This window comes from Myxocyprinus asiaticus, chromosome 21 (assembly GCF_019703515.2).
Source record: "Myxocyprinus asiaticus isolate MX2 ecotype Aquarium Trade chromosome 21, UBuf_Myxa_2, whole genome shotgun sequence".
Classification (NCBI taxonomy): Eukaryota; Metazoa; Chordata; class Actinopteri; order Cypriniformes; family Catostomidae; genus Myxocyprinus; species Myxocyprinus asiaticus.
Genome location: NC_059364.1, coordinates 22,102,686 through 22,174,774, shown reverse-complemented (window position 1 = coordinate 22,174,774; position 72,089 = coordinate 22,102,686).

Genomic DNA, 72,089 nt, shown 5'->3' with positions numbered 1-72,089 from the left:
AAGTGGCATTTAGATGATCACAATGTATAGTCAGGGCATTAATAACGTGAAAAATTACTATTATAGTTTGAAAAAACTACTTCAAAGAGCGCTCATTAAAAAATCCTCCACGTGCAGCAATGACAGGTTTGCACATCCTTGGCAGGAGACATTTCACCCCATGCTTCCTGTAGCACTTGCCATAGATGTGGCTGTCTTGCTGGGCACTTCTCACGCACCTTACAGTCTAGCTGATCCCAAAAAAGCTCAATGGGATTAAGATCCACAACACTCTTCCAATTATCTGTTGTCCAATGTCTGTGTTTCTTTGCCCACTCTAACCTTTTCTTTTTGTTTTTCTGTTTCAAAAGTGGCTTTTTCTTTGCAATTCTTCCCATGAAGACTGCACCCCTAAGTCTTCTCTTTACTGTTGTACATGAAACTGGTGTTGAGCGGGTAGAATTCAATGAAGCTGTCAGCTAAGGACATGTGAGGCATTTATTCCTCAAACTAGAGACTCTGATGTACTTATCCTTTTGTTTAGTTGTGCATCTGGCCTTCCACATCTCTTTCTGTTCTTGTTAGAGCCAGTTGTCCTTTGTCTTTGAAGACTGTAGTGTACACCTTTGTATGAAATCTTCAGTTTTTTGGCAATTTCAAGCATTGTATAGCCTTCATTCCTCAAAACAATGATTGACTGACGAGTTTCTAGAGAAAGCTCTTTCTTTTTTTCATTTTTGACCTAATATTGACCATAAGACATGCCAGTCTATTGCATACTGTGGCAACTCAAAAACAAACACAAAGACAATGTTCAACTTCATTTAACGAACCAAATAACTTTCAACTGTGTTTGATATAATGGCAAGTGATTTTCTAGTACCATTTAGCAATTTAGCATGATTACTCAAGGATAAAGTGTTGGAGTGATGGCGGCTGGAAATGGGGCCTGTCTAAATTTGATCAAAATTACTTTTTTCAAATAGTGATGGTGCTGTTTTTTACATAAGTAATGTCCTGACTGTACTTTGTGATTACCAATTTCCTTTCGAAACAGCAAAATCTGTACATTATTCCAAACTTTTGGCCACCAGTGTGTGTGTGTGTGTGTGTGTATATATATATATATATATATATATATATATATATATATATATATATATATATATATATATATATGTATATAGCCAAGTCTGGTCCGTCTCAAAAGTTAATCCCATCTTTGTTTGGGGTTGAATCTACATTAAGATGCATCACACACAGTTTTCATCCTGGGGATATGAGCTTCCAAACTTGCCTGATGACTGTCTGAAGCATAAAGCCCACTGCTGAAGACATGCTCTCACCTTTAGATGCTACATACTACATCTGGATCCTACATACTATAATCCTCCATGAGGTGGAGAGGTCTGTCTGTGAGGTCTGCATTATAATACACAGTGATAATTCATATGTGACTGGGATGGAATATTTGCCTTCTTCATTTTTGCCAATGCTTTTTTTTAGGCATGCACTCTTTCTTTTTTCCTTCTCCACAATAAAGCCTTCATGTAACTCCTTCCACTGTGTTGCTGTCATGACTGAACAACTTTAGTGCAAGCAATGGGTTGCACAAAATAAACACAACTCAGAACGGCAATGAGAAAAAGCATAATCCGAGAGATTAATAAATTGAAGGGAGTTTTTGTCTCTACTTCACTGGAACGCCCTGCTCAACTGTCAAGATCACTTTAAGCTAGCCAATAATAATTGTATTAATGGGCGAAATGCATATGTTGAGTCGTAAGCTGCACATAAATCTTACACTAAGATCACTTCTGGTGTGAATTATTGAACAGCATTGAACTAATGAATTTAACATACAGAAACATTTTTTAGGTAACAAAGGAATTATCAATAAATACAAACATATTTTTGGTAAGTGCAATCCTTTAATTTTACATTGTCTAAATGATGAGCTAAATAAAATACTTGAACATTATAAAGCATGTACAATATAGATAAAATAAACCTATCTATCTATCTATCTATCTATCTGTCTATCTATCTATCTATCTATCTATCTATCTATCTATCTATCTATCTATCATCTATTGAGTGAGGAAAAATATCTGGCCTTGTTACACAGCTTTGATCAGCATCAAATAATTTGTTTTTTCCAAGAAATTATTTTGGTAGTGCATGATCTCTTTTATGGATGAAGTACGTTATGATATACTCCAATAATACAAATGAAAGTAGTTTCCATATAATTGTGGAAAATCCAAAAATAAAAGCTTACGCAGCAGGGCAGGTTTTCAGTTGCTGACTACCATCTCCGTTTTCTCCCACTATGCTAAATGTTTATTCTGCTCTTGGAGCTCCCAGCTGGCACCAGGCAGAAATTATAGTTGTCTGTGCATGTCACTTCTGCTTTTACCACTCAACCTCTGTCCAATGTCTCGGTTAATGTTGATTGAAATATGGGCACAGTCTGTCTGCAAAACCACTTTGTGTCAACATGTCAATAGCTGCACAAGGAGAAATAAGTCAGAAAACTAGCACATCGTCAAATCACACGCTACACAGAGCTGAGCGCCCTGGATATGCTGGCTGGCGGTTTTGACAAGGATTTCACACAGCACATCTTATGTTTCAGTATTAATCCCACTGCAAAATTATGGGTCCTTTTCATCCTAAACTCCCATTGCCATGGTTACAATGTTTAAGCCTGGGAGATGAGCAAAATGAGGTGTAAAAGAGAAAAAGGAACACAGAGCCAAGCTGTGATTCTCTAACCGTTTCAACTGTGATCAAACGGCGAAATCTAATCGTAACAAAAGACAAATTCCATTTTTCCAGGGCTCATTGTGTTATGAATGGAAGGAGAAGGGAGTTAGACGAGTTAAAACAAAGTGATTGGGTCTGGTGCTTAATTAAAGCACAATTTAAAACATTCTAGAGATGAGTTTCTGCTGGCAAAGGAGGAGCTAGGCCCTGAAAGTAACCAGTATGGGAGGGGACTTCAGAGTTATGTGACAACAGAAATGTAAAACTCTTTTTGGTCTTTGTATTCGAAATATAATTCATGCACAGTATATATATATATATATATATATATATATATATATATATTGTGAAATCATAAAGTCTGAGACCATTTTGAAAATATGGAATCCAAAATCTAATTTAAACCTGGAAATAAAGTTGAGAGATTCTGAAAAATGTGTAACAAAGAAACGGAATGGCATAAAATAATTAATTAAATAAGCAAATTTGTGACATGTAATATATTAAATCTTTCATACAAAAGGTAAATTTTCCTAGCTTCCATTGAAGCAAACAAGATGGATCATTAGGTTTCGCACAAACTTGATAGAGTCTGTACTGGCTCAAGTGCATTCTGTCATTAAAGAATTTCATTCAAATTGTTATGCTGATAATGTAATTTGTACTGAAAAAAATAAATAAAACAAAGAACATAGCTGCAAGCAGCAATGACGGGCCCAAGCACCACGGGTCAATTTCCACCTGGTGGCTTTTGGAAAACAATGCAAAGTGGAAACATCCATTTGGATTTTGACATTATTCCAAACGATTTTGAAGATATGGATAAATATAAGAGGACTATATTAAAGTCTGTTGTAAGAGCCACACTTCCTGCTGCCAGGTGGTGGCACTATGGCTGTGACCCAAAATAGTCACATCCATGTGATTAGCCCCCAAGACTAAACATACATCTCAATTTTGATCTAAATCACACATTGCACACAGAACATATTAGACACTTCCTGTTTCCCATTTTTTGCCATTAATTTAATGCCTTGCCATGGCAACACTGTTTGATATATACAAAAATCTGTTCACAATTTAGCATCTTCAGTGTCTTGGCATAATGTTGTCTAAATGTGGTTACAGTCTCATGAATCCCCTAGGAGGAGTATTTAAAAGTTCAGAGACTATAGAAAACTACATAAAAAAGAGCAATATATAAAAAATTAAATCCAAAATGTCCAACTTCCTGTTAGGCGGAGCTAATAACTATAATTATGAAAGTTTTCCGGCTTGATGAGAACTATATATGTACCAATGTTGGTGACTGTAGGTGAAAATGGGGGTGCTACAAAGGCCGTCTTCCACACCAATTTTAAAACCAATTTTAAAGAGGGTGCAACAGAGCCCCCCTACATGCCCATACATGAGCATTTGCCCAGCCCTAATGGCCAATGACTCTGATGTGTGTGCAAAATGTCATGACATTTTAAGCATGACAAGTGCCTCAAAATCACCCAAATATAGGAAGAAAGGAATAATAGCAATCAATGCATTGGCATGGCAACAGTATTTAAGATATCAAATATCTCTTGACAATTTTACATCAGCAGTGTCTTGACATTATTCTAAAGAATTTTGAAGCAATTAATGTAAACAAAAGAGGGCTATTTTAAAGTCTGTTAAAAGTGCCATACTTCCTGCTGCCAGTTGGTGGCACTAATACCATGACCCATAATAGCCGAATCCATGTGATCAGCCCCCATTATCAAACATACAGCTGGATTTTCATCAAAATCACACAATAGATATAAGGCACTTCCCGTTTCCCATTTTTCGCCATAAATGTATTGCTTCGCCATGGTGACACTGTTCAAAATATTAAAAAATCTGTTCACAGTTTAACATCTACAATGTCTTGGCATAATGTTGCACAAATTTGGTGCCAGTCACATGAATCCCTTAGGAGGAGTATTTAAAAGTTCAGAGCCTGTGATTTTCAGAAAATCCAAACTATCCGACTTCCTGTTGGGCGAGCTAATGACTGTAAGTATGAAAGTTGTTCGGCTTGATAAGAACAATATATGTACCAAGTTTGGTGACTCTAGTTGAAAATGGGGGTACAACAGAGCCCCCCTTTACATGCCCATTATCAAAGGGTGCTACAGAGCCCCCCCTTGCATAACCCCCCCCCCTCCAAAAAAAAAAAAAAACTTTGCCAAGACCTAATGGCCAATGACTCTGATGTGTGTGCAAAATTTCAAGAGTTTTCACGCATGTTAAGTACCCCAAAGTACCGAAAACCTCGAAAATAATAATAACGAGGGGTCCCCCTGTCACAGGGGGACGTAGGGCCCTTGCAAAATGTAGCCAGAGCAAACTGGAAAATGTTCGAGATGTGTCCTGAGCAGGAGTCAGAGCGCTTGGAATGTCAACAAGAAATTAGAGATTCATCAAAAGAACTTGGAGCATGTTGATATAATTCCTGATCAATCCATTCAAAATTAAAGAAGCAATTGATTTGAATCTAGTTTGAATGTCTTGTGTAGAGCAGATGCTCTCAATCTACTTAGGTCTCTTAACTCCAAACAAAAATATATTTTCTATCAAGTAAGACAGTGGTGCTTAGAGAAAGTTAGAGATAAAAAGCCAGAGCCTTTCCATGTATTTGTTACTGGAGGTGCAGTAACAGGAAAGTCACATTTAATCAGAGCTATTCAATATGAAATGACCAGATTATTATCCCAAATTGCAACTGCAACAGACACAATTTCTGTTCTATTGACAGCACCTACTGGAATTGCTGCTTTCAACTTGGGTGCCAATACCATCCATATTACAGTCGTTTCAATAGTTTCAATCGGGGCAGATGTAAAATTGCCTTACACACCTTTAGGAGAAGAAAAAGTAAATACAATGCATGTGGTATTTAGTGACTTGCATATACGGATTATAGATGAAATTTCTATGGTAAACCAGAGTCTACTAGCCTATGTCCATGGTAGGCTTAGATAAATAAATCAGACAGGTGACTACTCTCCATTTGGTAAAGTTATTATAATTGCTGTGGGAGATTTTTTCCAATTGCCACCTGTGAGAGGAAAACCATTGTATTTGCAAAATGCTCCATTAGATTTGTGGAACAGTACATTTGCACTGTCAGGATTAACAATCATTATTAGACAAAAAGACTCAGCTTTTGCGGAAATATTGAATAGATTGCGTACATGTAGCAAGAGTTCCCCACTATCACTTAATGACTTAAATATGCTCAATAGTAGGGAAACTGGGCAAACCTCTTCCGCTTTACACATTTTCCCAACAAATATGCAAGTGGAAGAGCATAACAAACAGATCACATCTATGTGATCAGCCCCCAATACCAAATATAAATCTCAATTTTGATCTATCTATATTGTGGCAAGCAGGGCATGGCTGAGCAGCATCAGGGAAGAGCGAGGCCAGAGAAATGAGTGGTAAACCTTTTCCACCTGTTTGCACACCGGTCTCGCATTCCAGGGAGGATCGGCGGGAGTATTTAAAGAGAGAAGACGGCAGCAGATGGGGTGAGACAGACGCACAGAGCTGTGTGTGACTGTGCCACAGCGACTGCTGAAAAGCAAGGCTGTTGAGTGTTGTTAAATATATATAATGATATATATATATATATATATATATATATATATATATATATATATATATATATATATATACACACACACACACACACACACAGTATTTTTTTTTATTGCTAACTGATTAATTTGACATTTTTGCTATAATTTAATACAATTATTTATTGAAACAATATGTAGATCTGAAGATTATATTGTAATGAAGTAATTTACCATTTTTATATATCCCTAAAATTGCTTTAAATTAAATTAACAAATGTAATTCAATGTATTAGGTGTTAAGTTGGACTAGGTAGAGTTTAATATGAGCAGAAGTCATTTAGCCTTGTAATTATGTGGCAATAGATCTCAGTTTATTTTATTGTTGCATTTTTTTTTCTCTGTTCTCTTTCTAAATAAATAAAGTACATTAACTTTTAGTCTGCATTCGTTATTCATACGCAACTGTTTAAATAGCCTTTTGTGGTCATAATAATAAATAGCCACTTTAATGACGTAATGTCGTAATGACGGACTGGCACCATCCAAAGTTACGTTGTGGCTACGAATATAGGAAATTCACTTTTCCGGTTGTCACAACGCAATCAAATACATTGTCACAATGAAAGTTTGGTCATCAAATACAGTGAAGTTAGGTAATGCAAGAAAATCTCCAGAGTACCAATACATTGTCTATTAAACACATCAACAAATTCTAAATGTTCCTTAGCTTGACAAAAAACTGGCAATCTGGAATAAACTTCACATTATGCAGGACAATATTTTTAAGTGTACCCATGGATGGAGAGTGCATGCATATCCAATGTAATTCTGCTAATAAAATCCTGTAGGCCTATCAACATTTTAACAGCTGGAATAAGCCATTTGAAAGGGAACATTAACCCAAAGTTAGTTCTAAATAAAAATAAACTCTACAAAAACTGTACCTTGGGTGGCAGTGCTGCAAAAGTCATGAATATTAATTATTTTATGCACAATAAGAGATTATTTTAAATCACCTATTTTGATAAACAGTCGTTCTTAATGACCTATTCAATCACTCAAATAGATATTTCACATAATATGTTAATTCTATCTCTACATCTGCCACTGTCAGTCTTGGGATTTTGTTAGTCAGTAGATGAACACATAGATCAGCAATTTAATCAAGAACATGACTGATTGGTCTAGTGCAGTGTTTCATGTCTGGGTCGTGGACAGCAGAGAAAGAACAATGCCATGGTTCTCCCATTGAAGATTTTTAGGGCGACTGTCCAAGTGATAGCACATTTAGGACTACCGAGGCAAATTTAATGAAAATCTCGCATTCAGCTAAAGACTTCTCATTCACACTGCAATATTTTTCGCGGTCTGATTAAAGCTTTTGCGTGAGTGTAATGGAACCAGCTTGCGCTTATGATCTGCTCTGCTCTCTGGCGCACGCGCTCAACAACCTGGCTTCCCTTGATATTGTGGTGCACACTGCGCAGACCTCAAAACTGATGAGACCCTTTTCAATTCTAGTGAGACTTTTCTAGTTTAAAGCGTTACGGAGGAAGTCAAGTCAAACCTTTCAAACAGCAGGCAGCCCGGACATGCCAAACAGCACTGAGGAGGAAAGAGCTACACTGTGCTATGTGCTAAAAAAAAATAAAAATAAAAATCATTCATTATACCTCATCACCTTTACATAATTGTTTCATGATTTTACCTGTGTTAAAGTAACTGTTATATTTCAACAAAATGTTATAGTTTCATATGAAATTATCTATAGGTAGAATCTATTAGACCTCATTTTTATTTCAATAGTGGCAGTTGTAGTTAAAGTTTCAAAATGTGTTTTTTGTACTAGTACTTTATAAATACTATAATTTATTATTATTATTACTATTAAACTAGCTACATTGACCTAACCATGGTAATGAGGAGCCTTTTCTCCTGTGTAATATGTATGTTCTGTTTGAATGATGTTTGAAATTAGGAAGCAAACTGGATAATAATAGGCTCATACTGTATAAATAAATATGTCTGCACTGTTTTATAAATGATTTCAATGTAAACGTGTGCTAGATAGACGTCTTTGATGGCTTGTTTGTATTTTTAGATACCATGTCAAGTTTAAAAGAGCTTAAACTGTTAAACATCTCAAGTTGAGACAAATATGCTTTGCTCTTTTGTGGTGTTGCGTATAATTGTAGTGCAACAACAAATGCATTCAAGCATGTGAATGGCACGTAACATGATTTCAAACAATGCGATAAAATTTCAAACAAATATTTTGAATATTAGCTAACAAATAGGACTATGCAATTAAACAAACACCATCAAAACAAGTCGCTCCAACTTCTAGCAGAATTAAATCTAATAAATGAATTAAGAGCTGAATACTGTTGCTGTTCACTTGAGAAAAAACTTGGAATAATTTCACGGCTCCCAAAAGCTGTTCAATACAAAGAAAGGAATATAATAAACAGTGTTTCTTTTAATGACACAAATCAGCACAAACGAACGACACCAGTTCGGAGCAATTTGGAGTGACGTCACTGCTCCTGAAAAGGCCAAATAAAAGAATCATTTAAGACCACTTTTGCAATAAAAAATTAAATAAATAAATAAAAAAATAAAAAAATAAAATTAAAATAAAAAATTCATTAGCTGGTAAATACAAAAACACTGATGCTACTTGGATGATTCTGGACATGTTTTTTTATATTTTATTGTGCATTTGTGTTTTCTGAAAATACAACATTAAAACTCTGAATTCATTAAGAATGCATGTTGCCTAAAGTATGTAGCCTATATTGTGACCCTTCTCTTTAGTCTCTTGCTTTCCAGCAAGACGTGACGCAATAGACCAATGCTTTGGCAATGTCACCGCTTATGTAAAACACGGAAGTGGTGGCAAAAACCATGCGTAAAAAGTAAACTTTTACTGGATTTCATTGTTAAAAAATTATTCCGAGGGCTCTCGTTGACTGCTGTGGACAAAACACAACTTTGCAGCAAAAATGTATAGCGAACATGATTACATGTTTGTTATTAACTCATTTCATTATAGTACTTTTATAGCTAAGAATATGTTTGTATTTATGATGATTTTATGTCATACTTTCGTTTAATCATCTAATCTGTCAAATCTAACGCAACAGTCAGTGGGCTTTCTGCCACCACTTACTACGCATGTGCTGACATTTTTGTAAACAAGAGGATTGGTCTATAGACCTTATTCACAGTAGTGCCATGTTTGATTTTTAATGGGAATGGAAATGAAGCTGTGAGGGATAGACTTACAGTCTCTTCAATGGCATGCACGGTATAAAGCTTTAAAAAGCTCCTAGATCCCATCTGGTTTTCCACAACTAATGTTGTCTGGAGTTTTTTGTCTACTGAGTGTCCTTGAAAAGATTTTTATCCAATGTTTTGTCTGCAGAACGATCCAAAAACACTTTAAACTGCAGTACAGCCGATTGAAGTGACTGTACGTCTATCCCTCACAGACTCGTTGTCATTCACGTCAAAAATTAAATATGGCGCTGCTGTGAATAAGGTCTAGCATGTGCTGAAGAACATTTATATATTTTTTTTCTTGGCAGATACCTTAATAAATACTTTAACAGGTAGTTAAAGGGAAGTTCATTTAAAAATCTGTCATCACTGCTCACCCTTGAGTCTGTATGAATTTTTCTCTGCCTTGGAAAAAAAAGGAGATGTTAAGCAAAACGTTTAGTCTCATTCACTGTCACTGCATCTTTTTATCATTCAGTGTAAGTGAATGGTGATTGAAACTCCCTAATATCTCCTTTTGATATCCACTGAAATAAGAAAGTCATACAGGTTTGCAACAGCATGAAGGTAAGTGATGACAATTTTCATTTTTGTGTGAAATATCTCAAGTAAAAGTCAAAACTCGTCAGTTACCTTAAAAATGGCTGTTTAAAGTTGACAATATGCATTGAAAATGTTAACAGATTAAATTATGAAAGAGAACTGTGCTACATAATTAGTTATGATGTATATTGAAAACAGATTATATACTAAATATTAAATATAATATATTTTCATATTATGTATATTAATAATATTATAATATTTATATAATTATATTATTATTGTTTTGTATATTATTACAAATTTTTTAACATTGACTGATTCAGATGGCAGAGAAAATACCTGTATATGTCAGATCTAGAGAAATGGAGATGAGAGATATAACAGATGTAACTCTGCAGCTGAGTAGTTCTGTTAGCATTACAATTCTTGTCAAAGGTAATGTGAAATAAGGAAGCACCATGATTTGAAAGGCATCAAAAGACGCTCCAAACTTGAGCGCTTGCAAACTGCAATGTTGACAGCTTTGTCGATTATAAGCAGGAGCGACAGTGTTAGCGTATCGCTTGCTTACAGAGATGCATAATAATGCCATTTGCATTTCTGACTAATGGGTTTCTGAAGGTTTATACATGTGTAACATTGCAAATTCAGTAAAAATGCACTTCCCTGTGCACGCTCACACTAAAATCAAGCATCAGCTGCTAAAGGTAAAAAATAAGAGGGATATTTCAAAGTCTGTTAAAAGTGACACACTTCCTTCCACCAGTTGTTGGCACTATGACCATGACCCACAATAGCCACATCAATGTGATCAGCCTGCAAGAACAAACATTTGGCTCAATTTTGTTGTAAATCACACCATGCACATAGAAGATATGAGACATTTCCTTATTCCAATTTTTTTATGTTATTTTGTCACATTGCCAACGTTCGATATATAAAAAATCCTTTCACAATTTAGCATCATCATTGTCTTGGCATGATGATGCCAAGACAAGACATACTCAAGATGGCGCCGAGTATGGCTGCTGCATTGCGAGCTCCGACACAACATAGTAATGCTTTGTTTGTTTTCTTCACAATTCTTATGTTTTTTGTCTTGGATGTTGTCTGCCTTATTGTCTACGACAGACAAACACTTTTGGACATTGGTTCAGCAATCTCACACCGTAAACCGGACTTCACATTCCTCAATGCCGACCCGCTGTTTACAAAACGCAAGCAGAGCCCTTTGTCTGGGCAGCACGGCCGCGGAAACGCAGGAGAAAAAGGGGAAACAGAGCCGGCGTTCTCATCAGAGTAAGATGCCGTGCAAATCGACCCCCGCTACCCACTATTCTACTGGTAAATGTTCAGTCTCTGGATAACGAGCTCTGCGAGCTGAAAGCGTGGATCTCTTTCCAACGAGATACAAGGGACTGCTGCATTATCTGCCTAACAGAAACTTGGATGTCTGCGGAGATTCCAGACTCAGCCACTGAACCCGCGGGGTTCTCCGTGCACCGAGCGGACAGAGCGAAAGACCTCTCAGGTAAAAGCAGAGGTGGTGGTGTATGTTTTATGATCAACAAATCCTGGTGTGATCAGAGGAATGTACATTCTATCAAGACTTTCTGTTCTCCTGAATTTCTCATGCTTCTGTGTCGACCATTCTGGCTACCGAGGGAATTCACAGCGGTCATTATCACTGCTGTGACCATCCCCCCACAAGCCGACACAGACCGGGCACTCAAGGAACTGTATGGGATTATAAGTGAGCAGGAAACCGCGCACCCTGAGGCTGCGTTCATTGTGACCAGGGACTTTAATAAAGCCAGTTTAAAATCAGTCGCTCCAAAATATCACCAGCACATTAGTTTCAACACACGAGGGGACCGGGTTTTGGACCATTGCTACTCTCCGTTCCGGGATGGCTACAAATCCCTCCCCCACCCACCATTAGGCAAATCGGACCACTCTTCCATTCTGCTTCTGCCCGCTTACAGGCAGAAATTGAAACAGGAAGCACCCACCCTCAGAACGATCCAGTGCTGGTCGGACCAGTCAGATTCTACGCTACAAGACTGTTTTGATCACACGGACTGGGAGATGTTCCAGTCCGCCTCTGATGATGACATCGAGCTTTACGCTGATAGCGTAATGTGTTTCATCAGAACGTGCGTAGAGGACGTCGTTCCGACCAGAACTGTACGAATCTATCCGAATCAGAAACCTTGGATCAATAGCGATGTTCGCGCGGCACTTAATGTGCGGACCTCCGCTTTTAATTCCGGGAACGTGGAGGAGCATAAACAAGCCAGTTATGCCCTCTGAAAAGCTATCAGAACCGCAAAACGCCAGTACAGGAGTAAGATTGAAGGACAGTTTAACACCACCAACTCTAGAAGCATGTGGCAGGGAATTAACATCATCACGGACTTTAAAGGGAATAAAAACTCCGCCATGAACACCGCTGCCTCTCTACCGGATGAGCTAAATACTTTTTATGCTTGTTTCGAGGGAAATAACACCGCCCTCGCGGAGAGAGCTCTCGCAGCTGAAGCTACAGAGGTTAGTTCACTCTCCGTCTCTGTAGCGGATGTAACACGATCCTTCCGATGGGTGAATATCTGCAAAGCCGCTGGCCCAGACGGCATTCCGGGCCGCGTCATCAGAGCGTGCGCGAACCAGCTGGCTGGTGTTTTTACGGACATTTTCAACCTTTCCCTCTCTTTGTCTGTAGTCCCCACATGCTTTAAAACATCCACCATTGTGCCTGTTCCAAAACAATAAAAAATAACTTGTTTAAATGACTGGTGTCCTGTTGCTCTGACCCCCATCATCAGCAAATGTTTTGAGAGACTAATCAGAGATTACATCTGCTCTGTATTGCCACTCTCTCTTGACCCGCTGCAGTTTGCTTACCGCAACAACCGCTCCACTGATGATGCCATTGCATCTACAATACACACTGCTCTCTCCCACCTGGAAAAAAAAGAACACTTATGTGAGAATGCTGTTTGTAGACTACAGCTCAGCATTCAACACCATAGTGCCCTCCAAGCTAGATGAGAAACTCCGGGCTCTGGGCTTAAACAGCTCGCTGTGCAGCTGGATCCTGGACTTCCTGTCAAGCAGACGCCAGGTGGTTAGAATAGGCAGCAACATCTCCTCATCACTGACCCTCAACACTGGAGCCCCGCAGGGCTGTGTTCTCAGCCCACTACTGTATTCCTTGTACACACATGACTGTGTGGCAACACGTAGCTCCAATGCCATCATTAAGTTTGCTGATGACACGACAGTGGTAGGTCTGATCACTGACAATGATGAAACAGCCTACAGAGAGGAGGTACACACTCTGACACACTGGTGGCAGGAGCACAACCTCTCCCTCAACGTCAGTAAGACAAAGGAGCTTGTGGTGGACTTCAGAAGAAAAGACAGAGAACACAGTCCCATCACCATCAATGGAGCACCAGTGGAGAGAGTCAGCAGCTTCAAGTTCCTGGGTGTCCACATCACTGAGGAACTCACATGGTCCATCCATACTGAAGTCATTGTGAAGAAGGCTCATCAGTGCCTCTTCTTCCTGAGATGGCTGAGGAAGTTTGGAATGAACCGCCACATCCTCACATGGTTCTACACCTGCACTGTGGAGAGCATCCTGACTGGCTGTATCTCTGCCTGGTACGGCAATAGCACCGCCCACAACCCCAAAGCACTGCAAAGGGTGGTGCGAACTGCCAGACACATCATCGAAGGTGAGCTTCCCTCCCTCCAGGAAATATATACAAGGCAGTGTGTTAAAAAAGCTTGGAGGATCATCAGAGACTCCAGCCATCCGAGCCATGGGCTGTTCTCACTGCTACCATCAGGTAGGCAGTATCGCAGCATCAGGACCCGCACCAGCCGACTCCATGATAGCTTCTTCCCCCAAGCAATCAGACTTTTGAACTCTTGATCTCCCACGATCAAAATACATCAGCACTGCACTTTATTACCCTTACTCTTATATCTCACACCAGACTGTCATAAATTATAGTATTATTATTATATTATGTTCTTTCTTAACAACTGACTATCAACCGACAGCCTGAATGTCAATACAGTACAATACTGTACATTCTATACATATATACTTTTTTATATTTTTTTAATTTTTTTTTATTGAATAATGTGTATCTATATAGTGCGTATTGTATACTGTACAGTGTATGTTATTATTGTATACTGTTGAGTGTAATTATGTGTATAACAGACGTTTAAATTGTGTTGTGTTAATTTGATGTTATTGTAAATTGGTATATGTCTCATCACTGTCACGACTGCTATGTTGATCGGAACTGCACCCAAGAATTTCACACACCATTGCATTTGTGTATATGGCTGTGTGACAATAAAGTGATTTGATTTTGATTTGATGTCGTGGAGGAGTGTTTCGAATTCCAGAGCATGCATGCATCCTGTTGGGTGGAGCTAATACAAGCCAATCGGAAAAATATCTTTCATGGTGAGAACAATGTCCTCACTAAAACTTGTGAATATCAGACAAATTCTGTATCAACCACAGCGATAAACTCATTCGAAATGTTAGAGGCGCTATGGAGTCCACTGGCCACACCCAAGACAAATGACAAAACAATTCTAAAATCTTGCCAAACTTTGATGGGTGTGCCAAGTTTCAAGAGTTTTGAAAAAGTAATAAGCATTTACGAACTAGGGGGTGCTGTGGAACCAATGAGGCATGTCTATGCTGAATTGCAATATCAAATCAAAAGATGTCCTAAGACAAATGTATGTGTAAACTTTCATAAATTTTCAGCCATCGTAAGCCCCTCAAAACACAGTGGGAAAATCTGAAAATCCCACATTCCATCCAACATGGCTGACTTCCTGTTTGGCGGAGTCAAATACAACCAAGTGAACTTTGTCTAACATGATGAGAGCAGTAACCATACCAAATCTTGTGCATATCTTGAGCAACTTCATCCCAACCACTGCCTGCATTTGGAGGCGCTGTAGAGCTCCTCGGCCACACCCAAGACTAAACACTACATAACTATTTTATTTTATGCAGGTCTGATGTGTGTGCCAAGTTTCTTGAGTTTTCAAGCATGATGAATGCCTTATAAATGGGTGAATGCGTTAAAAATAAAAATAAAAATAATTGTGAATAAACATTCCAAAAACAATAGGGCTTTAGCACCTCTGGTGCAGGCCTCTCAGCCTGCACCTTCGGTGCTCGGGCCCTAATAATAATCCTTAGAAGGACAACAGGGACTCCGCACTTTCAGTGCTTGGCCTCTAATTATCCTTAGAAGAACAATAGGGCCTCTGTGCTTTCAGTGCTTGGGCCCCAAAAACAAAAAGCCAAATGGAGGCATTTTCACTAGTGGTCACTTTTGTACTTCACAATTCTGTATACTGTCATAGTTGCCGTGTAAAGCAAATAGTCAGTTGAGTTTGTAATCTCCTCTGAGTTTTCTAACTGTCTAGGAAATGTGAGCACCAGTCAAGCTGTGGTAGGGAGGGGTGATACCCAGAGCAGGAAACAGTTTCTGACCCAAGCTTCACCCTGCATACATATGGTCCCATGGCACTGACCATTGCTGCAGTTAAAGGGCCCGACTGTCTGTGTGTGTTAACTCATCCCCTCAGCCACATACAGGATACAGATGTGCAGAGCAGCCGTTGTGCCCCACAGCTGGCGAGTTTTAGTTCACAGGTCTTCAAGAACACATCCAACACCAAGATGATTTTTTTTTTTTTACTGTAGGAAAAAGAGCAAAGGTGGTATCAAAAACTGATGGTAATTTATGACAGTTTCAGGTAAACTAATAAGGTAGGAACCACTGATATATACACTGGCAGCCAAAAGTTTGGAATAATGTACAGATTTTGCTCTTATGAAAAGAAACTGGTACTTTTATTCACCAAAGTGGAATTCAACTGATCACAATGTATAGTCAGGACATTAATAATGAGAAAAATTACTAATACAATTTGGAAAAAAATAAAATACAATAATACAAAATGTTCAGAACTTCTTAAACTACTTCAAAGAGTTCTCATCAAAAAATCTTCCACATGCAGCAATGACAGCTTTGCAGATCCTTGACATTCTAGCTGTCAGTTTGTCCAGATATTCAGGTGACATTTCAAACCACGCTTCCTGTAGCACTTGCCATTGATTTGGCTGTCTTGTTGGGCACTTCTTATGCACCTTACAGTCTAGCTGATCCCACAAAAGCTCAGTGGGGTTAAGATCCAAAACACCCTTTTCCAATTATCTGTTGTCCAATGTCTGTTTCTTTGGCCACTCTAACCTTTTCTTTTTGTTTTTCTGTTTCAAAAGTGGCTTTTTCTTTGCAATTCTTCCCATAAGGCCTGCTCCCCTGAGTCTTCTCTTTACTGTTGTACATGAAACTGGTGTTGAGCAGGTAGTATTCAATGAAGCTGTCAGCTGAGGACATGTGAGGCATCTATTTCTCAAACTAGAGACTATTATGTACTTATCCTCTTGTTAAGTTGTACATCTGGCCTTCCACATCTCTTTCTGTCCTTGTTAGAGCCAGTTATCCTTTGTCTTTTAAGACTGTAGTGTACACCTTTGTATGAAATCTTCAGTTTTTTTGGCAATTTCAAGCATTGTATAGCCTTCATTCCTCAAAACAATGATTGACTGATGAGTTTCTAGAGAAAGATGTTTCTTTTTTTGCAATTTTTGACCTAATATTGACCTTAAGACATGCCAGTCTATTGCATACTGTGGCAACTCAAAAACAAACACAAAGACAATGTTAAGCTTCATTTAACGAACCAAATAGCTTTCAGCAGTGTTTTTTTTTTTTTTTTGTCATTAACCATTTTTATTGATTCCACACTCAAATAAACATAAACAGCACATGAAAACACGGAATCAATTTTCAACAAAATATACCCTGCTCTCTCCCTCCTTCGCCCCACCCACCCACCCATCACACAACCCAAGCTGCCCAGCCTCCTATGCGACATCTTTTCAAAGGCCGCCACTGTGCCCAATTCGGTGCACCACTCATGAAATGAGGGTGCACCAGATGACTTCCATCCCCCAAAGATCACTTTCCTGCCGATCATCACACTGGTAAGGACCCAGTTTTCAATGTGTGTGTTCCCTAAGTTAACCCCTGCCCCATCCCCCAAAATACAAAGTCTGGGGCAAAATGAAATCTGAGTGCTCAGGATCTCACAGACATAACTCTGAACCCTCGACCAAAACTCTTGAATCTTAGTACAATACCAAAAAACATGGGCTATGTCCCCATCCTCTGATTGGCATCGCCAACAGGTGGGTGTATCTTTAAGACCAAGCCTATGCAATCTAGAGGGAGTCCAATAAAAACAATGCAGAATCTTAAATGGAATGAGGTGCATCCTTGCATCCCTAGACATAGACTTGGCATTTTTTAAAATCCTACCCTCTTGAAATAGAAATCCCTCTTGAAATAGAAATCCTGCCCTCATAAAATCCAAATGTCTTTCTCCCATAACTTCTTGAGAGATGTCAAAACCCCATCCCCTAGACCCTGAATTAGCCAGGAATAGTACACTGAAGCCTCGTGACCCTTTCCAAAAGCAGCTAGTACCATCTCAAGAGTGTCTGAAGCTTTAGGAAGCTGTGTACTACACCCAAAGATGGTACAAAGTAGATGGAATAGCTGTAAGTACCTGAAGAATTGAGATCTGGGAATCCCAAACTGGTGTGTAATATTTTCAAAGGATCTCAATGCTCCATTTTCATACAGGTCACCTAGCGTAGCAACTCCCTTCTCAATCTATTCTGTCCAGCAAAAAGGGGACTTATTAATACACAGTTTAGGGTTTAACCAAATACTTGCGGCAACGTTCAGGTAAATGTCTGAATTGAGCATGCGGGAAACCCTTGTCCACACTAACTGCATGTGTGAGATAACAGGATGTGTCTTTAGTTCTCCGGGCAGCTTGGTAGAAAGAATTGGAATGGCAAGACAGGGGCAAGAAGTTCTTGTTCAATGCAGAACCAGGGAGGGGCTCTTTCAGGTGGAAGCGACCAATGAGCCAAATGTCTGAGAGGTAAGCCTAGCCCACCTTTATCAATTGGCCTATGTAACTTATTGAATTGTAATCTGGGACGTTTACCATTCCAAATGAAGGACTTCGCTATGCTTTCAAATTGCTTGAAATAAGAGAGGGGGACATCTACAGGGAGAGACTGTAGCAGGTAGTTAAATTTTGGAATACAGTTCATTTTAATAACATTAACCTTCCCAATCATCGATAAATGTAATGAAGCCCACCTACCCACATTGCTCGAAAAATGTTTTATTAAGGGGTCAAAATTAACTCTAACTAAATCAGACAAATTTGTGGGGAATAAAATGCCCAAATACTTAATGCCCTGTTTGGACCACTGGAAGGTGCCTGGCTGGAAGGCCGTTACTGGACAGTATGCTGTCAGAGCCAATGCTTCGGATTTATACCAGTTGACTTTGTATCCTGAGAATTTGGAAAAGGAATTAATAATTCTGTGGAGGCAAGGCATAGATTTATTAGGGTCAGAGACAAATAATAAAATATCATCTGCATAAAGCAGAAGCTTATGCGCCACGCCTCCCGCCACCACCCCTGGAAAATCATCCTCCTTTCTTATCGTGGCTGCTAATGGTTTCAGAGCAAGACAGAACAAAAATGTGGAAAGAGGGCAACCCTGCCGAGTGCCCCTATCCAGAGTAAAATAATCGGAAATTAATCCATTTGTTTGTACCGCTGCTACAGGGTGTCTATAAAGTAACTTAAACATACTCTCGAACCCATACATTTCCAAAATCTTAAAAAGATAATCCCATTCTACCATATCAAATGCCTTTTCAGCGTCAAGTGAGATGGCAGGGACCGGAGTCTGATAATTTGCCACTGACCACATAATAGTGATGAAACGCCTAATGTTATCGGAAGAGCTACGACCCTGAATAAACCCCACCTGATCTGTATGTATAAGAGATGTCATAACCTTACTTAATCGGTTAGCTAAAATTTTAGCCAAAATTTTTACATCTAGCTGGATCAGGGAAATTGGATGGTAACTTTTACACTCGCTTGGATCTTTGTCCTTTTTAAGAATCAGACTGATCCGGGCCTATGTCATGGTTGGAGGAAGCTTTCCATTCTCTAATGATTCAGTATAAACTTCTAACAAAAGTGGAGCCAGTTCTGTAGCATAAGATCTAAAAAATTCAGTGGCAAAACCATCTGGCCCCGGAGTCTTACCTGTAGGTAGGGACTTAATTACCTTGTCAAGTTCCTCCAGGGTTATTTCAGAATCAAGAGAATTTTTTTGCTCAGTTGTCAGTTTAGGGAGTTCTAATGGTTCCACAAATTTTGTAATATCTTCAACAGTAGACAAAGACGTGTAACTATAATGATCAAGATAGAGCTCTTTAAAGGCATTATTAATATCAATGGCTGAGGTAAAAATTTCACCACCAGCAGATTTCACTGAGGGAATGGTAGAAAAAGACTCTCTCTGCTTTATATATCTAGCCAAAAGCTTCCCTGCTTTGTCACCCGACTCAAAGTATGACTGTCTTGCCCTGAACAACCAAAATTCCACTTTCTGCGACAAAATAGTATTATATCTGTATTTCAATCGGGTCAATTCTCTGAGACCATCAGACGACATTCGGCACTTCAGCTCTGCCTTGGCACTTTTAATATTTCCTTCCAACTCCACGAGTTCTCGTACTTTGGATTTTTTGATGAACGAGGCATACTGTATGATCTGACCCCTGAGAACCACATTAAGTGCCTCTCAAGCCATGCCCACAGAGGATACCGAGGATCAGTTGGTCTCCATATAAACTTTGATTTCAGTCTTTAACATTTGTTGGAAATCAGGATTTTGCAAAAGGGACACATTAAGGCGCCAACTATATGATTTCTTTTTCTCTATATGTGGCATCACCTCTAAATTCACCAGGGCATGATCTGAGACTAAAATGTTTCCAATTGAGCAATCAACAACAGATTAAATGAGGGATTTGGATATAAAAAAAAAAATCTATTCTAGAATAAATCTTATGGACTGATGAAAAAAATGTATAATCCCTACCAGATGGGTTCAAAAGTCTCCAAATATCCGTAAGACCAAGATTTTTACACATCCTGTGAAGCATCAATGTTGCTCTAGGGGGCTTACACACTTTTGCTTCACTATGATCAAGGACTGAGTCCATCAAAAGATTAAAGTCTCCTCCCAATATTATATAATGAGGGGTGCCAGCGGTTTGCAACATCCCTTCAAGACCTATAAAAAAGCCCTGATCATCAGCGTTAGGTGCATAAATATTAGCCAAAATAAACCTTTGCCCTTGAATTTCAACTAACACAATAATGACTCTCCCTAATTTATCTTTAATCTGTTTGAGACATTTGGATTGTAGATGTTTATTTACCAATATAATGACTCCTCTGCTCTTACTTGAGCCAGCACTAAAAAAAACATGTCCACCCCATATCTTCCCAAATTTTTCAGCTTCCTGCAGGGAGAGATGTGTTTCTTGAAGAAACACTATATCATATTTCTTACGTTTAATAAAATAAATAACCTTCCTTCTTTTTATGGGTGCCCCAACCCATTCACTTTCCATGTGGAGAGAGAGACAATCCACTCATATTAACAACTGACATATTGATATAATAAAAAAAAAAATTGTGTGTGAAAAACAAAATTATACAGACCACATTCCCCATTAGTGAAACAATCAACCCCCGAACAAAACAAACAGAAAAAAGAAAAACGTGCGCATTAACCCCGTGCACGACAGCGCCAACCGGCGTCAATCTCTCTAAACTCAAAAGGTCCATGAATGCCCACGAGCCCCCACGGCAACTTTGCCATCGGGTTGCACAATTTTGCCTCACAAATTTGTGAGGCAAAATTACATAACAGAAAATATTTTGTAAAATAAACCCAGCAAATAGGAAGAATGAACACAAAGAATGTATAGATTCATTCACAGAACTGTCTCAAAGGTGTGATCTTCCACAAAACAAATTCCAGCTGATATAAAACCATTCAGATTCCTCGGACAGACAAACGAATCTTCGGTGAGCTGGCTGTTATGAGTTCAGCGGATGATGTAATCATTCCAGTGTCCCATAAAAAAAAAAAAACTCAACAAAACAAATTACAGCCAGCAGGAGGAATAAGCATGAAGAACGAACAGATTAATCCACAGCTGTTCCAAAGTATTATTCAATAGAACAAGCTCCAGCTGCTAGGCGGAACCAATACAAAAAGAAACAAAACCAGCATCCCAGTTCCCCGGATGGTCGAGTCAGTTCACTCGGAGGCCGCATAAACATATATACCATGACTTACACAATCCATCAGCTTTATAAAAGACATCCTTTGTGTGAGTATGTAGATATTTTGTAGTCATCCATAGTGTCCACTCTCAATCTGTCCAGGAACTTTAATGCAAAAGTAATCTTTCATCAATGCAAAAGTTTCTTTAAGGAAAAGTGTTATTCACAAAAAAAGCTCCAGCCGCTAGGCGGAGCCAACGCAAAAAACCCAAAATGTCGCCCAGCTTCCTCAAGTGTAAGTACAGCGAGTCAGGCCCACTCACATGAGAAACATCCAATGGTTTACTCAGACATTGATTCTATAAAAGACATTGCCAGATTTGGACATGTAAATACTTTGCGACCGACCTTCGTTTCTATTCTCAGTTTGGTCGGAAACATTAGAGCAAACGAGATATTTTTCTGATGTAAGAGTTTCTTACATTCCTTGAACTGATCGCATTTCTCTCTTGTTGAACTTGCAAAGTCCGGGAACAAGAAAATAGTATGGTTCTTCCAAGAAAGCTTCCCTTTGCTCCTCGTCTGGCGCAACACAAGATATTTATCGGATGATCTCAGAAATCTGGCCAGAATCGATCGGGGCTTGTCTCCCTCAGCAGATCTGTGAGCAGGGACTCTGTGAGCTTGCTCGATTTCCAGCTTGTGGCCTGTTATGTCGAGCAGCCTCAGGAAAAACTCATCTAGGAATTTCACCATATCTCTGCCCTCCTCATGCTCAGGAATTCCAACAATTTGAACGTTATTCCTGCGGCTTCTATTCTCAAGATCTTCAAGCTTTTCAAGGAGATGTTCCAAATCAACTTTGGTCGCGGGTGGATTAGCGGTTAATTCCCTCTCTGAAGATTCCAGAAAATCGATTCGTTTTTCAACATCAGTCACTCTTGTACCTAACTCACTCTTGTACCATCGCCGTAATCGATCGACGTATTACAGCGAGATCCTCCAAGTCAGCAAGAATCTTCATCAACATCACCGACATGTTGGACAACTGACGCTGGATCTCCTCTCCCGCCGTGCCACCCAAATCAATTCCCTGGTCTGCAGGTCTGTCGGGGCTTTCATCCTGAACACGTAAGTGTCTTTTAATGTCTCCAGAGCCCGAGGTTTTTGACTTCTTTGCCATGTTTTGCAACAAAGACAAATGTGTAACTGGGTGTTTCAAATTTCACCAGATTATAACATGAGAATAATCGAAAATTCAGCAAAGTGCGCAGAGCTCGTCGCTCACACGTCTGATCCTTGCATGGCGTCACGTGACCCCGCTTTCAGCAGTGTTTGATATAATGGCAAGTGATTTTCTAGTACAAAATTAGCAATTTAGCACGATTACTCAAGGATAAGGTGTTGGAGTTATAGCTGATGGAAATGGGGCCTGTCTAGATTTGATCAAAAACATCATGGTTACTCTTGTTACCTCCGTTCCCTGATGGAGGGAACGAGACGTTGTGTCGATGTAGTGACACTAGGGGTCACACTTGGGAGCCCCAAACACCTCTGCTTTTTTGAAAAAAGGTCAATGGGAATTGGCAAGTGGAATTTGCATGCCACTCCCCCAGACATATGGGTATAAAAGGAGCTGGTATGCAACCAATCATTCAGGTTTTGTGCTGTGGAGCCGAGACCAGGTCCCGGCCATTTCAGCAGGTAGTTCAGCATTGTGGCAAGAGGGACACAATGTCTCATTCCCTCCATCAGGGAACGGAGGTTACAACAGTAACCATGAGGTTCCCTATCTGTCACTCACTCGACATTGTGTCGATGTAGTGACACTAAGGGTCCCTATACAAAATGCCACAACTAGCTGAACTGTGTTACGTGAACTGGCGGTGCGAGATGGGCAGACCGCTGTGTGCCTCATAGCCAGCACACCAGGCCATCACGTAACCTCCCCCAACGCTCTTATGAGCGTCGAACAGTCCTTTGGGAACAAGTCAACTGCCCAACAATAGGGACAGGCTAGCCCAGCTGAGGCCACTTTTCCCTCTCTTTTGTCCCCAAAAAGAGTGGAATTTGTTAACTGACTGGGAGCCATAAGTGTCTGCATCGGGGGGGTGTCCCTCCCAAGGGGAAGACACCGCAGAGACCACACCCACCCAAAAAGGGGGGGGGGGTATTCTGAGTGGAATATGTCACATGGTCTTACCGAGTCTTGTCAGAAGTAGTCATGTGGAGAGATCCCATGGTAGGTCCTACCCGAAGGGGGAGGAGTTTCTACAAAGCATGGCGACCGGGGGCAGAGAGGCCTCTGCCCAAGGAAGATGCAGTTTACCGACAGGGAAACAATTTTGCAGAAGATATCACATGGGGTCGCGTTTGGGGAACCAGCACATGTGGAGCACCTACCTCAGTACAGGGCTCATTAGCACACGTACTGGGCCGGCAGCGAGTTTCTCTGCAAACTCAACTGCCAGAGGGCTTAGGAGGAAAGTCATCAAGGGATCACAGTCTGTGAACACGACTGGGAGTCAAGAGCGTACGTCTTCACCTCAGTGGAGGGGAAAGGCACTATGCGCAAGCGGTACACCCAGCCAGCTGTCCCGGAACTTACCTGCTCATGCCTGCCAATACACGGGACGAGACCGGCTCAACCAGGAGATTGTAGAACCTCGCAAAGGTATTGGGTACTGCCCAGCCCGCTGCTCTGCAGATGTCTGCCAAAGAGGCGCCACTGGCAAGGGCCCAGGAGGCCGCCACACTCCTGCTAGAGTGGGCTCATGAACCCCGCAGGGGGTGGCACGTCCTGAGCCTGATATGCCATCGTGATGGCGTCAATGACCCAGTGGGTGATCCTCTGTTTGGAGACAGCGCTTCCTTTCCACAGTCCACCAAAGCAGACAAAGAGCTGCTCGGAGCTTCTAAAGCTCTGCATGCGATCCAAATAGAAGCGTAAAGCTCGCACCGGACACAGCAATGCCAAGGCTGGGTCTGCCTCCTCCTGGGGAAGCACTTGCAGGTTCACCACCTGATCCCTAAAAGGGGTCGTGGGAACCTTGGGCACATAGCCCGGTTGGGGTCTCAGGATCACGTGAGAGTAACCCGGACAGAACTCCAGGTACGATTCGCTGACAGAGAATGCCTGCAGGTCCCCTACCCTTTTGATGGAAGTGAGCGCAGTCTTCAAAGAGAGTGCCTTAAGCTCAGCTGACTCCAAGGGCTCAAAGGGAGCTCCCCATAGACCCCGAAGGACTACAGAAAGGTCCCACGAGGGGACGAGGTGCGGTCTGGAGGGATATAACCTCCTAGCGCCTCTCAGGAACCTGATGATCAAGTCGTGCTTCCCCAAGTACTTACCATCTACTGCATCGTGATGAGCCAAAATAGCGGCTACATACACCTTCAAGGGGGACAGCCGCCCCTCCAGCCTCTCCTGCAGGAATCTGACTGCGCATCTCTGGGGGTCTTCGCATCGGGAAGAACACCACTTAGCGAACAGACGCCACTTCAAGGCATACAGGCGCCTCGTAGAGGGAGCCCTAGCCTGAGTGATCGTGTCTACCACCGGTCTAATCCCGGGTCAGAACTACCCTCGTGGTCCAAGGGCCAGACGTGGAGATTCCAGAGGTCTGTTCGTGGGTGCCAGATGGTGCCCCGTCCCTGAGAAAGGGGAATTTGCTGCGGGGGGGCAGGCTGTCACGTGGAGCGTGAGGTCTGAGAGCCACGTCTGGGTGGACCAGTCAGGTGCTACTAGGACGATCTTCTCCTCGTCCTCCCTGACCTTGGAAACACGTATTTGTGTAGTCCAGGGGTCCAGCTGTGTGCCAGTGCATCTATACCGAGGGGTGCCTCGGTCAGGGCGTAACAAAGCAGGCAGTGGGAGGATTCCCAGGAAGCAAAAAGTCTACCTGTGCTCGACCGAATCGACTCCAAATCAGCTGGACCACCTGGGGGTGGAGTCTCCTCTCTCCGCTGAGGGTAACCTGTCATGACAGCGCATCTGCTGTGGTGATGAGGACGCCTGGGATGTGAGTGACTCATAGGGACTTGAGGCGCTGCTGACTCCAGAGGAGGAGACGGTGGGTGAGTTGTGACATGCAACAGGAACGTAGACTGCCTTGATGGTTGATGTACGCTACCATTGCTGTGTTGTCCATCCGGACCAACACGTGCTTGCCCTGGATCAATGGCCGGAACCTCTGCTGGGTGAGCAGTACTGCCAACAACTCTAGGCAGTTGATGTGCCAACGCAGCCGCGGGCCAGTCCAGGAGCTGGTGGCTGTGTGCCCATTGCATAAGGCACCCCAGCCCGTCTTGGAAGCATCTGTTGTAACCACGATGCACCTGGAGACCTGCTCTAGGGGAACCCCTGCCCGTAGAAATGCAAGGTCAGTCCAAGGACTGAAGAGGTGGCAACAGATGCCACACGATGTGTCCCGCAGCGCCATGCCCATCTCGGGACACGAGTCTGAAGCCTGTGCTGAAGCAGTCTCATATGCATACACCCGAGCGGTGTGGCCACCACTGAGGATGCCATGTGCCCCAGGAGCCTCTGAAAAAATTTCAGTAGAACCGCTGTCCTCCATCTGAATGCCTTTAGACAGTTCAGCACCGACTGTGCACGCTCGTTTGTGAGGCGCACTGTCATTGAGACTGAGTCCAACTCCAAACCGAGAAAAGAGATGCTCTGAACCAGGGAGAGCTTGCTCTTTTCCCAGTTGACCCAAAGCCCCAGTCGGCTGAGGTGCTGGAGCATGAGGTCCCTGTGTGCACACAACAACTCTCGAGAGTGAGCTAGGATTAGCCAGTCATCGTGATAGTTGAGGATGCGGATGCCCACTTCCATTAGCGGGGCAAGGGCTGCCTCTGTGACCTTCGTGAAGACGCGAGGGAACAAGGACAGGCCGAAGGGGAGGACCTTGTACTGGTATGCCTGGCCTTCGAAGGCAAACCGCAGGAAGGGTCTGTGTCGAGGTAAGACCGAGACGTGGAAGTACACGTCTTTCAGGTCTACCGCCGCAAACCAATCTTGATGCCGGATGCTCACTAGAATATGTTTTTGCGTCAGCATCTTGAATGGGAGTCTGTGCAAAGCCCGGTTCAGTACTTGCAGGTCCAGGATTGGTCGCAACCCACCGCCTTTTTTCAGTACAATGAAGTAAGGGCTGTAGAACTCTTTCTTCATCTTGGCTGGAGGGACAGGCTCTATCGCACCCTTGCGCAGAAGGTAGTGATCTCTGCACGCAAGGTAGCGGCGTTCTCGCCCTTCACCGAGGTGAAGCGGATGCCGCTGAACCTGGGCGGGCACCTGGTGAACTGAATCGCATAGCCGAGTCGGATGGTCCGGGTCAGCCATCATGACGGGTTGGAAAGCGCGAGCCACGTGCCCAAACTCCGGACGAGGGGGACCAAGGGAATGATCACGTCGGACGTACCAGTGGGTGGGGCCTCGCGGCGGGGTGGAGCTCGAGGTGCCACGTCGAGGGGACTCGAGCCCTGTGGCCGTGCTGAGTCCAGGGACATCGAAGCACTTACCTGGCTCATGCCACCCATCATAAGATTGGCCGAGGAGGGGGGAGGAGGAATCTCGTCCCCGTAGTCCATCGGAACCAATCCCGTGTGGGCGTGTTTGTGCCACAGCTGGGCACACAGGGGCGGGGGGTCCGCCGCTGGAGCGCCATACCTGCCAAAATGGGACGGTGGATGGTGGTCATGAAGACGGCTGTGCGCACTGGACATGTGACCCAGGAGATGAGGAAACTATTCTTTTGTCAAGCTTTTGGGTGCCGCAGCCTCCTGGGCATGCGGCGACAAAATATTCTCCTCCCGGCCCTCCACCGGGGGATGGAGTGGTCTGTCAACCAGCTCCAGAGAAACGGGTCTCCTCGCCCCTGGGTCACCTGTCTCGGGGGCGCTTCGAAGCCTTCCTCGGGTTCGTAGTGGCCGGCCGCGAGACGGGTGGCGTCTGCTTCCTGCGGAGGGCTCCACGCCAGAGCTGGGCCACAGGGGCGGGCTGCGGCGGAGCCAGTGTTGTTGCTGCAGGATATGTTGTAAGGCCTCTGTCTGCTTCTTCACTGCCGAGAACTGCTGGGCAAAGTCCTCGATGGTGTCGCCAATCGGGCTGACCTGGGAAATGGGGTCATCAAGGAACAGTGCATTGTCTGCCTCTCCTGCCTTGACCAAGTTGAGCCAAAGATGGTGCTCCTGGACCACCAGGGTGGACATCGCCTGCCCGAGAGACCGCGCCATGATCTTCGTCACCCAGAGAGTGAGGTCGGTCGCCGGGCACAGTTCCTGCATCAATCCCGGGTCAGAACTACCCTCGTGCAGTTCTTTTAGCGCCTTGGCTTGGTGTACTTGCAGGAGAGCCATGGCGTGCAGGGAGGATGTGGCTTGTCCAGTGGCACTGCAGGCCACAGTCATCAGGGACGACATAAACCTACAGGCCCTGGACGGGAGCTTCTTATCCACCTGGGGGATCACCGAATACCCCCGGCTGCTCCACCATCAAGGGTAGTGAGAGCAGGGGAGCAGAAAGACCGGGACCGGGCAGTAAAAGGTTCCTCCCACGATCTTGTCAGCTCCTCATGCATTTCCGGAAAGAAAGGGACTGGGGCGGGGCATGGTCGTGGGTGGCACCCTGAGCCTATGAACCAATCGTCAAGCCCCGAGGGTTCAGGGGAAAGTGGAGGGTTCCACTCTAGTCCAATGCTCGTGGCCGCCCGGGAAAGCATGTCCATCATTTCCGTGTCGGCCTGAGACTGGGTGACCATCAGACTGGACGAGCCCACTCTCCGATGCTGTGCTCGATAGCTCATCGTCTTCCCGAGCTCCGAACAAGATGTCGAACTTGCCCTGAGACAAGCCGGCAGTCTCATCCCAGAGCCCGACCGGGGCAAGCGAGCGTGCTGGGGAATGGGAGGTCCGTGGGGGGATATCCAACAGAGGTGGTCCCACTGATGTCCCCAAATCGCCCCCAGTGCTAACCGACGCGGCCTCAAACCCGTAGGTAGAAGGACCGGTGCGGGGAGCCGCTGGGGTACCAACAACCACAACCTTGCCATGGTCATGTTCTCGCAATGAGAATATGACTCATCCACGAATGATGTCTCCACGTGGGCAGTGCCCAGACACGTAAGTCAGTGATCGTGGCCATCAGAAGCAGAGAGATAACGACCGCAACCAGGAATAACACACAAACGGAAAGACATCTTTAAAAAGACGTTCCGTGTGTGCCGCTCTTTTTGTGAATAAAAATATACTCTTTTAGAATATACTTCCTTATATTCGCTCTGCCGAAGCACCCAGGGGCGTTCTCTGCACTCCACAGATGCAGAGGGGGAGAAGCTGCTGAAATGCACCATAAATCCAGCAATTTTGAGGTGCGTCTTTGGAGGGAATTGAATTCAGTGCACTGAATACAACCGCTAGGCTCTGAAGAGAAAATCTGAATGAGTGGTTGCATACCAGCTCCTTTTATACCCGTTTGTCCGGGGGAGTGGCATGCAAATTCCACTCGCCATTTCCCATTGGCCTTTTTTTTAAAAAGCAGAGGTGTTTGGGGCTCCCAAGAGTGACCCTAGTGTCACTACATCGACACAACGTAGAGTGAGTAACAGATAGGGAATGACTTTTTTCAAATAGTGATGGTATTGTTTTTTACATCAGTAATGTCTTGACTATACTTTGTGATCAGTTGAATGCCACTTTGGTAAATTAAAGTACCAATTTCCTTCCAAAACAGCAAAATCTGTACATTATTCCAAATTGTTGGCCGCCAGTGTATATAGAATTGGACTGCTCATGGCATCATATCAGTGAAGCCACTGCGCCACCATATTGCTATGCCCAAACATTCCAATGTCCCTATTGACTTAAGAAATCATCTCATTTCAGTGAGTAAACATAAGTCATTCATTAACCGATTTTAAAACTGAAATCTGCATGTACATCCCTACAATGCAAACGTGCTACAGATGTAATTATTTATTTATTAATTTAAAGTCTGGAATTTATCCTGTTTCTTGAAAGCCTGAGCAAGTTATGTGTATCTATATCAAACATTATCCACCTCTAACAAACTTCATCAGCGAACAGATCAGCTGAATGTAAACAAGTTCACTGAAACTGAGGTAAGTTATTTAACTTATCTACTGTGGTAAGTTATGTAACTTATTTATTGTGATCATTGAAGTGTTTGTTCAGGGTTACTTGTTTTATGTTTTTTTTTAATCAAAAAGTGCCTTGTTCTCACGGTCATTTGAATAAGAGCACACGCTCTCTCTCCCTCTATCGCACACACAGCAGGCACTGAGATTGAGGGAGACACGCACCAAAGTTGGTTAAAATTAAACTGATATGCTAGGTTTAAATGGCAAATGAACATGTATTTATGACATGTATCCATGTTTGACTACATAGAGCACATCACTATGAAAACAAGCAAATCCCTGTCATTTAAGGCGATTTAGAAATCCCAGTTTGACTTATATAAAGTCCCATTCGGGGGTAAGGACGTGTTGTCTCTCTAAACAAGCAGATATTATAGCTTTTTCTACTTACATTTAAATTTGTGGTCAGTTTTCCCACTTCCTTTGGTGATTGTTGTGCTGCACTGATAGACTGAACACAGGTGAATGCTCTGACATCGCTATCGGTGTATATCTTCTCCCTCGTAACGAGGAGGCTTCCCCTCTTGCTGGCAATTTACCATTGCGTGAGTGATCCAGTTACAGTTGTGCTCAAAAGTTTGCATACCCTGGCAGAAAATATGTAAATACATGATACAGTGGACGGTAAGTCCTTAGAGAAGCATGACCTGATCATCAGGCTCCTGAGAGGCACCCGGAGGCTGAATCCTCCTAGGCCACACCTGTTCCCCTCATGGGATCTCTCTGTGGTCCTCCTGGGCCTTCGCGGAGCCCCCTTTGAGCCACTAGAGTCAGTCGAGTTGAAAGCCCTCTCCTTGAAGACGGTCCTCCTGATTGCACGCACCTCCATCAAGAGGGTCGGAGACCTGCAAGCGTTCTCTGTCAGTGATACCTGCCTGGAGTTCGGTCCGGGTGACTCTCACGTAATCCTGAGACCCTGGCTGGGCTATGTGCCCAAGGTTCCCACAACCCCCTTCAGGGATCAGGTGGTGAACCTGCAAGTGCTGCCCCAGGAGGAGGCTGACCCAGCCCTGTGTCCGGTGCGTACTTTGCGCATCTACTTGGATCACACACAGAGCTTTAGATGCTCTGAGCAGCTCTTTGTCTGCTTTAGTGGACAGCGGAAAGGGAACGATGTCTCCAAACAGAGGCTTGCCCACTGGATCGTGGATGCCATCGCTATGGCATACCAGGCCTAGGCCGTGCCCGCCCCTTTGGGAATACAAACATACTCCACAAGGATTCAGGCATCCTCGTGGGCACTGGCCCATGGCACCTCTCTAGCAGACATCTGCAGGGCAGCGGGCTGGGCGACACCCAATACTTTTGCGAGTTTACAATTTCCGGGTTGAGCCGGTTTCGTCCTATGTTCTGTCAGGTACGAACAGGTAAGTTCGGGAATACGGACAGCTGGCAGGGTGTATCGCTTGCGTATGGTGCCTTTCCCCTCCAAAGAGGTGAAGATGTGCACTTCTTTTCCCATGTGAGTTCACGAACCCGTGAACCCTGGATGTCCTTCATCCCTAGCCCTGTGGCTCACAAATACAGTGGAGGAATTCACAGCCGGAACCAGTACATGTGCTAATATGCCCTTACTGAGGTAGGTGCTCCACAGGTGCCAGTTACTCCGGTAACCCCCTGTGATATATTTTCTGCAGTACAGTCTCCCTGTCGGCAGACCTGCATCTCCCTTCGACAGAGCCCTCTCTGTCCTGGTTGCCGTGTTTGTAGAGCTCCTCCCCTTTCAGGCAGGACCTACCACCGCGCCTCTTCCATGTGCAGCTCTGAGCCCACATGACGTGCTTGCCACATGTTACTCCCCTCTGGGTAGGATGTGGTCTCCGCAGGGTCTTTTCCCCTTGAAAGAATAGGATAGGAAAAGAAAACCTTCCCCGGTGCATATATTGAGCATTAAAATGGCCCCAGCCGAATAACTGAATAGTCTGTGGAGAGAAAACATAGAGAGAAAAGGCCTGGCATGGCCTGCTTCCATACTAGACACGTCTTTTACCCCCCCAGGGTTGTGGGGAACTATACGACATTTTTTGAGGTGTTGGGTAAGGCTACGTGCAGACCGATGCACCTGCTACTACGCATGCATCAACTTGCTTGCACCTGCAGTCCACCTATCATGGTTCAGCTAGTTGTGGCATTTCGTATAGGGACCCCTAATGTCACTACATCGACACAACGTCGAGTGAGTGACAGAAGGGGAACGTCTCGGTTACTCTCGTAACCTTCGTTCCCTAATGGAGGGAATGAGACATTGTGTCCCCCCTGCCACATCGCTGTACTACCCACTGAAATGGCCGGGACCCTGTCTCGGCTCCTCAGCACAAAACCTGAATAAGTGGTTGCAAGTCAGCTCCTTTTATACCCGTATGTCCGGGGGAGTGGCATGCAAATTCCACTCGCCAATTCTCATTGGCCTTTTCTCAAAGATCTGAGGTGTTCGGGGCTCTCAAGAGCGACCCCTAGTGTCACTACATTGATACAACTTCTCATTCCCTCCATCAGGGAACAGAGGTTACGACAGTAATGGAGACGTTTTATTCTATTACATTAATACTTTTAAAGCTACTCAAGTTATTCAGCCAGAAGTAGTGAGTGGTTTTCTCGTTTCCTTGTTATTGTTGCTTGATTAATAGCCTTTTTTATGGCATAGCCTACTAGACAGTGCTCAATTTGGTTACATGTACACTTCAAGTCCCACATTTTGATGCAAATATGTTTTTTGTCCCACTGTTTACCTTCACTTTAGACCAAACCGACTGTGTTTACATCAAAGCCTCACCAAGATGGGCATTGGCAGAATTATAAAGTGTATTTGACCATTTAGTGGCGTACCTGCATTAGCGCTCTTGGAGCACAAGCGCATGTATAGCACACAAATATTAGCTGCCTGTCAATCAAACAGCACGCAGCTACAGACGCCTGGAAATAAAAAGTCAATCTTTTATATTTCACCACAACCAGTGGTTGTCTTGCTATCATGATCGATGTAATGAACACACCTGTTCTAGATGTAGAACATAGGCTAAGTATAGAAATGTACTCAAAATTTAGCATCAATATCGAGGACATCTTTTTTTTTTTCATTTTTTTTTTTTCAGATAAACATCAAGATTGATTTATCGTCCAGCCATATTGATAACATTGCCTTAATCTCTCACATCAACCCAATAGTCTCAGTGATAGCTAAATTACAGGCTACGTTATAGACACAGAATCTAGTAAGCAGAAATATGACATTTACTTTGGTATGTTTCTTAAAATTAGAGGCAGGATTAATGCTGATATCTGGCTTGAGCAAGCTAAACTCACATGACACAATGAAGCAATTGGCCTTTTTCACTGCGAAAATCCCTTTCAGGTGCGCCCGTGATGTTCAGGTGTTGAAATGTGTTTGAGGCATCCTCCATATCTATAACAGTTGGTGCCTGATCTACAGCTGCCATTCAAGTTTTTTACGTGTCATTTGATTTGATGGGAGTCATGAGACTTTCTCTAGCCAATCATGTTGATAGATAAAAATAAAATAAGGACAGGGAAGTAGAGAACACAGATGGGGGGAAAATAGCACATTAAAAGTACAGTTACAGCACTTAAAATGTACTCAAGTAAAAGTATACAATTTTTAAACTACTTAAAAAAAAAAGTACAATTCCTGGTAAAAACTACTTAACGTGAGTATGTGTAATTCGTTACTTTACACCCCTGAATTTGGGATATATATTTATGTTTGAATGTACAATTAATCAAATTGCGATATATCCTACTGTGATTATTAAACAAAACAAGGCTGTGATTTAATTAAATAAATATATAATCTGCATGTGATGTGCACTTCAAAATTATGGTCTGAGACAAGCTGCTCATATGCTGCGACAGCACATCATGAGCATCATGCACGCTCATTCACTTTGAAGCGTGCAGCACACAGAGACTGTATATTTATTTAATTGGATCACAGCCTTTTGTGGTTTAATAATCACACTGGGCCATGCAGCTAACTGCTTATCTGGAGGTGAGAAACTACTGTCAAAAACACACAGAAACTGAAAGGGCTTCACTATATATATATACAGTTGTGCTCAAAAGTTTGCATACCCTGGCAGAAATTGTGAAATTTTGGCATTGATTTTGAAAATATGACTGATCATGCAAAAAAACTGTCTTTTATTTAAGGATAGTGATCATATGAAGCCATTTATTATCACATAGTTGTTTGGCTCCTTTTTTAAATCATAATGGTAACAGAAATCACCCAAATGGCCCTGATCAAAAGTTTACATACCCTTGAATGTTTGGCCTTGTTACAGACACACAAGGTGACACACACAGGTTTAAATGGCAATCAAAGGTTAATTTCCCACACTTGTGGCTTTTTAAATTGCAATTAGTGTCTGTGTATAAATAGTCAATGAGTTTGTTAGCTCTCACGTGGATGCACTGAGCAGGCTAGATACTGAGCCATGGGGAGCAGAAAAGAACTGTAAAAAGACCTGTGTAACAAGGTAATGGAACTTTATAAAGATGGAAAAGGATATAAGATATCCAAAGCCTTGAAAATGCCAGTCAGTACTGTTCACTCACTTATTAAGTAGTGGAAAATTTGGGGATCTCTTGATACCAAGCCAAGGTCAGGTAAACTAATAAAGATTTCAGCCACAACTGCCAGAAGAATTGTTCAGGATACAAAGAAAAACCCACAGGTAACCTCAGGAGAAATACAGGCTGCTCTGGACAATACTTGTTGACCCCTCTCCAAACATAGCGCTTATGGTTGTGACCATATGTGTGTGTATATATACTGATATATTATATATATATATATATATATATATATATATATATATATATATATATACAGTATTGTGCAAAAGTCTTAGGCACATAAGATGTTTCACAAAGGCATTTGTCTTAAGATGGTTATTTATATCTTCAGCTTTAGTGTGTCAATAGGAAATATAAATGCTAGACTCCCAAACATTACTTTTGTAAATAGAAAATATTAGAATAGAAGAACAGGGAGCCCTGCAACATATGTCATGGCCCCCACAATGCCCCCCACTGAACGTCGTGTCAGTCTGAGATTACATAAAGACACAGAAGCAATTGAGACAGCCTAAATAAATAGAAGAACTGTGGCAAATTCTCCAAGAAGCTTGGAACATCCTATCTGCCAACAACCAAGAAAAACTGTGTCCAGGTGTACCTAGGAGAATTGGAGCTGTTTTAAAGGCAAAGATGGTCACACCAAATATTGATTTAGCTTCTTTATGTTTACTGGACTTTGTATGACACTAGGTGATAAATGAAAACGTCATGGTTACTGGTGTAACCTCCATTCCCTGATGGAGGGAACGAGACGTTGGTTTCGATGTAGTGACACTAGGGGTCACTCTTGGGAGCCCGAGACACCTCTGGTCTTTGATAAAAGGCCAATGAAAATTGGCGAGTGGTATTTGCATGCCACTCCTCCGGACATACGGGTATAAAAGGAGCTGGTATGCAACCACTCATTCAGGTTTTACGCTGAGGAGCCGATATAAGGTCTGGCCATTTCAGCAGGTAGTTCAGCGTTGTGGCAGGAGGGACCAACGTCTCGTTCCCTCCATCAGGGAACGGAGGTTACACCAGTAACCATGACGTTCCCTATCTGTCACTCACTCGACGTTGGTGTCGATGTAGTGACACTAGGGGTCCCTATACGAAACGGTACAATTGGCTGAACTGTGTTACGTGAACTGGCGGTGTGTGGTGGGCAGACTACTGTGTGCCTCATAGCCAGCACACCAGGTCAACACATAACCTTTGGGGCAGTGGTAGCTCAGCAGTTAAGGCTCTGGGTTACTGATCAGAAGGTCAGGGGTTCAAGCCCCAGCACCACCAAGATGCCACTGTTGGGCCCTTGAGCAAGGCCCTTGACCCTATCTGCTCCAGGGGCACTGTATCATGGCTGACCCTGCACTCTGACCCCAGCCTAGCTGGGATATGTGAAAAAGAAGAATTTCACTGTATATGTGCAAATGTATAATGTGTGATAAATAAAGAAAATTATTACATTATTATTATAACCTCCCCCAACACAGTTATGAGTGTCGAACGGCCCTTTTTGGGGACAAGTCGACTACCCAAAGATAGAGACAGGCTTAACCCAGTCATGGCCTCTTTTCCCCTTCTCTTTTTCCACTCCCTAAAAAAGAAGGGGGATTATGGGCGAGTTGTGACATACAACGAGAGCACAAACCACCGTGGCGGTTGACATATGCTACCGTTGTCGTGTTGTCTGTCTGAACTAACACGTGCTTGCCCTGGATCAACGGCCGAAACCTCCGCAGGGCGAGCAGAATTGCCAACAACTCGAGGCAGTTGACGTGCCAATGCAGTCGCAGACCCGTCCAGAGGCCAGTGGCTGCGTGCCCATTGCAAACAGCGCCCCAGCCTGTTTTGGAGGCGTCTGTCATGACCACGACGCTCCTGGGGACCAGTTCTAGAGGAACTCCTGCCCGTAGGATCGAGAGGTCGGTCCAAGGGCTGAAAAGACGGTGACAGACTAATGTAATTGCCACGCGGTGTGTCCCGTAGCGCCATGGCCGTCTCGGGACTCGAGTCTGGAGCCAGTGCTGAAGCGGCCTCATATGCATCAACCCGAGCGGGGTGGCCACCGCCGAGGATGCCATATGCCCCAGGAGCCTCTGGAAAAGTTTGCCAGGCCAGCACTGACTGGGTGCGCTCGTTCATAAGGCGCGCTAAGGAGACTGAGCCCAACTCCAAACCGAGAAAAGAGATGCTCTGAACCGGAAGGAGCTTGCTCTTTTCCCAGTTGACCCGAAGCCCTAGTCGGCTGAGGTGTGAGAGCACCAGGTCCCTGTGTGCGCACAACACGTCTCGAGAGTGAGCTAGGACTAGCCAGTCGTCTTGATAGTTGAGAACGCAAATGCCCACCTCCCTTAACGGGGCAAGGGCAGCCTCTGCGACCTTTGTAAAGATGCGAGGAGACAGGGACAGGCCAAAAGGGAGGACTTTGTACTGATACGCCTGCCCCTTGAACACGAACCGCAGGAAGGGTCTGTGTCGAGGAAGGATCGAGGCGTGGAAGTACGCATCCTTCAGGTCTACCGCCGCGAACCAATCTTGATGCCGGACACTCGCCAGAATGTGTTTTTGTGTCAGCATCTTGAACGGGAGTCTGTGTAAAGCCTAGTTCAGAACTCACAGGTCCAAGATTGGCCTCAACCCACCGCCTTTTTTCGGTACGATGAAGTAGGGGCTGGAAAAACCCCTTCTTCATCTCAGCTGGAGAGACAGGTTCTATCGCGCCCTTCCGTAGGAGGGTAGCAATCTCCAAGCAAGGTAGCAGCGTTTTCGTCTTTCACCAAGGTGAAGTGGACACCGCTGAACCTGGGCGGATGCCTGGCGAAGTGAATCGCGCAGCCAAGTCGGACAGTCCAGACCAGCCCTCGTGAAGCATTGGAAAGCGCAACCCATGCGTCCAAGTTCCGCGCAAGGGGAACCAAAGGGACAACATCATCGGATGTACCGGCTGGTGGGGACTCGCGGCGGGGTGGAGCTTGAGGTGCCACACCACGTCGTGGCCATGCTGAGTCTAAGGACATCGAAGCACTTACCTGGCTCCTTGTGACCACCCCCAGAACAGCCTGGGATGGGGGAGGAAGAGGCCTGTCCTCGCGACCCGTGGAGACTGTAACATCGGAGGCGGATTTGTGCCACAGCTGGGCGCTCAGGGGCGGGAGACTGCTGCTGGAGCACCAAACCTGCCAAATAGAGTGGTGGATGGTGGTCTTGATGACAGCCATACACACCGGATATGTGACCCAGGGAACAAGGAAACCACTCTTGCTGAGCTCTTGAGTACTGCAGCCACTTGGGCATGCAGTGCAATTAAATGCGAAAGGTAACAAAAAGATGGAGATCTGCTTACCAGCTCCAGAGCAGCGGGTTTCGTTGTCCCTGGGTCGCCTGTCTCAAGGGCGCTTTGAAGCCTTTCACGGTTCTGGGCGGCCACGAGACGGGTGGCGTCTGCTTCCTGCGGTGGGCTCCAAGCCGGGGCCGGGCCGAAGGGGCGGGCTGCAGCGGATGAGTAGACGGGGTGCGGGATCTTGAGCGGGATCATCCATCTACAGCTCTACCATCGAAAACTGCTGGGCAAAGTCCTTGATGGTGTCGCCGAATAGGCCCGCCTGGGAAATGGGGGCAGCAAGGAATCGTGTCTTGTCAGCCGCACCCATCTCGACCAGGTTGAGTCAAAGGTGGCTCTCCTGGACCACTAGTGTGGCCATCGTCTGCCCGAGAGACCGCGCCGTGACCTCCGTCGCTCAGAGAGTGAGGTCGGTCGCTGAGCGCAGTTCCTGCATCAATCCCGGGACGGAACTGCCCTCGTGCAGTTCCTTTAGCGCCTTGGCGGGCTTGCAGGAGAGCCATGGCATGCAGGGCAGAGGCGGCTTGTCCAGCGGCACCATAGGCCTTGGCCGTCAGAGACGACGTAAACCTACAGGACTTTGGACGGGGGCATTGGGCACCTGCGCCAGGTGGCGGCGCTCTGCGGGCATAGGTGCACTGCGAGCGCCTTTATCCACCAGGGGATTGCCGAATAGCCCTTGGCCGCCCCACCATCGAGGGTAGTGAGGGCGGGGAAGCTGAAAAGATCGGGACCGGGCAGTGAAAAGTGCCTCCCGCAACCTTGTCAGCTCTTCATGCACTTCCGGGAAGAAAGGAACGGGGGCGGGGCGTGGCTTTGAGTGGCGCCGTAAGCCCAGGAACCAATCACCAAGCCGTGAGGGTTCAGGGAAAAGCAGTGAGATCCACTCTAACTGACGCTCGCGGCTGCCCGGGAAAGCATGTCATCATCTCTGCATCAGCCTGTGACTGGGCAATCGACCCCGAAGGGAGGAGCCCAGCTGAGGCATCCGACAGGACGAGCCCGCTCTCCGATGCTGCGCTCGAGAGCTCATCACTTTCGCGGGCTCCGAATAAGAGGTCGAACTCGCTGTGAGACAAGCCGGCGGACTCACCCGGAAGCCCAATACCCGGCGGAGGCGGTCCCATTGGGGTCCCCAAATCGCCCCCAGTGCTAGCCGCGCTGGCCTCATACCTGTGGGTAAAAGGACCGAGGCGGGAGCCTCTGGGGTGGCTCACTTTCTTACGAAGGCAAGCCGCGACCGCAACGTTGCCATGGACATATTCTCGCAATGAGAACATGACCATCCATGAACGCTGTCTCCGCGTGAGCAGTGCCCAGACACGAAAGACAGTGATTGTGACCGTTAGAAGGCTAGAGATAACGAGCACAACCAGGAATAACTCACAATCGGAAAAGCATCTTTAAAAAGACGCGTCTTTAAAAAAAACGTTCTGTGTGTGCGCTCTTTTAGAGAAATATATACTCTTTTAGAGGCGAAAAATGCTCTTTCAGAAAATATAATCTCTAGTTTTTCTGCCGAAGTGCCCAGGGGCATTCTCTGCAGTGCACCAGTGCAGAGGGGGGAGAAGCCACTGAAATGCGCCGTCAGATCCAGCAGAGGTGAATGAACAGTAGTATTCAGCTCAATGAGCATGACCGTTCGGCTCCGAAGAGAAAATCTGAATGAGTGGTTGCATACCAGCTCCTTTTATACCCGTATGTCCGGGGGAGTGGCATGCAAATACCACTCGCCAATTTTCATTGGCCTTTTATCAAAGACCAGAGGTGTCTCGGGCTCCCAAGAGTGACCCCTAGTGTCACTACATCGACACCAACGTCGAGTGAGTGACAGATAGGGAACTATTTATGTCATTATTTTTGAAGACATCCTGACTATGCAACATTTTTCACAAGTGCCTAAAACTTTTGCACAGTACTGTGTGTGTATATATATATATATATATATATATATATATATATATATATATATATATATATATATATATACAGTTGAAGTCAGAAGTTTACATACACTTAGGTTGAAGTCATTAAAACTCATTTTTTAACCACTCCACAGATTGAATATTAGTAAACTATAGTTCCCTGTCTATCACTCACTCGACGTTCTGTTGATATAGTGACACTAGCGGTTCACTCTTAAGAGCCCTAGTCACTTTTGCTTTATTCAGAAAAGGCCAATGAAAATTGCCGAGTGAAATTTGCATGCCACTCTCCGCCGTGGACATACGGGTATAAAAGGAGATGGTGTGCACCACTCATTCAGACTTGTTCTTCTGAGCTGAGCACATGTGTGTTCGTCCCATCACCTTACCTTCTGCTGCTTGATTTTACGGCGCATATCAGTGGTCACCCTCGCATAATCGAGTGTTGTGCTTCCCCTGGGTGCTTCAGCGGCTGAGTCCACAGGTGTTAAAAGAGTTTATTTCAAAAGAGTATATTTTTTTATTTAATTATATATTTGTGCTACTCTCACTGCGAGAACATGCCCAGGAGAACGTTGCATACACTAAGTTAACTGTGCCTTTAAGCAGCTTGGAAAATCGGGATTGAGTGGCTGGATGATTGCTTCCTCGGGTAAGTGCCTCCTCCCACCCATATTGGGACCAGGGAAATGCCTTCCCTAACTCACTGGAAGGTCACGACGTGGTCGACAATTAGCCAATTAGCTTCTGATAGGAGGTGTACTGAATTGGAGGTGTACCTGTGGATGTATTTTAAGGCCTACCTTCAAACACAGTGCCTCTATGCTTGACATCATGGGACAATCAAAAGAAATCAGCCAAGACCTCAGAAAAAAAAAAAAAATTGTTGACCTCCACAAGTCTGATTAATCCTTGGGAGCAATTTCCAAACCCCTGAAGCTACCATGTTCATCTGTACAAACAATAGTATGCAAGTATAAACACCATGGGACCACACAGCCATCATACTGCTCAGGAAGGAGATGCATCAGAACCATCAGGCACAAGAACAGTTTTTTTTTTCCCTAAGGCTATCCATCTCATTAACAGTTAAAACTGCCCCATTGAGCAATAATTATGTGCAATACACAGCTTAGTCTATTTATATTTATCCAACATACCCTACCTCTTCTGCCATACATTCTCTTGCATCTGTATATAACAGATCGTGTGTGTATATATATATATATATATATATATATATATATATATATATATATATATATATATATATATATATATATATATATATATATATATATATATGTACACACACACACACACACACACTACCGGTCAAAAGTTTTGCAAATTGTAGGCAAAGGGTGACTACTTTGAAGATGCTAAAATATAACACAGTTTTGATTTATTTTGGAATTTGTTTAGTCATAACATAATTCCCATAGTTCCATTTATGTTATTCCATAGTTTTGATGACTTTACTATTATTCTAAAATGTGAAAAAAAAAATTATAAATGTTTCAAAACTTTTGACCGGTAGTGTATTTGACCAGTCAAAAGTTTTGAAACACTTACACATTCTTTATTATAATTTCTATATATATATATATATATATATATATATATATATATATATATATATATATATATATAATGTGTCCCTGAACAAAGGGGGGTCAAAAGTAACAGTCAGTATCTGGTGTGGCCACCAGCTGCATTAAGTACTGCAGTGCATCTCCTCCTCATGGACTGCACCAGATTTGCCAGTTCTTGCTGTGAGATGTTACCCCACTCTTCCACTAAGGCACTTGCAAGTTCCCGGACATTTCTGGAGGGGGTGGCCCTAGCCCTCACCCTCCGATCCAACAGGTCCCAGATGTGCTCAATGGGATTGAGATCCGAGCTTGAGATTGCCTGCAATGACAACAAGCTCAGTCCGATGATGCTGTGACACACTGCCCCAGACCATGATGGACCCTCCACCTCCAAATCGATCCCGCTCCAGAGTACAGGCCTCAGTGTAATGCTCATTCCTTCGACGATAAACGCAAGTCCGACCATCACCCCTGGTGAGACAAAACTGCGACTCCTCAGTGAAGAGCACTTTTTGCCAGTCCTGTCTGGTCCAGCGAAGGTGGGTTTGTGCCCATAGGCAACGTTGTTGCCGGTGATGTCTGGTAAGGACCTGCCTTACAACAGGCCTACAAGCCCTCAGTCCAGCCTCTCTCAGCCTATTGCGGACCGTCTGAGCATTGATGGAGGGATTGTGCATTCCTGTGTTAACTCGGGCAGTTGTTGTTGCCATCCTGTACCTGTCCCGCAGGTGTGATTTTCGGATGTACTGATCCTGTGCAGGTGTTGTTACACGTAGTCTTCCAATGCGAGGATGATCAGCTATCCTTCCTGTCTCCCTGTAGTGCTGTCTTAGGCATCTCACAGTACGGACATTGCAATTTATTGCCCTGGCCACATCTGCAGTCCTCATGCCTCCATGCAGCATGCCTAAGGCACGTTCACACAGATGAGCAGGGACCCTGGGCATCTTTCTTTTGGTATCTTTCAGAGTTATTAGAAAGGTCTCTTTAGTGTCCTAAGTTTTTATAACTGTGATCTTAATTGCCTACTGTCTGTAAGCTGTTAGTGTCTTAATGACCGTTCCACAGGTGCATGTTCATTAATTGTTTATGGTTCATTGAACAAGCATGGAAAACCTTGTTTAAACTCTTTACAATAAAGATCTGTAAAGTTATTTGGATTTTTACAAAATTATCTTTAAAATACAGTGTCCTGAAAAAGGGACGTTTCTTTTTTTGCTGAGTTTATATTCAAAATGGTTCGTGCACACAGGCGAACACACATAATGAGTATATATATATATATATATATATATTATTTTTTTTTTTACAGTTTTGAACAGGTAATATATTAGTAAATAAGTTTACTTACATGATTTCATATGACAGGTGACAATGGGGATAAAGACTCCCCAGTGGAAAAATGTAATATCATTCTCTCCTAAAACATTAGATGGCAGAAATAACTATTATGGCACCTTCCTAAACCCCTGTAATACTGCTATCACAGTCTGTCTCCATCATGTTCTTCAAGGACCCTTATTTTGAAGTTTTCCCCTGCACTACATTTCCCAGAATTCACTGCCCTAATCACTTCCATCTGTTCATCATCATCCTCACCTGCCTTTGATTCCCTCATTAGTTTTATGTGTATAAATACCCTCTAGTTTTGTTCAGTCATTTGTCAGTCCTTGAAGTGTTATATTGAGTTAAGTTTTGATGTTAAGATTTATTGTTTGTTTCCACTCCAGCGATTGTTCTACTCCAGCAATTATTATTAAAATAATCTACTCCTGTGTCTCCTCTCTTCCACTCCAGACACCAACGTTACAGAAGGACTGACCCAAAACAAAGAATACGGATATACTTACCTGCACTTCCAAACTTCTTCCTCTACTCCAACGATCCCTCTAATCATCTTCTTCCACTCATCCAGACCCACATGAGCATGGAGCAAACAGAGTTATTCATGGAGCTTTTCAGGCAGGATCTTCCCCTCTTGGAATACTCAAAGTTCCTTCACCTCACTGCTTCTACATCAATACCGGACATTTACCTCAAGCCCATTTATGGAATGGGATTAAACTTTCACAGACCCACAGCACTTCCAGAGGTGGAAAATCTTTCCTTGACAAATTATATCCTAGCCACCCTGAATATCCATTACCCTTCACTTTCATCACGTTTGTTAGAGATGTTGACTCCTCCTTCCACAGCCCCTGTCTCCGTGCCTTCCACGCCCCCTATCTCCAAGGTAACTCCTCTCCATTCAATTTCCCAAAAATTGTTTTGGGGGGCTCATCCTTTCCAAGTTCTGGTGGTTGATTCCCTGCCCCAGTCAGCGGCAGCAACCACAGAAGTTACGTTTTTCCCCCATATGCTGTAAATTATGGCGGGAACTCCAGGCCACAATCTGTGCCCATGCCTGCCACGGTTAATGATCCAGAGCCAGTGCCTGTAGCCTCGACCGTCCCAGTGCCTGTAGCCTCGACCATCCCCGTATCTATGCTCCCTGCTGGCCAGAAGAGGAGGAGAATGAAAAGGACTCCTCCTCCTCCACAGTCTCTGCCTATGCTCACAACCACAGAGGTCGATCCCCAGTCTCTGCCTGTATTCTCTTCCACGGCTCTCAGCCCCGAGCCTTCCATGGCTTCACCACCAGAGTCTCCCACGGCTCCGCTTTCTTTGGCTCCTCTCCTCGAGCCTCCCTTGGCTCCGCCCTCAGATTCTTCCATGGCTCCGCCCGCTTCCCCAAAGTCTCCTCCTACAGCGGTTCTGCCTCCTGATCCAGTCCTTGCCCTGTGGCTGCCCCCCAGGCCTCCCGATCATCCTCCTTGGATCCTTCATCTTCTGCGTCACCCTACCCTCATCATCCATTTTTGGGCGCCAGGAGTCACCCTTTAAGGGGGGGAGGTGGTAGTAATGTCACAGTCTGTCCCCATGTTCTTCAAGGACTCTTATTTTGAAGTTTTCTCACTGCCCTAATCACTTCCATCTGTTCATCATCATCCTCACCTGCCTTTGATTCCCTCATTAGTTTTCTCTGTATAAATACCCTCTAGTTTTGTTCAGTCATTTGTCAGTCCTTGAAGTGTTACGTTGAGTTATCTTTTGATGTTAAGATTTATTGTTTGTTTCCACTCCAGCAATTGTTCTACTCCAGCAATTATTATTAAAAGAATCTACTCCTGCATCTCCTCTCTTCATCTTCCACTCCAGACACCAACGTTACTACTGCAACAAATTGTTTGAAATTATTGGGAATTAATGGATTTGTTTCAATGGACATGCAAAGCTGCTGTGAAAGCTTTGACTGCTGTGAAATAGGCATGTACAAAAATTGTAACTCTTAAATGTGCACTGTTGATGTTCTATAAACAGAATAAATCAGAAATTATTGTAATATACTGTAGATGTGATAAAATAAAGTTATGATGAAATCAATTAAATTTGAGACATCTTTGGTCAAGGTTTCATTTATATGTATATGTGGCGGGCAGGGCTGAGCGGCGTCAGGGCAGAGCGAGGCCGGGAAGATAAGTGGTGAAGGAGAGGAGACAACGGCAGATGAGAGAAAGAGATGCACAAAGCTGTCTGTGTGTGTGTCTTGTCAGTGTGGTGGATGCTGAAAAGTGGTGTCTTATTGTGTGCGACTGAAAAGTGCAACAAATGTCTGCGTTGTTTTGTAACATTGGTGCCGAAACCTGGGATGGAGGAAGGATGCTGCAGCAAGGAGTCCTCGCCATTGACGAGGACTCCTGGCGCTGGAGCTCTGTGTCAACCGGCAACCGAAAGAGCCGGCTGAGGGGTCCAGTGCCATCGCCCGGCATCGCGGACAGAAACAGTACAGCGAGCTGAGGGCCAGTCGATGGTGTGTCTGGGGCGGGCGAGCATGTCTCTCTCCTCTCCCTGCTTTCTCCTCTCTCTCTCTCTCTCTCTCACTCTCTGTTCTCCCCCTCACCTCTCTCTTGTCCTGTTCCCAGTCCCAGGCACATGCGGGTCAGACCCGGAGACCACCCTGATGCGTCAACATCCTCCCTAGAAATGTGTGGGGGGGGGAGTATGTCACAGGCTGGAGAATTCCCTGACCTGAGTTTGGCGATGGGGGTATGTAGCGAGCAGGGCGGGGCCAAGCGGCTTCTGGGCAGAGTGAGGCCGGGAAGATAAGTGGTGAATGAGGTCCACCTGTGTGCCACACCGGTCTTGCGTTCCAGTGAGGGGCAGCAGGAGTTTTTAAGGAGAGGAGACAGTGGCAGACGATAGAAAGAGATGCATGAAGCTGTCTGTGTGTGTCTACGTGTCAGTGTGGTGGATGCTGAAAAGCAAACCTTTTGTGTACTGCTGAAAAGCTGTGTCTTAATGTGTGCAACGGAAAAGTGCAACAATAAATGTCTACGTATTTTGTCAAGCCAACCCCAGCTTCCTCCTTTCCTTAATTGTTGCAATATATTTAAAAAATGATGTTACTCCATTAATATTCAGTATATATCATATGTTCCCTATCATTATACACTTTTTGACCACAACAAAACAGATTTCCATTAAGGGGATCTTTAGTGTCATTTTACACTAATCAAGAATTTATGAATTTTTAATGGTTTTTAAAATGGGTCAACAATGACCAGAAGGACAAAATAAGGGTGCAGTTTTATAAGACAATATGATGGTTAAAGCCTTTTGTCTCTGAGAGATGGACTGTACTATAATAATGGCCGACTAGACACCTCATTTGCTTTCAAAACATTTTGGGAGCTGTCCAGATCTCACCCAGACACCTATGGCCACTGCCCTGTGCGATCCTGCTACCCCAGCTTTGTCATATGGACAATTACGAAGATGGCCTAGATTGAATTGTGGACTGTGAGCCAGTGCTGAAATGTGTTGAAATGTAGACTGTGAGCCAGTGCTGGAGATCTAGGGTATTTATGGTGGTCTGTACTGTGAGATTTCTATTGTAACACGGCATTCAAGCAAAATATAAACAATATGGCTATTTACTTGTACAATATCACATAGACTAAGACCACATAATCATAAACAATAGAAACCAATAACTTCAGCAGCAAAATTACATACCACCTTCTTAAGAACAGATTCAGTGCAGTCAGAATTGCTATATGACAATACTGTAGCCTCAGAATTACAAAACACACACACACACACACACACACACACACAAAAGACACAATACACTCACTACCATGTCCTCACACTCAGGTTGAAAGCAAAAGTATACCAGTTAGAGCAACTGCTGGTATTACTTAAGTAAAATAAATAAATAATAATGCTACAAGCTAACCTGTGACAATAATAATAAAATACAATAATGTTTTTACTTTTTCATTATAATAGACAAGAGATAAAGAATGTCTGCTTTTAAAATTTTAAGGAGTTTGCAAACATTAGGAAGAATTATAAGTATTATGAAATCTGAAATTAGAACAATAAAAATCACACTTGTCAATTAATATTCATGAGAGTATGAATAGACATATTAAGCTATAGTTGATCTAGAAAGAGTTACCGACTTTTCTCTATTGACTTTCTTCTCAATAGAGTTGTAGATCTCAACAACAAACATTGACAACACAGAATAACTCCAGAAGACTTTTCATAGATCATTGAGCACCTATTCAAAAGAGGTGTTTAGTTCATTAGCATTTATGTTTAATTTAAAGTCAGTAATGCACTACAAAAAGCAAAGTAGAGTGAGTTGAGAATGTAACATTTCGTGAACTAAGGCAGTTGGCTGCCTTGAGCAGCAGCAGTGCACTGAATGTTGCAGCAAAGAGTTCCATCACGCTGAATCACACAGCTATGCTCTCTTTCTGCCTCACTCTTTTTCTCGTCTCGTCCCTTTTCTTCCCCCTTCTTTCAGCTCTGGCCTTCACTAGCCCACAGAAAGGCTAAGTCCTCAAAGGCTTAGTTCAAACAAACTGAGCTGTGGAGGTCTTAACTGCGGAACACTTTCCTCTCAGGGGCTCGAATCCAAAAGGCCGATTTCTGAGGGAATTCTTCTAGAGAGAAGAAGTCTTAAGGCTGGTAAGTTCCAGGTGTTCAGGCCAGAAAGAGGTGTTAAATGTTTGTGAAATCTGGACAGGAGATAGATGGAGTTTGTAACGGGTATATTTCTGAGCTGTGGGGTTATGAGAGGTCAGTGTTGTGGACAGTGCTGAGGCTCTTCCATGGCGGAGATGATCCACATGACTGCACGTCCCAAGAGGCTGCTGTCAGTAAAGGCTACAGCTGAATTTATGGGTCTCTTCAATCACCCTGCTGCCAAGACTATAACAGATTTAACCAGCTGAGTTTGGCCAACTCAGCTTGAGATTCATGGCTTTTTACCCGGGTATGGATAAGAGCAAGAGATGCGCTTTCTCTCTCTCTCTCCACCGCGGCAACTTGGAGAAGACCGCGTCCTGAGAAGTGAGCAAATAAATCAAAACCACTCATTTCCCCCACAGAAACTGCAAAAGTCACAATTTTCCACAAACAGGATGATTGCACGACTAATGGAAAATATGACCATTAAGTATGAAATGAGATGAATAACAATGGCACACAACATCTCCGCATGTAGCTGAGTCAGGACGCGTGGTGCAGTTGATACCCCACTGAGACCATCAGACAGCTGAACATCTCTCAGCACCAGATATGCTTCATCAGAATGATGAGAGGAAAGTTTGCTGACTCAGCATCTTCACAGACCTTTCTGCACTTTACAGGAAGTGATGAACCTTACATCATAAAAAAAAACCTGTATGTAGCATAGCCATAGTTACATAAAAGTTTGTATTATCATTTTTGTCTGTTAAAACATCTGGAAAATCTCACACTCTGCGTCAAATATGCATACTTTCCTGCTACACTGTATGCAAAATGCAATATGTCAAATGAGTACGATGTTTTAATACTCAGTATTCATGATACAGTAGGCAAAAATTTCCAAATGATAAACTGTATCTGCCTAGATTTTGAAGAGTGCAACCAATGGACACTTTCATATTCTATAAGGTCAAGGACAGATTCGAAGAAAGGTGGAGAACTATGAGCAGAGAGGCTCTTTTCAAGTGTATTTGCTATTGGTATGCTATGGGTACCAAGAAAGTTGTTCCTTGTGGTTAAACTATACTTGTTCAACAACACCAAAGTAAATTGCTTTTGCGGTTGTTATTAGTGCATCATAGGTCAAAGAACACATGGCTCAAAGGACAAAGCCAACATGGAGTATGTAGTATGCCCAGAAATGTATTTACTATACACCTGCATACCTAAAGAATGAACTTTATCAACATTCAAGAAGGAAGTTCTTCATGAAATTGAGTACATACAATGACACTACAGGAATTCAGACTTGTGAATGGTGATTTAATGAAGGTCATCCTTGTTCTGCCCATGTAGTTTGTCATTAAACCATCCAAACAAGCTAAGTATCTCAAAAAGAGTGCTTTTATTAACAAAGAAAGAAATAAGGTAAGGGTTGAAAATGAAATCAAACCAATGTACTTTATGACATATTCCTTTTGTTTTTCAACTCTTCCAGATGGTATTTTTGAAAACATACACTACATGCACTGCAGAGTTTGTGCAATTAGAAGTGCTAATTACCTGGTGACCTCTGTGTTTTGAGCACATCGTTACAAATGAATGCCATGAAAATGTCAGGCTTTGACTTTCAAAAAATTAGTGTTCCTGAGATTACAAAAATTAATCAAACCCGAAGGAAGATTATTTCCATGCACATAAGTTCAGAGATCTCTCCACCTCTAGTTCTCTCAGTCTAACTGTATTTTTACATTTCTTACGTAATGTCCTAGTGGAATTGTACTGGTATGGAGAGCCATATTTATTATCTCCATCTAGTTCATTAACATGCACAAGTTAACATTTCAAGTTAAGGCTTAAACATAAAAAAAAATAATAAAAAAAAATCTAAATCTGATTCAGACTCTTTATATAGTACATTTGAATACATATTAAAATGGAAGATGTATACTTTACACACACATGCATTGTTCCACGGTAGAAAGTCAGGGGTTTGGAACAACATGACACCAAAATATTAATTTAGGGGTGAACTAACCCTTTTAAATGCAAATAATGGATTACATTTCCACTTCTCTCTTCATTGTATTTTATACACCAGTTTCTTTTCACTGATAGTCACAGAGACGTAATGCTGAAACTGGGTAAGCTTGCCTCTACTGCAATGTTTCTGCATCTTTTGTCCTTGTGCTGGACTGAAGATGGCATCTCTCTCTCTCTCTCCTTGCATAAGTCCCCCCTGCCCCTTTCATGCAGAACAACATGCATATGCAAATGAAGCGCTAGCCCTCCTCCCTGCCCTCAACCATTCCACCATTCTTTGCTATGCACCTCATAAAAATAGCCAGCACATCCTAAAGTGTAGGTACAGTATTCATGACGGATGGCTAATGCGAAAGAGGATGGAACCTAATTTTATTTATCAGGTATTCCTTTCCACATCTCTTTTGCTCTCTCTCTCTCTCTCTCTCTCTCTCTCTCTCTCTCTCTCTCTCTCTCTCTAGCACACAGCTAGCTAGTGGTCTGGGCTCAGTCTTAATATGCCTGGTCCATTGTGGCCCGGCTTTGTTGCCCTCCGCAGTTGCTATCATCCGTTCTCAGAGCAGACAATAGCCAGCATTGACGCTGGACACGGCGGTCATGTTCTATTTGCAGATGTGCATTATCTCCCAGTCCTGTCCTTTTGCTGCCCATGCTCTGCGAGTGTACCCACACTGAAAAGAGTCTAAAGCCATACATGGGTTAAAGTGGGCATGGACTGTTATATAGGCTACATTTTGGCTTGGCCACATGCATACTAATAACATCATTACAGGGCGGCTCTTCTGGAGAGCATGTTTATTTTGTTATGGTTTCCATCACCTTCCTTCCGACAATCACCAAATCACTGATGCCCACACCTTTTTCTCTCACCCTTTCCTTTTCACATGTAAATAGCACACAGGGCTAATTTCCTTATATTTTCCCTAAAAATTAAGTTTCACGGTTCCTGTAATTCTCTCTCCAGTGGGTGCGCAGTGTGTGGGTGGTGCTCCACACAGCGAGCATTACTTTTCCATGGCACTGAACTTGACCCTGAATGACCTTTTCTAATGAGTGAATTAAAAACATCTCACTTTGGAATGCAGCTTGTAGACACTGGGCTAGGATTTTTTTTTTCTTAACACATAACTCCCCCACCACCACCACAACACACACCGACACACATCTCTGCTTTTGATTAATTAAATGGGCAGTATCCTCATCCTCCTCACCTGCACAGTAACACATGGCTCTCAAAGAAGGGGAGGTCAATAAAGCCGCCCTTATGAAGTACTAGTCCACTAAAGACAGAGAGAGAGGAAAAAAATAATATTTTTGACGGTGCTTTCTCCTTCAGGCTCAGAGGCAGCAAAATAACCTGTGCTTTTATTTCAGCATAAATGCAAGTTTACTAGTGTGAGGTGTTTGTACTAACTGAGCCGTGGCTCTATTCCCCACCATAACACTAAACACATGAAAGATTCAAAGAAGTGTGAGCACTGAAAAGCCAGGTTCAAGGATCCGTGCACACTTCTCATCTGCACTCTGGGACAAATCAATACGTGATGTAAAGCTCAGCTCAGCCAATTAAAGCCTCTGAAAACTAACTGTGAATGGTAATAATATAGGATGAATACAAGTGGCACACTCTTTTGCCATTCATTTCAATAGCCAAAGAGTGTCCCACTTTAGCTGTATTCACCCAACCTGCAGCGCTGCCATCAGGGTCAAAAATTACACTCGCTAATCACCAAATGTGAGTAAAATGGGCTTTTGTGAGTAAATAAAATGTAAAATGGAGTTACTCACCAGTGGCTTTACTCACTTTATTAGGAACTGCAAAACAACAAATGGTTAAAAAGACATACAAATGTCTACTAAAGAAAACATCTATCATGACTCATATGTCATTAAGTTTATATAGGTTTATCTGGGATGCCTATTTATTTATTTTGTATCCATGAGGTGACACAAATGTGCAGTTTTTGTTACATACTGTAAGACAAAATGACGATGTGTCTGAACGTTTTCGTGAGAGGTGCAGTTTTACAGAGATTTTACAGAGAGATTACTGGCTCATCTGCAAACGTTGACCTGCGCTGTATGTCAGAAGAAAAAAAAAATTAATTGTCATAGGGACCAAAATATATTTTTAATAAATATAATTCAAAATACAATCATGACCAATATGGAATATTTATGACCGATACATTTTATTAATTCACCTACGATTGGCAGATGTGGCATAAAGTTAATTTTTGACCCTGGTTGCCATCTACAGTATGTTAGAAGTTAATGATGTCACTGAACTTAATTAGGTTTATATGTAAATAGAGTCTCTCACATTGAGAAAAGAGGCTGGATTTGATAAAAGGTTTGTTTGTGACCTTCATGAATACCATACTGGAGTGAGTTGACAATGACCATTTTTATTTTGGATAGTACTGATACAGAGTCAGATAACTGCAGCTGGGAGGTCCACAATGCTGTGTACTTGTGTGTAAGGTATGTGTGTGTGTGTTGCTCTGATGTGTGCAAGAGAGGAGCATTTGATCTTAATGGTGATATATTCTCCGTCAGTGCTGTCACGATCTATCACTTAGCGTAGACCTGCCGCAGCTGCCCAGCTGAGGTGTGGCTTATTACACCACCCCAAAGCTCATGAATAAAAAACATGGTTGAAGAGCCATCTATGCTAAGACCCGGAGAAGCAATATCCCTGTGGCAACGTCACTTCACCCCCCTGGCTCTGCCACCACCAGTCCTCCCCCTCCCACAACAGGACTCCATGTTTATGCATGATGCCTGTTTCATATGTATCGGCCACATCATTTCTGCTGTTGTCCTGGGAACTGATGACACACGCTGCATTAGGAGTGATGACCTGCACACAAGGGCCCGATACTTACTCCACTTTACAGCCATTGTCAAAACATTGCTACATTATCCACACAAACATCCACACATATATACACACTCAGAAACAACACAAGGGTTTGTTGTTTTTCATACATCTTCTGGAATTACATTTGTATGTGTGTGCGTGCATGTAGTAATATACGATATGGCATTTGCAGTTTGCATGCACTGTGACTGCATGTGTCTTACTGAGCACATGAAACAAAGAGAGGCAGAAAAAACAGACAAAAGTAAAACAAAAGGAAAGCAGATCACTGGTAATCATCCTCTTATAATTAAAGCTGCCTTATTATACCTCACATTTTGCTTTGGTGTCAGAGTGAGATGAGATTTTGTTTCAATTTGATTATTTTCAAATTAAAAGTTTTCTCAGTTCTCAATTTGACAGGAAGAAAGAAAAATGCATAATGTATATTATGGACATGAAAATTAAATAAATAAATAAAACAGTGCTTTATTAATAATTAATATGTGGATGCAAATGTCTTGCATTATTTCCATATCATGTTTAGGCCAGATATTACAGTTTTGTTTAGGCTATTTTATTTGTTTTTTTTTATAAATAAAAAAATAGCAGTTCCCATGGTTTATAGTGCTCTAATAGTCAAGTCATTTTTATTTGTATAGCACTTTCACAACACACATCGTTTCAAAACAGCTTTACAGGAAATCATGCATTAAAAAAAAAAAAAAAAAAAAAAAAAAATGAAACTAATATATATAAAGTCTTAGAGTGATCATTGTGTAGATTTGTTAAATATGATTGTAAATTCTGTATAAAAATTAAATAATACAGATCCTTTGCATGCCATTCCAAAATTGGTTTTTGCATGTGCTTAACAACATTATGGTACAGCTCTTGTTTCTGCAACAGATTCCTTCATTTGGATTACACAGTAAGAATTCTAATACAAGATGGAATCCATCAAGATTAAAATACCCTTTCATGAAGAATGAATTAAATAAGGAAAGAACAAAAGTGAAAAAATAAAAAATAAATAAATAAAAAAATCTAAATAAGCTCAAATAAATAGTTTTCCGAATAAGGATGGCCAGTATGTGAGTGTTTTTGGACCAGTTGAGTGAACCATATCTTGCCCTATCAGGACAGTGCTATGTTGTAAATGATACACATGTAAGGTGTCATTTAAATAAAGTAAAACTGTAAATCTTTAAAAAAGGCCTCACTAACTTTTGTCACAGCCTCAAATGGGCTCAAAGATCAGAAGTTGTGCTTTTAAAACTATGTAATTTAAAACATGATTTAAAATGTGTATACACACACACACACACAGATGCCACTGTTGGGCCCTTGAGCAAGGCCCTTGACCCTATCTGCTCCAGGGGCGCCGTATCATGGCTGACCCTGCACTCTGACCCCAGCTTAGCTGGGATATGTGAAAAAAAGAATTTCACTGTATATGTGCAAATGTATAATGTGTGATAAATAAATATAATTATAATTATATAAAAAAATAAAAAATAAATTAAAAAAAAATAATTATAAAAATTATAAATTATAAATTATTATAATTAAATTATTACACACACACACACACACACACACACACACTGGCGGCCAAAAGTTTGGAATAATGTACAGATTTAGCTGTTTTGGAAGGAAATTGGTACTTTAATTCACCAAAGTGGCATTCAACTGATCACAAAGTATAGACAGTACATTACTGATGTAAAAAACAGCACCATCACTATTTGAAAAAAGTAATTTTTGATCAAATCTAGACAGGCCCCATTTCTAACAGCCATCACTCCAACACCTTATCCTGGAGTAATCATACTAAATTGCTAATTTGGTACTAGAAAATCACTTGCCATTATATCAAACACAGTTGAAAGCTATTTGGTTCATTAAATGAAGCTTAACATTGTCTTTGTGTTTGTTTTTGAGTTGCCACAGTGCAATAGACTGGCATGTCTTAAGGTAAATATTAGGTCAAAAATGACATAAACAAACAGCTGTCTCTAGAAGCTCGTATATATATACACACACACACACAGTATAACTAACTGTTGTATATATATGGATGTTTGTTTGGCTTTCAGTGGATCAACGTACATTGTGTTGACCTTTTTATATAAAGTGATAGTTTATAAAAATTATATATACCGGTATATATAAGAACCGGTTCCATTCTTTAAAAAATACCGGAATTGTATGATCTTCATGACTTTTGGTTCCGTTAATGGTTCTCCAGCGTGCAATTTTCCGCCAATGTGGCTGGAACACAGTCCTCAACTGTGTGTTGTGAAACATTCCTCCCATAAACATCATTAACATTTTCTGTGACTTGTGCCACAGTAGACCATCTGTCGGTTCTGACCAGGTGGATAGCCTTCGTTGCCCTTGCGCATCAATGAGCCTTGGGCACCCAACATCCTGTCGCCGGTTTGTGGTTTGTCCCTCCTCGGACCACTGTCAGTAGTACTCAGCACTGCTGACCGGGAGCACCCCACAAGCCTTGCCGTTTCAAAGATGCGCTGACTCAGTCACCTGGCCATAACAATTTGGCCCTTGTCAAAGTCACTCAGGTCTTTACTCCTGCCCATTTCTCCTGCATTCAACACACTGACTACGAGAACTGAATGTTCACTTACCATCTAATCTACCCAGACCTTGACATGTGATCTTGTTAGGAGATGATCAGCGTTATTTGCTTCACCTGTGAGTGGTCATAATGTTTTGGCTCATTGGTGTAGTTTCCAATTTCTAACTATGCCAGACATTTTGAGCATTCACCCACTCAGCCGCAGTTGCGAGCGCTCTTCTTGTATGCATGCAAATGAATTGAGTCGTTATTCTAGGGTTGGCAAGCCAACTGTGCATGTTAGCCGGGACGTCCCGTATTTCGGCACCTCTTGTCCAATATTTTTGTGGTGAAATGATCGAGGGGGGACTCCCGTATTAAAGGCATCAAGGGGGACCCACAATAAGATTCAAGGCTTTACTAAAAACATTGACCAACAGCGCCACTCATGCATCTTATGTTCGTTGATGATGTTTTTATGTCATCGAAGGAAAACATTTACATATCTTATGATGTATTGAACATGGTTTCTGAGTTGTGCTGATATAAAAATAGTATGTCGCCAAAGTGACGTTATCCACCGGTCTATAACATAATCAAAAATAAATGAGGCTTTATCAAAAAACATCTATAAATAAATCAGCAATGTATTAAATTACATGCCATCATTGTTTTTTTAATGAATTTATAGGTGTCATGGATTGACATTAGAGATTTTTATGTAAAAAAAATAAAAATAATAATGTACAGGTGCATCTCAATAAATTAGAATGTCGTGGAAAAGTTCATTTATTTCAGTAATTCAACTCAAATTGTGAAACTCGTGTATTAAATAAATTCAATGCACACAGACTGAAGTAGTTTAAGTCTTTGATTCTTTTAATTGTGATGATTTTGGCTCACATTTAACAAAAACCCACCAATTCACTATCTCAAAAAATTAGAATACATCATAAGACCAATAAAAAAAACATTTTTAGTAAATTGTTGGTCTTCTGGAAAGTATGTTCATTTACTGTATATGTACTCAGTACTTGGTAGGGGCTCCTTTTGCTTTAATTACTGCCTCAATTCAGCGTGGCATGGAGGTGATCAGTTTGTGGCACTGCTGAGGTGGTATGGAAGCCCAGGTTTCTTTGACAGTGGCCTTCAGCTCATCTGCATTTTTTGATCTCTTGTTTCTCATTTTCCTCTTGACAATACCCCGTAGATTCTCTATGGGGTTCAGGTCTGGCGAGTTTGCTGGCCAGTCAAGCACACCAACACCATGGTCATTTAACCAACTTTTGGTGCTTTTGGCAGTGTGGGCAGGTGCCAAATCCTGCTGGAAAATGAAATCAGCATCTTTAAAAAGCTGGTCAGCAGAAGGAAGCATGAAGTGCTCCAAAATTTCTTGGTAAATGGGTGCAGTGACTTTGGTTTTCAAAAAACACAATGGACCAACACCAGCAGATGACATTGCACCCCAAATCATCACAGACTGTGGAAACTTAACACTGGACTTCAAGCAACTTGGGCTATGAGCTTCTCCACCCTTCCTCCAGACTCTAGGACCTTGGTTTCCAAATGAAATACAAAACTTGCTCTCATCTGAAAAGAGGACTTTGGAACACTGGGCAACAGTCCAGTTCTTCTTCTCCTTAGCCCAGGTAAGACGCCTCTGACGTTGTCTGTGGTTCAGGAGTGGCTTAACAAGAGGAATACGACAACTGTAGCCAAATTCCTTGACATGTCTGTGTGTGGTGGCTCTTGATGCCTTGACCCCAGCCTCAGTCCATTCCTTGTGAAGTTCACCCAAATTCTTGAATCGATTTTGCTTGACAATCATAAGGCTGCGGTTCTCTCGGTTGGTTGTGCATCTTTTTCTTCCACACTTTTTCCTTCCACTCAACTTTCTGTTAACATGCTTGGATACAGCACTCTGTGAACAGCCAGCTTATTTGGCAATGAATGTTTGTGGCTTACCCTCCTTGTGAAGGGTGTCAATGATTGTCTTCTGGACAACTGTCAGATCAGCAGTCTTCCCCATGATTGTGTAGCCTAGTGAACCAAACTGAGAGACCATTTTGAAGGCTCAGGAAACCTTTGCAGGTGTTTTGAGTTGATTAGCTGATTGGCATGTCACCATATTCTAATTTTTTGAGATAGTGAATTGGTGGGTTTTTGTTAAATGTGAACCAAAATCATCACAATTAAAAGAACAAAAGATTTAAACTACTTCAGTCTGTGTGCATTGAATTTATTTAATACACAAGTTTCACAATTTGAGTTGAATTACTGAAATAAATGAACTTTTCCACGACATTCTAATTTATTGAGATGCACCTGTATATATATATATATATATATATATATATATATATATATATATATATGATATTTTTATATATAAAATATTACATATTTTTCTGACACATTGAAAAATGTATAGCTACTTAAATATTGCAGTCTATTTATCATATTTTTGGTGGTACCAGTGAAAATGCTGGCACAGCAAGTATTTAAAAATTTATCTGAACAGCAGAAAAAAAAAAAAAAATGTTATTGTTGAACCTTGACTAGTTACACATATTTTACATATTGCCATTTATTTGTCAGATTTCAGACGGTATTAGGTCGAGATGTGATTTAACTTTATGCAAGATCTCAAACTGATTACATCTATCACCAGTTACTTCATTATTCGCCTAAATTTATACAGGTGGGAAAGTGCTCTTCTTGTGGATTAAAGCAGACAACAGCTCCCTCCCTCCTTCTCTCCTCTCTTGCTTTTTCTCTGAATCGCGCTCTGATTTCACTTAGATCTCCTTTTCTTGCGTCCTCTGTCTCTTTTTTGCTACTGTCTGCATTTTGACTTGTTCAGTTCCTTGTTTTCTTATTTTTCGTCACTCTTTCTTTCTTTCCTTCTTCTTTTGTCCCTCTGTCTCTTCGTTCTCTCTTGTTCTTAAGCATTCCTTCACAACCTTCCCCCATTTTAGATCAGTGCACCCCCATCTGAGCTGGCCCTCTGCCTGTACACACATTTGTGTCTGCCTTTTGAGTGTTTCAGGGGCCCATTAAACAGTGCCTTGGCAGGGCCAGACACACTCACCTCACCCTTAAGACCCACAGAAAGAAGGAAGGTTATCAGATTCCCTTATCCATGCCAGACACACACACACACACACACACACACACACACACACGCACAAACACACACACACACACACACACACAAACACACACACACACACACACACACACACACACACACACACATTCAGAGACATTCAAGTCTGGATAAAGTCTATGTGAAAAAAAGTTCTTTGCTTCCTGCATTCAACATTGGGGTCTGTAAACATGCCACTTAATACTGGATATTCCCCAACAGGCACTGGGGCTATTGAAGCCTATGTGTCTGGTAACTGGTGGGCTGGACTCTGTACCCTAAATCTGAGAAGGTGGGGCTGGACTAGGGTGTAGGGGTGCATCTTTTAAAGCTGGGTATGCTGCAACTGTGCCTCCTGCTGGCCAATGGGAGAAACTCAAGTTTACAGGACATCACACTCCTGTACACAACACGTACTATTGGGTGCTAAAGAACACACTTTGGAACTTTACAGTGCTTTTAGTCAACAACAACTTTAGTTTACACAGCAGGTTTGATAGGAGGGAAAATTGGCAAAGAGAAAATTTGCAAACTGTTCTAGTCACTTTTTAAAGAGGAAAATATAAATATAAATGCCACAAATGTCATCTGCTCTAGCAGAAACAAAGCAGTGTGACCTCTTGTGAATAGGGTCTATGACTAACTTACCAATGACTAACCAGCAACACCTATATAGTCACAATAGCCACATTTTTTTTTTTTTTTTTTTATAAATAAAATAAAAATTCCACAGTATCACAGTAAAATAAATAAGTGGACACAAGTTGTCATGGAAATTGTCTTAAGTCATTGCTAATTTAGGATGTAATGGGTACTAGGAAATGAATCGTTCTAATTACCATAACAAGGAGGCTGGTGGGTAAATATAGATCCTCGGTGTTGCAGTGGTAGATGTTTGATGCGACTATGCAAAGATGTGTCAGAGTCAATCATCATATTTTCTTGCACCTGCAAAATTGGAGCATGAACTCCTGGAAGGAAGAAGAACTAAGGAAAGGAAAGGAAAGGAAAGGAAAGGAAAGGAAAGGAAAGGAATGTAAAAGGAAAGAGGAAACAAAATTAAAGGAAAGGGAAAAAAGAAGAAAAGGAAAGAAAACAGAAAAGAGATGAAAGGAAAAGTAAGGGAAAAGAGAAAGGAAAGGGAAGGAAATGAAAAGAAAGGGAAAGGGAAAAGGGAAAGGGGAAGAAAAATAAAAGAGGAAAGGAAATTAATGGAAAGATAAAAGAAAAGAAAGGAAAAATAAAGGAAAAGAAAAAAGTATGAGAAAAGGGAAAGGAAAAGAAAAGAAAGGCAAGGGAGAAGAAAGAAAAAGGAAACAGAAAAGTGGGGAAAGGACAAGGAAAATGAAAAAAAAAATAGGGAAAAAATTGAAAACAAAAAGGAAAAGAGAAGAAAGGAAAAATGAATGAGGAAAGGAAGACAAAGAAGTGTGAAAGGAAAGAAAGAAGACAGAAGTGAAAGAAAGAGAGAAAGAGCGCAAAAAGCTGACAGAGAAGTGGATATTTTGATTTGACTTGTGAGCCACCTGTGAAGGTCTCTGCACCATCAAAGCACATTAGACACATTAGGCCCATGCTTACTTATGAGCAAGATAAAAAGCTGTGGGGCTTCTGCCTTCTCAAGCTGTGAGTGGAATAGCTTTGCAATTTGCCTGCAAAAAAACAGCATTTTGATCTTAATGAATATAAAATGGCTGCCATTAAAAGTAAAACAGATTATTTTGGGCTTTTCAGGGTGTGCGGCTCTCTGACAGACTTGGAGGGCCACTATGATCTTTCATTAAAACCTCACAGCGGGGTCCCCTCTGCGGCCGACCAGGGCCTCAGCCTTCAAACAGATTGGCTGCGTTTAAAAGTCATTTTCATAAATCTACACAGATTTCTGAAATTCAGTAATGAAAGCCATGCGAGAGGGGCTAGTGGCATGGCGGCTGGGTTTTGCTGCTTTGCCGTGCTGATGGTGGTCACACTGCTGAGGGAGAGAGAGACGGAAGTGGCCTGGACCCATCTGTATCAGCCCCATGGCAGCATGCCACATGAGCCTCTGCCCGATCTGTGCTTGTTAATGACTAGCATGTGCTAATTACTGTCAGCAGCCAAGCTCTGGCTCACATTGCTACAGATCTGTGATAGTGCGGCACAGCCTACCTGGCCAATCAAGGGCTTGGACGCCACACTTTTAATTGCATTCAACTTTGCCTTCTGGTTTGTTGCACTAGGAGAGTGAGGAAAAGACTGACAGCTGGCCAGCTCCACTAATGGACCTTCAGAAATCCAGCGGGGATGGATGTTATTGGTTTTGTTTTTATTCATCTGTGTGATCTTGACACAGTAGCAACAACATTCTGAACTATCTCTCACAGCTTTTGGGACTTAAGTGTGCACAAAAAAATAAATAAAAATACAATTCTATTATTGCAATTACCTGCCGTCACATTCCTAAATGCGCACTCAGTAACGTCTGGTTTATGTTGCACTAGGCGTTATGACAGTAGTCTTGGAATTATACTGATACCTAGCAGTGTGGGTGTAGCATCATGCAAAAGCAATAATTTTCAGTTATGATACCATTGTAGAAATGTGCTATTCACAGTCAGCAATGACTAATTTGTTCTGCAAGCAAAAGTGAGCGATAACAGGGGGGTGACCAAGATAAAGCGGGTAGTATTCAGCTGGTAATGTTATCTCAAAATGGCGGCCCCCATGAGGGGGCCCACTCCATGTAGAATAAAGGTTTTTATTAGGTCACTGATATGACTGGATTCTTTATCTCTTGTGAGTGTAAATTTAAATATACAGTATATATTTGTCAAACGTACTATTAATTTATTTAGGGGTAAAACATTTTTAACGAGTAAAAAAAATGCTGAGTACACCTTTAAGTTCTCATTTTCCCAAGTCTCATCACTTTAAAAATGGCAATCTCTTCACAGTAGGAACCCTCCGAAACTTTGAAAATCATCTGCTGTAAAATCAAAACTGGAAGTTTGAAAACAACTTCTCAGTAAAGTGCTTGCTGCACTGCTCAGGGCTTAGCTTCTTACTTCTGGATCACTGTAAAACGCATGAGGACCGGACAGTGAATTACACATTCATTAATGTATGTACTGATCTGTGGCCTTCTGGGTTAGTCTTAAATCCTTTCATGCAAAAATCACTCTCTGCATTCTTTCATCTTCCGTTTGCAGCCACTTACATCTTTCTCTTGCACATCTCTGATATATCTCTACAAACAGAAAACATAATTAGCATGTCATATCTGTAGGCAAACAAACGAGTAAATACATGAATTATAGATTGAGAAATGCACGAGGACGGTACATGGGTAAACAAATGCTTACATGAAGTGATGTACAAACAGTGCAGGGGCGACACACTGAATGACTGTCTCTGGCTGCAATACCCTGCTAAGAGAGAGCTTAGGGAAGACACACACATCTGGACACTTCAACATCATGGTCTGAGATCCAAAGGGAAATTAGTGGGCACTTAGCTCCACACATGTCGAGTGTTTCAGCTGGGATCCAGGCCATAAGATCTAAGCAGCAGCACATGAAAGAGACTCGACTGCCCTACAGCCTTCAGCCCTCCTCTACTGCACCAAAAACACCTAAAAGAGAACCGTTTGCTTGCACACATAGATTTCACATCTGTATGTGTGTGTTCATACTGTACACACTGCCTGTTTCTGCCAGGGTCAGAAATTAATCAGGACTTTGGGTAAAAATGCCACCGAAAGTGACAAAAAATACTCCAATTTTAAAAATGCTGTTACTTCAAAGGACAATTTCTATCTGATCTGACCATTAAAAATTAATTTAGTCAGAATAATTCAGTCATATTACATAATGTTGACTTGAATTACACCATTTAATTTAGAGTTTACCAAATAAAGCAAATGTTAATGATATCTGAAAAACGTTTTATTTTTACAGTGTAGTGATTTTATCTTTTTTTTTTTTTATGTAACAGTTGATATATTTCAAAATGTTCAATTGTAACGCTGTCTAATTATATCTCAAAACAATGTGACCGTGTCAATTATTTCAACTGAAGTATTTGACATACATGTGCCCCTGGAAGTAAATCCAGGAGGCAAATATTACCACTAATAATAATAATAATAATAATAATAATAATAATACGTTTTCACTGTAATACAGCTAGGGGACAGCACAGCGGACAAAAAAATAATATATATTACCATTATTTTTCTAATCATTTTAGTTGACTCTTCCCTAAATGTGCTGTGAGATTAATGTACACTTTCCATATTCACTGTAAATATCTAAATTTTCCAAGGTGTTAATTTCATGTCAAACTCCATTGAAACTCCATTTCATATGTTGTGACACACAACTAGTGGCTTAATGAGAACTCCCACACTCCCTGAATCATACTACACTTCTCCAAAACATCTCTGTGATTAATACAGACAAGTATAGCACAGTTTCAGGTCTCATTGAAGTTTATAGCATACTGTTCACTAAAAATGAAAAATTACTACACTTTATAAGCTGTTGGAATTTATGTAGCTGAAGCATCAGGTATTGGAGGGCAACAAATCCCACCCCCTGTGTGAATGCTGGCTTATTGTCATCCAGCTACATTTGAGAGGGCTACATCCTACGCTTTTGTAGCATTTCACTATCTTTTTCCACAAAGAATCTCCTCATTATGTTAGTCAAGTTTTCCTTTACTAAAAATTTGTTGTTATTTAGATTTACATCACTATTCCTACCTTCTCTCTGACCCTTGAATAAAATAGGCTGTGCTAGTGTACCATTAAGGCTCAAATATTTTAATTATCTCAGTAAGGACTGGTTAACCTATCTATACCAACTTCGTTCGCAATGTCGTTCATCATTAAGTGTTGATGTGTAAATGTGTGCAAATGTTTATGTGCTCACAGTTATGACATTACAGATTTCTAAACGACTCGAATGTGAAGCGAATTTCTACATCAGCGGAGTGCTTTTCTAACCGCGCGTCTTTGAACGTGCAGAATGCACATGGGCCTGTAATTAGTGGGTCCACAAGGTGGCAACACTCACATGTGAGCCATTGCTGTCAAAAAGAAGCGCTTGAAGATGATATAATTGCTGCTAAACAACAGGAGACTAATGTGAAAACAGCAACAGTGGATGTGTACGTCAAGAACGTGTGTGAGGAGGTCAGGAGATACCTGCCTTTGTACCTCGAGTCTGGAGGAATATAATGACATATTTATGTGTCTAAACTCCTGATAAGAAATAGTCCAGTATCTCAGAGCAGTCATGGCGCGCATATGCCATCCAACTGTGAATGCGCACAGTATACAAAGTATACTTTGACAGGCTCCCGTTCCAATGTAAGCAGACACTAAGGGTTCGCATCAAAACCAAATTACACTTTGGGCTTTAGTTTCCATAAATTATCTGGATGAACTGGGGAGGAGCTTTGTGTTGTGAACATTAGAGTATGTCTACAAAGTACACCTAACACACTCAATTATTTCAAAAGATCAAGGAAAATCTTGTTTTCCATAAAATGCGCTGACAAATGGCCACCAATTGTCAGGAAGATAAGAGTGTGGCAGGGAGTGAACGTTTCAGGCCTGCCAGAGGGCATCGAGGGGAGCAGGGGTAGCACTAAATGTTCTAGGCCACTCCACAGACCTCTGTTTAGCGCACACCGCACTGTTGTAATTCTGTGTTTATCAACTCTTTATTATGGGTGCATCATCATTTACAATGGTACCATCTGCTCATTACCTTTCCTGAGTATGGGGCAAATTGCTTTCACAGGGAGTTAACCAGGAGAAGGAAAATTGTCAGCAATAGCGAGAAAATCAAGAAACCTGCTCCCATCTATTTGCAAAGGCTGTTACCCACACAAGAGATTCAGAAACACTTTTATTTTTAAGGGGATAAAATAATTAGCCGACTCCGGTTGTGCAAAGAGAAACAACGAGATTGGTAAATTAGAGTGAGAGGCCTCTGTTGAAATCAAATAAATTCTGAGCGTTTTATGGCTACCTGCAGCTGTGTAGAAAAAACAAATATTGCATATGACAACATGACTCTAATTGATCTGGTTCTCTCCTAAATTAACAGCCTGGGCCAGGCAATGGGAAAAACAGTAGGAAGCACAAAATAGGAGAACTCCTATCTCCTCTCTCACATTTAGTCCATTAACTCTTCTAACCACGACGGATGAGGAGAGGCACTCACTTACAAAAAGCACCCATCAGGGAAAACACAAACGCCTAACACCTAAACCTTTACTCAATGTGGAGAATAAGACTGCCTTTCTTGTCCGGCAGTAAATATCAATACGGCGGGTGCCACCATTTTCTCCGTCATCTAGAGCAGAAGAGGGGAAGGGAGGGAGACGCAAGACCATCTGTTTCATTTCGCCTTTACAGTGATGTATGGAGAATAACATAGATTAATTAATCCACATAAAAAAATGTTTTTTTTTTGTTTTTTTTTAAATCAGATATAAAAAGCAAGTGAATAATCACACAGTAGGGGCACAACCCATCAGATATAGCCTGAAATGTTGAGTTTTTAGGGACCAACACTGCAGGCTAATGCAAATCAGATTCAGGGTTGTTATATCATGTGGGATGTTAAGGTGTGTAATATGTGCCTTTCATTCAGGTTTTGGCAAAGAGTTCAAATTAGCCAGGGCCTGACCAACATTTCCAAGTACAAAATATATTTTTTGTTTAGTATCAGCCAATCTAATCCAATAACTTTGCATGAAGTGACAGTACACCTCTCAGGACTCTTTGTAAGCAAGATGTCAGACATGTTCTCTGACATAGAGTCCAAGTCAAGTCTCAAGTCTTCCAAGGACAAGTCTAAGTCAAGTCTCAAGTCCTTGTTGAAGAGACATCAATTTCATATGTCTTTAATTTAAATTCAAAGTCAAGCTTGAAGTCACAGTTTGGTCAATTCAAGCCAGGTTTTTTTCGACTTGAGCTTGCATCTCTGAGATATTTAAAGAGTGATAGAGAAAGAGAGGCGGAATTCTGATGTCACTGACAGATTGTGACAATAAGCTATCAATGATGGAGACCAGCTCTGCTCTTTCCCATTTGATTTATGTAACAGGTTACGCTGCTTCTTGGATCTGATAGATTTGAGACTGTCAGAACGAGTTGTTAGACTTTTGGACATTCTCCAATGTGAAGGCTGACATTATTCATGATATTTTAGAGGGAACAGAGGCTACAAGATCTTTGACATTCAAGGATTGTGACCCTGCAGCTACGTGTAAATGTGTGTAGGCATGTCACAGGCAGATGCCATCAGATGAATTAGTGGTCACTGCCATACAATGCTATCAGAGCTCACACACTCTCAGGGCTTCAGGGCAGCCCTGTTCCAACACAAAACAGACAAATATGTGAGCATCATAAACACAATGACCACCACACACACACACACACACACACACACACACACACACACATTTACTTAGCTATATAAAATAAAGTCAAACAGACTTACATTTATTATTATAAGTATGTGGCGGCGAGGGCATGGTTGAGTGTTCGTCCGGATAGAGGGAGAGCTGTAAGGATTCACCCATGGGGGTAATTATGTCTAACAGCTGTTTCTTATTGTAGTAACCCTGGGGAGAGCGATAAAAGAAGAGCCCAAGCCAGAGTACAGGGAGAGAGAGATTGACACACAGCAGTGTGGCATGTTTGTGTTTTTAGAGTGGATGTGCTGAAAAGCTGACTTATCATTCCGTTAATAAAGAGTTTAACCATTACCAGCCGGAGCATTCAAATTTGGGAACAATTATTCCCATGGTTCCTGTCTCAGTATCTTCGCCGTCCAATCACCGATTTTATTTCTGGAACTGCCAGATACTCATGATAGTATAAGCTAAAAGCATATATGATTGGTTAAGGGGTTACTGGGCATGAATAATAAATGTATCGTCATCAGCATCATCCTCCATTTGCCTGACCGGAGCCAGAGGGGATATCCTGGGAGATTACCTCCAGTGTTGGACTTACTGTTTCAAATTGAAATCTGAGGCAATCTTTCAAGGTAAGACAAGTTATTTAGCATGTGTTGTCAATATTATCTATTGAAAGTCAAAACGTTTTAGTTACGAATCATTTATTTGTATGAGTAATGCTAGTTATTTCTGGAAAAAAATTACATGACCGTCGGCGTTCATCGGACAGGCAGCTAGCCTCTATTTTTAAGCAAATTTCTGTGAAACTTGCCAAATAAACATTAGCTAGCAATACTGTGTACATTTTTAGCTAAATATCAGTAACTTTTTTGGCCAATTTTGTCACTTGTGGAAGATAGTCAAACATTTTTAGTTACGGAGCATTTATTTGTAGTAGCGCTTGCTAGTTTTTTTTCTGGAAAAAACGTGACCGTCATCAACGAGCCTCTTTTTATATAAACGTTTTTTTTTTTTTGGCAGTTTCTGTGAAACTTGCTAAATAAACGTTAACTAGCAATACTATGTACATTTTAAACTAAATATCAATAACTTTTTTTTTTTGCCAATTTTGTCGCTTGTGAAAAATCCGCCTGAAGTAATGTGAGGCAGAGAGCAGACGCTGTTCAGACCTGCCTGGAAACTGGTCTGCTAGTTAGATAAGTTATCTAGCTTGTTGATTTTCCCATGTAATAATAATTTTAAAAAAAAAATGGTAGATATCTTTCTATAATTTAGCAGATAGCCTTACCCATCCATCACACAGACATGATTTTAGATTGTGTGTAGCTTCCTGTTCACAAGGAAAGTGTGAGAGGGCTGTCTGCAGTTGGACATTCTGCTTAGTCTGCAAGACTTTGGTGACTATTCAGTGTATGGATTTGTGAAGAACACACTGCTGGCTACCAATTGTTGTACTTTTTTTCTGTTGTAGAGATGTATTGAGACTATGGCTCCCTGCTCAGCACCCTCAAGAGGAGGAGGCAGCTGACTGCTGATGAGCTTAGGTTCATAGCAGAGGAGGACATGGCTCATGAGGGCATGCTGGACCAGGAACTACTGCAGGAAGACCCGGACCATGAGGAGATGGAGGATGAGATGGAACCTGATCCCCAGCCAAGACCATCAACTGGGTATGTATGAATGTGTATGTATTGTTTGTTTCTATTTCTCATATGACTGATACTCACAGTAACACTAAAACGGTTACTCTTATTATTTTGGGTATGGCTAGCCATTCTCGCACAGGTCCCAATCAGCTGGAAAGTGTAAATGCTTCCCTGACTCTGTTTCTTATCCCTCGTAACTCTGACATTGATTCACAGGCACCAAAACCTCTCCCATTTACTAGGTTTGTAAAAAATGATGGCGACTGGACAAATGAAGTAGCCCTCCAGCCCACTGTCATCAGCGATTATAACAAAAACATGGGCGGTGTTGATAGGTCAGATAGGTCAGACCAAATTATAAAAGCTTTTTTTTTTCCACTTCATAGACATTGCCGTCGTCAATAGTTTCATATTGTGTAAGGAATGGAAACACATTCATGCGGCACCAGGGGATGAGCATAGACCGGTGAACTTAACCCAGATAGATTTCAGAGAAAACCTGGCTCATCAGCTGGGAGGTATTGATATTCACGCAAGTTTCCCTTTGCATACACTAAAGCCTGTAGTCCCTCCTTCGTCATCACTCCACACAGCCCATGTCCCTAAATTTGAAGAGTCCTCTAAGAGATGTTGGCTATGCTATCGGAAAAGTTGGACTGAAAATAAAACTAAAGTAGCTTGTTGCGCTCCGGAATGTAATGGCAAAAGACTTTGCTTGGTTCGCGAAAGGAACTGTTTTCAGTCTTGGCACTTAGCTAAGTGTGACCAGTTTCGTGAAGAGGCCTAGGCTGGGCTGTGTTTACTGGTGTTGTTGTCCTCCCCCTCCCCTCTTTTCTCCCTCTCTTCTCTCCACAGATATTGCAGTTGTTGAGTATGTATGAAGTTATATATATTCTGTTCCTGCACTCTTTATTAAAAATGTATTTACTGTAGATAGTTCGAAAGTTTGATTTTGTATGTTTTGCTGTGTAATTTGTGTGTAATTCTAATGTTCAAATTAAAATAAAGTGTGTGTTTTATTGAACACATAAAATGCATATTTCAGTGTTTGTGTCCTTCAATTTCAGATGCAATCTCAATTTATTATTACCGGTGCTCAAAAGGAGTATTTGAGGAGTGGTCATGTGAAATGTATCTTAACATTCTAAATGTTTGTTTTATTCCATTTTCCCACTAATCACTAGAATGGTCATAACTTTTAAACAATAGATTATATTTCTAATCTGTCTGCTATTCTACATTGCCCACAAAATTATGTATATTTTATACTACTTTTTTTATACACAGTATTGCTAGCTAATGTTTATTTGGCAAGTTGTATAAAATATACGCAACTACTTTCTTTGTGTTTATCAATGCAATCCAAATTCCGGCATCTAAACGCAGCCACGTCCGGAAATAAATTGCAGAGAGAAGCACCAGATAACTGTCACCGCCCCCCGAGGGTGGCATCTGTGGTAAGCAGTTCAACTGTACCGCATAAACAGGTGTATGGTGTCAATCCTGCCAGACTGGAAAAGAAAGAAACATTTAATTACACTTCAGTAGTTGCTCACATTCACTAAAACAACACTTAGCTGTTACTACCCTTCATTTGTGTCCCCACACATTGAAGCCAACACCTGGCTGTAACACTACACCTAGGCCCTTAACCCCGTGCAGATCTGTGTCAGCTCTCTCTCCCTAGTCTTCCACTACAGTGTGCCAACATGTGGCTGAAGACTGACCCCACGGCCCACTGGAAATACCTGAAGGCGATACTGAGTGACATGGGGGAAAAAGTCACCAACTCCCTGGCCCACAACCTCATAGGCCAGATGAAACAGAGCGACAAGGATGCCACCCATCTGACACAGGAAGTAAACAACCTAAAGCTGCAGTCCACAAAGACCCAAAGGTTGCTAACACATGCCATGTGCCGCATAGACCAGCTAGAAGCTGAAGCCCAAGAATGACACAAGGTGTCCAAACAACTTGAACAAGTGTCAACGAGAGAAATCAAATGGCTCCAGGGAGCCCTGACAGCTGCCAAGCACAGAGAGCAGCAGGCTAAAGCCACCCAAGAGGACCTGGAAATGAAACTCCAGCACACCGAAGTGCAACTGGGAAAGGCCATGTTTGATTTGAAAAAGATGAACTCTCGAAACAAGGCCTTGGAAGGCCATCTGGAAATTTCCAGAACTGAAATTGAAACTCTGATCCAGCAGCTTGACCTCACCAAAGATGAGCTTGACATGGTCAGAGATGAACCGAAACACTCTTACGAGTTAAGGCTACAGTTTAAGATGGACAGTCACAGCCTGTCCTCGCACGATGACAGCTCAACAACTGCATGACTTAGCGCACAAGCCTTATGTTAAACAAATAATGGCCTCGAGAAAGGCCCACAAGGCACTGTCAGTCTCAAGCCTTAACTCTCAGAACCAAGGGATGGCATCAGAAGATATGTGGCATCAGAGCAAAGCCAGGTTCTTCAGCATAGAGCAAAGTAATCTACATGGCATTCAAGAGCGTGACCCCCACATTAGTGCCAGACCCATATGCACGTCCAACCACTGGGAGAAACTGTGGAACAGACCACGTCACTCAAGCAGTCCAAATGAAAGGATGACATGGGAACCCAGTCACGGACATGGACACAGAACTAAGCCTGCTCACGAACCAGATGAGCCACCTGCAGAAAACTCACCAGAACTGCTGAAGCTACTCACAGCATCCTTCAAGAAGAATCCACCCAAGGCTGACCATAAAGACATTTCATACCCCACCTGTCACAACCAATGACAGGAATACAGGTGCCAGACACAGCAGTGACCGACACAGCACTGGCTTATGGACCGAAAATTCAGCCATTAGCCTCAACCTCAACCACATCCTAATTCAACATGACAGAAACTCAGTCATACAGCAGCTCATGACGAGTTATATACAGACATTAAGAACTGTGTGAAAGACTTCTACGAACTGTGGCTTCATCAGCACACACAGTCACCTAGAGGATCCAGATTAGCCAAGACACAAAGCGCCAATCTTCAAATGGGTCCACCGAAACCAAGTCGACAGAAACGAGCTACAAGACCAGAAAAGGGGGAGCTTGAAACAGTCTGACACAGTTTGAAGTGTTCTTACAACACACCTTTAACACCCAAACACTATAGGGAAATATCAAACTGTTTCCTCAAAGATAAAGCACCCAACATTACTTTAAGGTACTCAAACCCTAGCTACCCTACACTAAGTTCATACAAGGTCACACTAACCACTCAACACTGGTTATGTAACTTCCCCACACATTATGATAGGAAACACTCAATAGGCAAAATGCTAAAGCTAATCCGATTAGCCAGCAAGAAAGTCAATGGCATTATATCAGGATTGACTCCTTATGCTTTTCGTTCACGAGCCACCATGAATTCATAGAGCATGCAGAAAGCCTCGTGCGAATAAGACATTTATCCGTGATATGCCATGATATTGTGGACAAAGAAACCGTCCCAACTAAATTGAAGGAGCTTACCACGTTACGCTAAACAATTGAACCATGCGGATACATTTCCAAAGGAACTCAATCCTTCATGTTTATGACTTAGTCTTTGGTACTTCCTGAGTGAAGAGTGTCAAATAAAACTCAATCCTTCTGGTTTTAAATGGGTACTCCTTCACCCTTGGTTCTGAATCACGACAGAAACAAGGCAGAAGGAATTCAGCAAAATGAACTGATTCTAATTGGTTTGATTTTAAAAAAATGATCGCTCGTATTCACTACGATTCACCTCAATCAAATCCAAATTACCCTTCCTGGTTTCTGAACCACTAAGAATAATTAAATATGACTCTAAAACACGAACAATCGTAGAAGAGTCCAAATAATGCCAAAACGTCCCAAGAATCCTTTAAACGCTAAAACACTTACTGAATAATTCATTATTCTGCACCAGTGCTTTAGCTTTGATGGAGGTGTTGTCTTGTTGTTTGTTTGTTTTTGTCTTCTTCTGCTTGTTTTCCAGCGATTGCAGATGTTTGCTTTCACTTCAGACTTCCGCAATCAAAGGGGGGTATGTAGGATATTAGATGCAGAAAAATTGCAGCAATATGACTTGGATCTGGGAAAACCCAACCTTTTAGTCCTGGAATTACTCAACGTCATAAATTAAAAGATTCTGCTTGACTAAAGCACCAAGAAATCTAGTGAAGCTCACATCTGGCCAATAAAACTAACAAAAGAGACTTGTCCAGATAGCACGTGACTTCAGAACTTCATGCTTCTGAAGAAATACCCCCACATTTAATGGTTCTGGCCTGACACTGCTATTAAGACCATCTCTCCAAAGAGGCCCCTGGGTGCAGAGGTCACAAGCAATAAAGGACCGAGTGAACAAGCCTCCCTTGAGAGATCCTCCTGAATTACAATGAACAAAACAATGCCAACTCTATTGGAATTTCCCCATTCGAGCTTCTGCATGGGCGTCGGCCATGTGGCGCACTCAACGTCCTGCAGGAAGCTTGGGAGGGGGGGGCCTTCAAACAGTAAAAAATGAAATTCAGTATGTTCTTGATCTTAGAGCAAAACTCCACACTTTGGGTCAGCTCACACAGAATAATTTGCTCCAGGATCAAGAACATCAAAGCCAACTGTATAATAGGGGCACTTGACTACGGGTATTTGCACCAGGAGATAAAGTGCTTATATTACTCCCAACATAGTGCTCTAAATTACTCGGCAAGTGGCAAGGGCCCTTTGAGGTCACACGTCGAGTAGATCTCGATTATGACGTGAAGCAAACAGATAGAGGCGATGCATGTCAGATATACCATATCAACTTTCTGAAAGCATGGAGAGAGGCGGTCCCCGTGATTTTGGTGATGGTAGTTCCAGAGAGGGAGGAGCTTGGGCAGGAGGTGAGTTCCAAAATCACCTTGTGGAGCCCACCTCTCGCCGTCTCAAATCACGGAGGTGGCCAAGTTGCAAAAATAGTTTTTAGACGTGTTCTCGCCTCTATCTAGTCGTACGAATCTCATAGAGCACCACATTGAGACCACCCCATACCATAGTGGTACATAGTCATCCCTACCGACTTCCTGAAGATAAAAAAGTGGTATGGGAAGAATTGGATGCTATGCTTGAGATGGAAGTAACAGAAGAATCCCACAGTGAATGGTTCAGCCTGGTTGTGCTGGTCCCTAAGAGTGACAGGTCAGTCCGGTTCTGTGTAGATTATCAGAAGTAAATGCGGTGTCTAAATTTGATGCATTAAAGGTTAGGCACAGCTC